The sequence below is a fragment of the Magnolia sinica genome, chromosome 11, assembly GCF_029962835.1.
Source record: "Magnolia sinica isolate HGM2019 chromosome 11, MsV1, whole genome shotgun sequence".
NCBI classification, from domain to species: domain Eukaryota; kingdom Viridiplantae; phylum Streptophyta; class Magnoliopsida; order Magnoliales; family Magnoliaceae; genus Magnolia; species Magnolia sinica.
This window is the reverse complement of record NC_080583.1, coordinates 22669814-22741902: the sequence shown is the minus strand read 5'-3', so window position 1 is coordinate 22741902 and position 72089 is coordinate 22669814. Positions and strand designations below refer to the sequence as shown.

Here is a 72089-nt window from a genome sequence, read left to right as displayed (position 1 = left end):
ACTATGTATATATTCTCTCTCATATTTTGTTTTTGGATCTTGGGATCTTCTATATATGTTTTTTCTTGATTTTTGTAAGGACGAAGGCTACAGGAGTCGAAACGGACGTGGTCATACGTGTGCATGGACGATGCTTCCGTCTACACAAGGTCTCTCTCTCTCTCTCTCTCTCTCTCTCTCTCTCTCTGCAAAATGAATGTGAGCACACGTGCAAGAGTAGCTCAGGTGACCATACGTGCACGTGTTACGAAGCATTGAAGTTATTATTCTGAAATGATCAAGTAGGATAAGTGTCACTAGTTAAATCTGGCCATTGGGACGGTCTATATCATCAATCTGGTCCATCCGTTTGCCCAACCTAATCTTCATAGGCTGGCTTGAAAAAATCATAACATCCAGTGGGTGGCATGAAGACAAGATTGTTTTTAGATGATAGATCCAATTGGGGATGTTTAGGTCATCAGATTGTTGTGATTTTTGCACAATAGAAGAAGAGTGGATTTTATTTAATGGATAATCCAGACATGTGATGTAGATGCAACTAGACACATGGAAATGTTATTTTACATGAGCCATATTTGAATTGGGTTAAAAATAAAAAATAAAAAAAAATAAAAACTATTGTATATGCTTAGTTAAAGCTAATAATCCTCAATGGAAAGGAAATACCTTGCATATATTTGTTTGCAACAACAACCCTGCTAAAATAAACCTATTTTGACATTCTAGCTGTTTGGATTTCAGAGATGAATGAGTAGAATATGTTAAAAGGTATACAAACAAAAGTAAACAATATTCTTACAAGAGCAGTGTTTGAATTGGTTTATATATATATATATATATATAGATCGTATAAGCTTAGTTAAAGCTAATAATCCTCAATGGAAATGAAATACCTTTCACCAGCTTGTTTGTAACAACAACTATGCTAAAATAAGGCTTTCTTGATATTCTAGTTGTTTAAATTTCACAGATAAATGAGTGGAATATGTTAAAAGTTATACAAACATAAGTAAACAATACTCTCACATGAGCAGTGTTTGAAGAAAAAAAAAAAAAAACTATCGCATAAGCTTAGTTAAAGCTAATAATCCTCAATGGAAAGGAAATAACTTTCACCTGTTTGTTTGCAACAACAACCATGCTAAAAATAAGCCTTTTTTGACATTCTAATTGTTTGGATTTCACATATAAATGAGTGGAATATGTTAAAAGGTATGCAAACAGAAGTAAACAATATTCTTACATGAGCAGTGTTTGAATTGGGTTAAAAAAAATTATCGTATAGGCTTAATTAAAGCTAATAATCCCCAATGGAAAGGAAATACATTTCACATGTTTGTTTGCAACAACAATACTGTTAAAATTAGCCTTTTTTTTTTTTTTTTTTTTACATTCTAATTGTTTGGATTTCATAGATAAATGAGTGGAATACGTTAAAATTAGGTATACAAACAGAAGTATACGATGCTCTCACATGAGCAGTGTTTGAATTGAGTTCAAAAAAAAAAAAAAAAACTATCGTATAAACTTAGTTAAAGCTAATAATCCTCAATGGAAAAGAAATACCTTTCACATGTTTGTTTGCAACAACAATTGTGCTAAAAATAAGTCTGTTTTGACATTCTAGTTGTTTGAATTTCATAGATAAATGAGTAGAATATGTTAAAAGGTATACAAATAGAAATAAACAATACTCTTATAAGTATACAAACAGAGATATATAATTTGCATGGGTTAGACATTAGGCTCAAGAAAAAGGAAGCAAATGAAAATATATTTTGTATTTGTTTTCCTTCGTTCAATCCAAGCATGCTAATGGACCAATATGTGTCAAAAGCTTATTTCACTAGTGATTGCCAATGGGCACACAATCAATGCACTGAATGGTCTAGATTCATGTGAATCATGTATAGGTTAGTTAGCCCCGAATTTAAAGAGCCGTGATCGTTGAAGACAACTATTTCCATCCTTGTAAGCCCTGAATTTGAATGCATGGATTACTGTTTATTTTATAATATTACTTGTGTGATTAGCTTAGAGAGTAAGTCAATCTACCTTATTTATGTTACTTATTTTAGGACCTTTTTGGACATCAAAGGATGTCAAAATGATATAAAATTTATTTCATTTGAAATCTTAGCCAGCTTTTCTACAAGCCAAACAGAATGTGACACTGGTTAGGTATGTTTTAGTTGCAAGCATATACGGGTGTAATGGGATCAAAATGTATTTTGTTATTTTATATATTTTGTTTAGATAGATAGCTAAAAATTAAAAGTTAGCATGTGGAATAAAGGGTCTAAATTAGTTATATTTAGAAATTAGTAAATACTTTTTTATATTGTAATTGCATAGTTAACAAAATGAATTAATAATTTTCTCTTTAAGACAGAAGCAAGGGGATGAAATCGGTAGATTTATTTTATCTTGTTCTTTGATCTTGAAGTTGGGTTTGATCTTTGCTTGAGATGCTAATGGATTGCCCATTTTTAAAAGGATTTTGTGCATTTATCCTTGAGTTGCTTACTGGATTCAGAATTCTCACCTGAAGATTTAGTGCACATTTGTTGCATTAATATTCAATCATCCCATTTTTATTTGCACACATGGCCCCAAAAAAAAAAAAAAAATGATAAACTATTATCTTTTTAACTTTACTCAAGAGATAAAAAGAATTAAAGAAATAAAAAAGATAACAAGTAAAATTTTCACACTTTTCAAATGAGTTAAGATAGAGTATATATAGATATCAGGTGACCTTTGATAAAGAGTCACATATACATAAATGCAATAAATACATCCATACATTCTTAGGTGAACATATGCATGTGTAATTATAAAAGAATGCATCCTTTAATTGACACACACACACACACATCTAATTGAATTAAACACAAGATACATGAATGATAACATGCATACAACAATCCTAACTTGCAGTTTTTGTTTTGGGAGGTTTGTTATACCTAGGCAAGTTTAAAGACAGTTCATGTATCAGCCTGTCGTGGGGATATGAGATCAAGTCATCCATCTTGTGGATCCGACCATGTATATATCCCCTAAGTTGGTCCTTTTATCAGGTGCTCTAGTGTTAGAAATAGTTAGATGGCCTAGAGAAAAGAAAAAAATAAAATAAAATAAAATATTTTTTGCACAAAATTTGTGGCCAGCCTTTTTTTTTTTTCTGACAGCCTGAATTTTATACCATAGAATCAAAACAATGTGCCCAACTTGATGAATGGCTAGTATCTCATGTAGATGAGATGCTTTCTATCTGCGCAGGGGCTTAGTAAATCTCTTTTACTTTGGAATTCCATAAGATCATCCTACTATTTCCAAAATGCCATAGTTGGATGGGATACATGCAAACTTCCCAGAACCTAGACTTCTATGTTACTTTTGTACAGTCTGAAAAATAATGATCATTCAAGCCTCCTGGCCTGGGCACTGATGGACAGCTATCCAGGCCATTCAAATTGTGGGTCATATTGTGGATTGAGCATATTTCTAAAAATCAAACTAATCGAGCAATCCTGGCTATCCAATTAATAGATATCAAATGGATGGCTATAACTAAAAAGATACGCCGTCCAAATTAAACAGAAAAAATTAGATGGTTAATATTATATTCTTAGTGCAATTTTTGCAATATTCTCCATCCATAACTGCATCAACAATCTGGACGGCCTAGATTGTTATGTCTGTGCCATGTTTATGTTTTAGGAGTCTCCACCATTTTTTAAGATGTGCAAAACTTACGTAGAAGTGTAGGCTTATATTTATCATTCCCAAAATGCCCCCAAACAGATAGTTGGATTGCAAATTACCTCTAACCCCAGTTAAAGGTTAGACCCTATAACCCTAATTTCTGTGGGGCCCACTTTGATGTATGTGTTATATTCAATCCATTTATCAATCGACTAGCTCATGTGGACTTTGAGCTTAAAAATTAGACAGATGCAAAAGCTGGTGATTCAGGTCACAACAAACGGTGGTATTAAATACCCACATGCAATTAAAGTTTTGGATAAAGGTGATGTTTAGGGTTTAGGGTCTAGGATTTTTCTAGAAAATTACCCTGGTGACACGTAAACATCAAGGTGTGCCCGGAAAGTTTTTTCCTATGATGTAGCCTACTTGAATTTTAAAAGTTTGTCTCCTCTAGTGTGGCCTACCTAAGTTTTAAAATGGCTTCGATTGGCCGGTGTACCACACACCACCAATATGGCTTGTGTGTTAACGTCACTAAGTTTTGTGGGTCGCATCATGAGGTGTTATATTCAAAACGTCCCTCCATTAGGCAAGCTCCTCATAAGGTTTGAGCGGAAAAATAAGATGGATCCACATATCAAGTGGAACACACTGAAAAACATAATGGGGTATTGAGCGTCTACCATTGAAATCATTTTAAGGGTTATTGGAGTTTTGGATTAATATGATATTTGTTTTTCCTCTTCATTCATGTATGATCTTATGAATAGATTGGATGGAAAATAAACATTATGGTGGCCCTACAAATTTTAAACGGTGAGCATTATTGTCCCCACTATTATTTATGGTGGTGTCCACTTGAGCTTTGGATATGACTCATTTTTTAGCTCATGATCTTAAATAATATCGCCAAATGAATGAACAGGGTGAGTATGATAAATACAGGTGGGTGTGTGGTACACAAGCCAACTCGCTTCCCTCCTTGCCACACAATAACGTCCTTGTCATCTCAAGCTAATTGAGATGACGGTAGAGCGGATGTCGGTTATACAGGAATCCAATAGGCTGGTGTATCACACATCACTGCCTTGGCTACTGTTTTGATTTCACCAGGTTCTCCCATCACGAAGTATGTTTTATATTTACTGGTGAGCTTCTGCCAACGCTTGAGTTGAAAAATAAGATACATCCAGAGATCAAGTAGACCACTGTAAAAAGCTGTGGGGATAAACATCTGCCATTGAAACCCTTCTGTGGTCATGGAAATTTTGGATCAATATGATATTTGTTCTTCCTCTTCATCTAGTTCTGCATGGCCTTATAAAAAATTGGATGAAAAATAAACATTATGGTGGGCCTTGTAAATATTTTAATAGTAAGAATTATTTCTTACTGCTATTTATGGTGTCATTCACTTGAGCTTTGGATCTTATTCGTTGTTGGTCTCATGCTCTAAAATAATCTCCCAAAATCGATCAAGGGTGTGGATATAATAAATACATCATTGTGGGGCCATGTAACTTTTGAGCCCACACCACCTAAGTCGGTGGTGTATGGTACACCAGTGAATTTGCTTCCCCTTGCTGTTGGAGGGTAGCATGTAGAAATTAAAGTCCTATCTGCCCTAGAAAATGACATTCAAACTCCTTTTTCTACTTTTGAATAATGCTACAGTACAGCAACGTCCCATTCAACTTCAAAAAATCAGTTTATATGTACGAATGTTGTTTAACTGTACTCTTCTGATTTTATTTTGTACAACGGGGACCAATGTTTAAATGATCCAACCGTTGATATAGTGGGCCTTAACTAATACCACCTAATGAACGGATCAGCTAACAGAAGTTGGTCTTTATGTCGCTCCCCACCCTTTTAACGGATCAGATGTCCTCCACGTGTGACACGTTGGCAGGAAAACAGCGGAGAGTAATCAGCTTAGCACACGTACGGTTGCATGTGATCGTTCCTTAATTAGCTACTGAAAGATGTCGTTTGAAAACGTAACGGAACGTCGACAAAAGCTACAGTTACAAACCAGTGGTAGCTTTCAGTAATTAATGGGAAATCAATGGGCATTTATTCTTCTGTACGTTTTATCAGTGGGACAACTATATCCGATATTTTGAAAATATCTCGAAAAATACACTAAAATATTATCTCGATATTTTAAAAATATCGGTAGATTTTCAAATATCGCATTTGAAAAAACATAAGAAAATTTTTATATAAATTTATTTTTAAATTTTAAATTCATTTTATAAATTTAAAATTTATATTTTTGTTTTGGCGGGAATGAAAATCTCCCGAGAAATTTACGTGCCGAGAACGAGATTTCTCACTGTGCGTTTTATTCTCCGACAGGATCCTCTCATTGCAAGAAGCCGCTACCTAAAACGGCTACTAACGGAATCCGACGACATTACCGTCTCTCTTCCGTCAAAGATAACGGCGGAAGCGTTTGCCCTGGTCGCTTGTTTCTGTTACGATTCGAACGTCGTTATAACGCCATTCAACGTCATAACCCTCCGAGTCGCGGCTGAGCTTCTGGAGATGATGGACGATAACGGCGCCGTTGACGCTAATCTGCGCCATAAAACGGAGACTTACTTCTGTCAGGCGGTCGCCGTTAACCGTGAGTACGCCGCCATTATCCTCCGCACGTGCTTGGCGCTGCTTCCTGAGGCAGAGGAGATGGCTTTTCTGGTGAGCAGATGCATTGAGGCGTTAGTTTCAACAGACGGCGTTAGTGACGGAGTTACTGACGGTTGGGTCGATGACGTTGTCGCCTTGACGGCCGAGGAATTTCAGATCATCGCCGATTCGATGAAAGGCCGATTCACGGGTTGTCACGATCTTTTGTACAGGATCGTGGATATCTACCTCAAGGTAAGAGAAATTTCAAGGAGTGATTTCGATACTCGGACGGAGTGTGATGATGATACGCAGGCACTTGGAAATTGCCAGCGTGGAATACAATAATTCACATTAAACTGTCAAAATTATGCTTCCCAGCATGGATGTATTAGCACAGGAAAATTACAATTATCCAATTATCTCACTGTCAGATTGGTGGACATTTATTGAACGGTTAAAAAATATCCAGAGGCACCATTCCAACGGAAAATGTCCATGATCAGAGGTTAGGATTGTTCAACCAATCTGATCTTGAGGTTTAGACCAAGCGGCAGTGATTTCCACAATTTATTGGTTTAATTTGAGTTAATATATGCCACATGACATTTTTTTTGGAGTGCCTGCGTATCAAGCGTCATGCGCAGGCGGAGTATCAAACAACTACTAGATTTCAAATGATCGCCTATTCGTCTGAAATCACCTTGTTCTATGCAAAATTTACATTTCCATACCATTGAGAACGGTAGTCCACCAGACCATTTCCAGTGGCCACATTGCGATATTACATGTCAGGATTGTCCATTAGGTGGTATCCACTGTGGATGGAATTGATTCGATATAAACTTAGAGTGGATAATGCTAGCCATCTAATCATGGGCCTTTTAATCGATGGTTGTTAATAAAAGCAGTTACTGGTCAAAATTAAATCGATGGTTGTGGTCTTCTGATAAGTATGATCTACGATGCATCTATCCATCCATAATGAGATAAACTAGATGGACAGTTCAGATTGATGGATAACCTTTCCACGTGTAATGCAGAGAGATTACTCTACCATATTCGGGTTATCCCGCTCTACCGCATCATCTCTCGTAACCTGCCTTTGGACTATTGGACCCACCTCAATGGAGATGTCCGTCGGAAAGGGATTGGCCACTCCCCCTGCCACTAGCCAATGGCTAGTGGAAGCGGATAGGCTGGTGTACGACACATCAGCTATATAGCTGGTGTATTGATGTCAGCAAGATCTGTGAGTCCCATCATGAGGTACATGTTATATCCAAACCGTCCATCCATTTTTAGAGCTTGTCGTAAGTCTTGACACAAAAAATAAAACATATCTAACAATCAAATGGACCACACTGAAAAAAACAATGGGGATTAAACGTCTGCCATTGAAACCCTTTTGGGGTTCACATAAGTTTTGGATCAATATGAAATTTGTTTTTCCTCTTCATCCACGTCTTTGTAACGTTATGAACACATTGGATGGAAAATAAACGTTGTGGTGGACCTACGAAATTTTTAACAGTGAAAATATTATCTCGGCTGCTATTTGTGGTGTGGTCCAGTTGATCTTTGGATATGATTAATTTTTTGTAGAGTACTCTAAAATGATCTCGAAATATGGATGAACGTTGTGGATATAATAAATACATAACTGTGGGGCCCATGTAACGTTGATCTCTTTGAACCGTTGGTACAACCCGGAGCTCGAGGAGCGTCAGCGCTCGTCTTCTCCCGACACGTACCTACAGCAGCTATATAGCTGGTGTGTGGTACACCTGCCAATCCGCTTCCGAAATGAAAGTCCCCCAGATGGGTCATTTAAAAAAGATTAAGATCCACTTCAGAAGGCAAAACCAACCATAGACGCACAACGGATGGTCCATTTTTTGAAAAATATAGTTCTAATCATTTAGAAGGCATTTTTGGGCTCATACCATAAAATGATCTGGAAGAATGGGTAGACGGTATGGATGAAACACATACATCATGGTGGGGCCCACAGAGCACCGACCACTAGCCATTGGGTGGTGGCAGGGGGAGTAGCCAATCCCTTTCCGCTCTACCTTGACAAAAGCTAGGGACCACTGAAATATGTAGTCCAATGCACCACTGAACCCGATTTCCAAATCGAGTAGAAGACGGGTAGTTCTCGGATTACTGAAGTAAATCGTAGTCCGCTAGCTGGTTATGTGGGTCAGGGTAAGACGCACCTGAGGAGGTGGGGCCAATCGTGGATATCCAATGGATTGTCCTCATTTTTTCTGTAAAGATGGGTCTTGGCCAGTTGAGAAATGGAGTTTAATGTAAGCCGTTCACCACCCTACTATTTCTCACCCTAGATCGGGTGGCTAAGATCGTCTCTCACAACTTACGTTGAGACCTTCTCCAACTACCATGGTAGAAGCTTCTCCATCAACGGTTCCGATCATAATACGCTTTACCCAACTAGCGACTACAAATTCACTGTAGTAGTCCTAGCTCCACAAGCAGCACACGAGGGAATCTAGTGTATGGATCAACTGAATAAACCATGAGGTGGATTTCTCACAAACATCACGGTGGGCCCCACCTAGCTTCCGACTACAGCTAGACGACCATTCATTATTTGATACTCTGGCAGTGCCTGGTGATTCGTACGCATGTCATGCATGTAATTCAAATTAAGTCCACCAAAATTGTGGGGCTCACCGTGTATAGTTCATAACCCTAAAATCGCATTTACAAATTATCTTAATTTGTGATTAATGGACGTTTGTTGAGATCAAATGGGTAACTAATTTTCATTTCAACCATTCATTAGATGTCCACCAATCAGATAGAGAGCAACCATCTAAAGTGGGGGTCACCATTTCAATGATCCTATTGCAAGCTTATGGGGGTCTCATCATCGATTATCCAGTCCATAAGTAGCCCAAATCACACATTCCCTGTGAAACATACATCAGCCATTAGCTATTTGGAAATAGAATTTTTGAGAACTGCTTTTCAAATTTATTGTGCTTTTAGGATCCAACATATGGCATCATGGGGCCCTCAGTACTTAGTACGTACAGGTGGGCCCCAGTGTCTAGCAATAGAGAACGTTGATCTGACTGTCCCCACCATATTGGATCATGGACCATGCTGCAAAGTCCATGTTGAATGGGAGCTGTTGCTGCATTTTTTTTACCAATCTATCTGCAGGTTGAAAATTGAAATGTTAGGATATCCTCATCAGAGAGACTTTTAGAGCAAGGTCCACCTATGGCCTAACTGATCGATGGTCTAGATCAGCTCACTGTGGTCTATTTTCTGCATTAACTGAAACATGCACTTACAGGAATATACCGGCAATCTAACGGAGGAACAGAAAATCCGAATCTGCACTGCAGTAGACTGCAACAAGCTCTCTCAACACCTCCTAATGCATGCCGTCCAGAACCCAATAATGCCACTTCGTTTCGTCATCCGGGCGATGTTGATCGAGCAGCTAAACACCCGTCAATCCTTCTCAGCTGCCTCCATCACCAATGCTCACAAGCCACATGATGAGTGTATCACGCTCGGTGCCATCCTCCACCGCGATGCCGCCCGCCGTCATGTGGCCCAGCTCAAAGCATCAATGGATGCCACAAGTGCAAGAATTATATGCTTGGAGAACGATCTCATACACATGAGGAAGCAGCTTCACGAGTCAGAGAAGAAGAGGAAAACGTTGGAGTCGACTCGGTCGGCAAGCTTTAGGTTCAGCTGGGAGGATAAGAAAGAGAGGGGAATGCAGCCATCTCCAATGGATAAATCTTGCAGCATTACTAACCCAAGGAATTCAAAGAGTTTGAGCAAGATACTAATGAGCGGATTAAAGAACATGTTTCGGACATCGAAACCAGATTCTGAGAGTGGGTGTTCCAGTGGAGGTGATGGAGATGTTGAAGTTGTGAGGCCACCTTCTCATTGTAAAAACCACTTGTTTGCATGATGCAGTGGGTTTTTTCCTCTTAATCCACTCTATTCCATCTTTAATTTTTATGCTTGTGTAGGCACCATTGCAAGTGGCATACATCATGTGACACGAATCCTAAATTTTTTACTTTCTTTTATAGTAATATGTGAAACCTATTGAAAAATTCAAGTATACAGTGTAGTTAGCATGCAGTAAAAAGAGGGGAAACTGAAGCACCATCCTCGGCAAGAGCATTGGAGAAGTCAAGCAAATGAAGGTTTTTATATTTTTTATTTTGTTTGAAAGGTTAATGATAAGATTAACAAATCAAAATTCAGAATTGAAACTAATGTGGTCACAAAATTGAATTTTATACTTCGTATGATAGATGTTCGGATTAGAGGTCAGTGTGCACATAGTCCAACTGAGTGATTTCAAATCTTTTGAGAATGTCCAAAAGAGACGCTCTCCTTCATAAAATACCATGTTCAAGCTTTTTTATGAAAGAAAAACCCACATCTATTACAAGGCTAGACTCCTACGCCCTTGGGTTGCTTTGGATAAAGGAAGTTTTCAGCTAAAGTCTAAACGGCATGACGATCCGCATGCAACCATAGTTCTAAAACTGGCTGGGTTGACTTGAAACTTAGCTGATTCAACTCAACTTTGCGAGATTTTGAGCCGAGTCGCTAGGAAACTCAATCCTGGGTCTGACTTGATCCCGACTTGGGACAACTCGACTCATAGTCTACTGGACCACTCAGCCAACTCGTCACAACTTGCAGTGGCTCAACAAAATGTAAATAGGGAGGGAGGGAACCAAACCCACGACCTCTACAAGAAGAAAGATGAACTTAAGCACCACAACATCGAGTGTTTTAATGATAACATTTGTACTTTATTACTTAAGCAGTTAAATATCTACTCCTATTCCTAATTTTTTAAGTTTATAGTTATTAAATACCAAGTCGAGTCAGATTGAGTATTCAAGTCAGCCCAACGCAGTTGAAAATCAACTCGATTCTAGTTTTGGGGTTTTAGAACTATGTATGCAACTATGCACTTATTCTAGTGACATAAGAATGCTAAATTTGCTTTCATCTTGAGTGTAGATCCTCATATGGCTTTGGCTTCTATGAGCAACAATTCGCAAATGATGACTATCCCATGCAGGACAACAAGAACACAAATATAGGGGATGAATGCTAATGACACAAGGACAACAAGACATCATTCAAGCTAAAGAAGCATGTTGGGAAGTCTACAGGTCACTTAATGTTCTTCTTCTTCTTTATTTTTTATGGAAGATGAGAACAACTACCTCGAATGATGGCTGATAGTGATATATGAGTGAGGACCTATGAATATCTCATATGAAGAAATCAAAAGCACGTACCAAGTTCGAGGAATAGCCTTGGGAGTCTATTAGACAAGAAGATTAGAAGTTTTTATGATCAGCATAGGTTTAGCATTCCAAGCCATTGCTGAATGGATCCACCTTGGGGTAAGTTTGGGTGCACTATCAAATTGAATTGTAATAATTAGTTTGGCAAGGTGGTATGACCAAGCTATAATTACCTCTTAAGCATTCATATTGTGAGGTCGGGCACTAAAAAGACATTATTTTGAGTTAGAGGCTGAAGGAATGTAACTACAAATTTGGGGACTACTTCCTCATTGTGAATGCTACTTTATATCAATAATCATTGTTGTGTCCTCTTTGATTAAAGTGAATGTTTGCAATTCAATTCACTTGTACATCCAATCACAGCCTTGCATAACAAATCTTACTTGGTGCTAGCACCAATGGAAAATTAATGCGGGGGCATTTTCACACCGGGCTCAAGTGGGGTGGCCTGTGGGATGCAGGGGCACACTCGAGGTGGGTGGCCCGTATAACCCATGGATTTGGGGCCCACGAGGAGGGTTCGGCCGAGGACCTAACCCATAGATTTTGGGCCTGGGCTATGAGATAAAGGGATTAATTCGCCATGCTCTATCAGTTCGAGCTTTCAGAGCATGTGGTTAATTGTCCTGCATCAAATTGGTATCAGAGCGAGAGGTCTCATGTTCGAGACTCCTCACTGGAGGTGATTAATGTGGGGGCATTTTCACACCGGGCTCAAGTGGGGTGGCCTATGGGATGGAGGAGCACACTCGGGGTGGGTGGCCCGCATAACCCATGGATTTGGGGCCGTATGAGGCAGGTAGCTCATGTAGGGCAGAACCCATGGATTTGGGGTCTGGGCTATGAGATAAAGGGATTAATTTTCCATATTCTATCAGTTTGAGCTTTTAGAGCAATTGGTTAATTGTCCTGCATCAAAAATTTTGGTCTGCTACCTTTAAAGAACTCTAAATTGTTTACAGCTCTGTCGTTCAGTGCATAGATAGGATATGAATATCAAAGAGGTGTCACCTCTAGGAACCTTTTTATACAGTTGTCTTTTTTATCCTTGCCAATGTCGGTCTTTTGACAAACATAATGCAATCAGGCCCGGATCAAGGTGTCAATGCCTAGATATGGAGAAGAAAGGAAGAGAAGGGAAAAGGAAAAATGAGAGAGAGAGAGAGAGAGAGAGAGAGAGAGAGAGTAGATTTAGTTAGTCAATTGAATGAGAGAGATTGTAGAATTGGTTGTCAACTATAGTCCGTTAGCCCTAGTTTATTAATAAGAATCATATTAAAAGACCAAAATAGCCAGACACGAAGTAGGAAAAGACAAACATATCTACAAGCTGGTTACTAGCCTGAAATATATTGGGTTACAATCTCCTTATTTGCCACTTTCTCATGCACAAAATGATGATCAACTTTGATAATTTTTAGTATGTTCATGAAAGAAAAGATTGGTGGCAATGTGATGTTGAGCGGGTCGCGAACACTTTCATGTCCAAGATGGACCAGAGAAGGCCCGATCGGAGGCGGAGGTGATCCGGACCGTCAGAACCTTACATCAGGCGTATCTCGCAAATCGGAATGAGTTCCTCGACATACCATATATGATTTTGGGGTAGGAGAAGCTACTTTAGCCAAATGACCCGGCTATGCCGGGTTGCCCACGCCGAATTTGCAAAATTCAATCAGATCGACATTCGATGGTCGAAAATCCATTTTATTTTTGTTTTTACTATTTATAGTAAATTTTAGTTTGATTAGAACTCTTCGTCCTTTGAGCTTTAGGAATTGTGTCCGACATGAAAAGTGCTTAGAAAAATTAGGAGAATAACGTGATTAAGCCAGATAGGACACTTACTATAAATAGTAATAGTAAGTTACGAATTTTAGGGAGTTTGATTCTAAAACTTCTTCCAAGGTTCGAATTTTAGGGAGTTTGATTCTAAAACTTCTTCCAAGGTTTGGTATCACTACTTAAAGGATAGTAAATTCATTTTTATTATCTACCAATGAAATTTTGAATTTTCTAGAATTTATTTCTATTTTCTTATTTTCCCTCGTGGATTCGAGGTATCTTTGTGAGGAGTCCAGAGAAGCTCCGTGGATTCGGAGTAGTTATCCCCTTGAGGAAGACGGTGATCGACCTCATCACGCCCATCCCTGCATCACAATGTGTGTTGCAGCTTTTTATCACAGAACAATTGTAATGGTTGGATCGGTAAATCAATTACCAATAACAACATCCTAAGCCAGATAAGTTCCCACTCCAATCCTCTACTTCAAGAACAGATCTCTCAATAACAGATTGCTTCTTGCATTTCCTTGTCACAAGATTTCCTCCAATAAATGTATAGTAACCCACAGTAGAGCGACGATTAATAGGAGACCTGGCTTAATAAGCATCAGAAAAAGCCCATCCTTGTCACAAGATTTCCTCCAATAAATGTATAGTAACCCACAGTAGAGCGACAATTAATAGGAGACCTGGCTTAATAAGCATCAGAAAAAGCCCACAAACAAAGATGTCCATTTGCATTGTATAAAAGTTTCCATCCTAAAGCAACCATCAAGTATTGAAAGATAGAAAGTACTACATTAAGATGTGATGTACAGAGCATGCATGAAGTAGCTAACTAGACCAAAAATATAGGGTATATCAAGTCAAGTGATCTCGAGATAAAGAAGTCACCCACTAACCAACTGTAAGTACCTAGATTGTCTATAAGAGTACCATATCAAGGTGTAGCCTATTAGAAATTTAGAATCCACTGCCGAATCAACAACTTTACAGCCCAACATCCAGTCTTCTTCAATAGACCCAGAACATACTGTCAGTCTGTCACTGAGATCAGGCAAATCCTGCTTTAGACTGAGAGATTTCAAATGCCAAGAAAGTATCACAATGCCCCAATATCTTAATCTCAAACTTTTGACTACGGAATGACTTTAAGGCTATGGCACCCATAGAATCATCTAAATATGAAATCCATTATCTACATACACAATTAGGACTGTTCTCCCCTTCGTTGAACAAACAAGTAATGGTTAGCACTGAACCAGGTAAAACTACACCCCATAAAGGCCCCACTAAAGTTTGACAGACCAGGACGACAAGACTGTTTGGGACCACATAGAGATTTCTTGAGCCTAAAAAGTCCATGCTTTCCTTGTAGAAGAAAACTGGGACGAGGTTCCATATAAACTTCTTCAGCAAAACCATGAAAGAAACTTTCTTTCTTTTTTTCTTTTTCTTTTTTTCTTTTTTTTTGGTTTTTTTTCTTCTTTTTTTTTTTTGTTGTTTTTTACATCTGATTGAAATAGGGGCCACCCAAGATGTACTACAACATAAATAACCACTTGCAACTAGAAAAAAGTTTTCAAAATAATCAACACCAAAGATCTAAGTAATATCCCTTTGCAACCAAACGTGCTTTATGGTGCTCGATAGTCCATCAGGTTTGACCTAAATGGTATATACCCAAGGACACAACAGGACATTTTTCCTTAGGTAAGGGTACCATTTTCCAAGTTTCATTCTTTTCTAAAGACTCCATTTCCTTATAACCTTTTTCTAGTTTGGATAGAAAGAGACTCTTTAGCAATCGAGGCATGAAAATTGTTGAGCAGCAAGAGCAAATGACCTATAGGAAACAGAAAGACCTTAAAATAAAATAAAATTAAAAAATTAAAATAAAATAAAATAAAATAAACAAATTTGTTGATTGGATGAGCAGGAATAAGCACACCTCTTAGGAATAACAAACAATGGATCAGTGTGGGAATGTATGATACTTAGACATCCATTCAAAGATTCATTGCTTCAATGTTTGTCTGCGTCGTGGATGAATGAATTTTCTTCCATCTTTCGTAGACAATAATTAGTCATTTTGACTATGACTGACTAGTAACACAAAGATCGGGACTAGGAAGAGGGACATATGCCCTTGAATCAGTAGTTACTACCTCCCTGGACTCGGAAAAGGGTCTTTCAGTGATTGCCCTAGGTTTGAGGAAAAGGAACATCTTCAAAGAAGGAAATATCAGATGTATACTCTTTCAATTTCATGATTGAACACTTGCTAGACTGACCCTCGAATGACAGCACAAGTTTCTTAAAGACAATCATCGATAAATATATTTTTGCTTGTGGGCCGGAAGAGGATTCTCACAATTGATAACCTGCAGAGAAGGGCCATGATTCTCCCTAAAATGTCACATGTGCAGGGAGAACAGAGAATCGATCGATCACCTCTTTATTCATTGTTCCTTCGTCATAAAGTTGTGGAGTCACTTTCTCTCTTTGTTTCACACGACTTGAGTTCTGCCGAAATCCGTGGAGGATTTGCTTTGAGCATGGCATGGTGGAGGTGTAGGTAAAGGCAGGAAAGCCAGGTGGAGATAACTTTTCATGGCAGTGGTGTGGTCGATTTGGGGGGTTAGGAACAAGTGCTGTTTTAGGAATCGTTATGTGGACCATGTAGAGGTCATAAGGAAGGTTAATGCTCTTATTGATGGTTGGGCTATCTATGTAAATTCTGCTGGCTGGCCTTTTGGCTTGAGTGTTTTGTTTGCTTGTATTCTTTTCTCACTCTTGCAAGTTTCTTAATAAAGTGGCCATTCTCTCTCTCTCTCTCTCTCTCTCTCTCTCTATATATATATATAAAACCTTGTAAAACCTTTCGAGGTAGCGTTTCCATGTTTTTCTTAATTCCAATGAAAACGCAGTGGAATATCCCCTCCCAAATTAAGTAGCAAGAGCATCCAGAGAGAGAGAGAGAGAGAGAGAGAGAGAGAGAGAGAGAGATATCACTTACCAAATATGGACACCATGCACATCATAGTTTTGATTCTGTATCATAAGAATATGATAAACGAGGGCTATAATCACCTTTCAAAAAAAAGGGCTTTAATCTAGTTCAATATGCTACAAATTGCTTTAATCTGGTTCACCAGAATTTATAAAATTCTACTGAAACAAAAGTCAACGTGCTAGGATAAATATTGTAAGGAATTTTATTATGGAATGTTGAGGTTAAGCTTCAAACAATCGTGCTACTTCATGATATTAAAACACCCTCATTATGGTACATATAACTTGGAATTGAAGAAGAAAAATGAACCTTTTGATATATACATCAGCAAATAGAAATACTATACTACAAGTTCTTATTACCCTTAAGAAAGAACAAATCAATGGGAAGATACTTGCCGTCTTTGGGGGATGACTTTTGCTTCTTACGTGCACTTTCTTTAGCATGCCGTGCTTTTTTAATGGACCTAGTAAGGAAACTGCACCAATCAGAGTGAATGCAAGGGAAGAAAAAGAAAGGAAAATCCTGACAATATATAGCTGTGGTAGATGAAATGAAGAGAGGTACATTGACAAGGTATATGAGGACACACAACAGCCAGAGCCATGTGTTTATATGATGATTTTCTTTCTTTCTTTTCTTTTCTATTTTTTCTCCTTTTTTAAAAAAAAAAAAAACTTCATGTGTTGACCTGTCTGTTTTAACTTTTATAGTGGTTAGATAAAACAACACTGCTTTAAACCAAGCATCAACTTCACTAGTTGATGGAAATAGTAGAGAATAACAAACTGCATAACTTTCATGTTCCATCTGAAGGATTTTAAGGGTACTCTCGTAAGTTTGAAATCCATCATCATCTTCATGATCATTATCTATGCCTTATCCCAACTAATTGGGTCGGCTACAAGAATCCCATTGAAATAATTCAGGAACAGACGTCTAAAGAAAAAGAAAATAAGATAAAAGCATTAAACCTGAAGAAACACTGTTTAGCACAAAGAATTGGCAGTGACTGCGTAACCATTTCCTCAGTTTGCTGGCCTTCTTCTAGTGGGGAAAAGGGAAACAGAAAATAAACCCTTTGGCATCTCACTTTGCTGGATTGGGGTTTGGTAAATATGGAAAGAGCACAACAATAAAACCTTATAATACATCTGAACCCTCCCAACATTGTGTTCCCTAAGGCCAAGGAAAAGACTATATCTTGGGTGATGGGCTCAATCTTTTTAAAGGATGTAAACAAGTTCTGGGAAACTGGGGTGGGATCATGTAATCCAGAATTCTGTGGTTTGGGAAATTTTTGGGATGAACCCTCATCATCCTCTTTCCTCCCTATTTTGGCTTGTACTCTTCTTTCTTTTGGTGCTAATTAATGGATTTGCCATCAAAAGGTCGATCTTTGCAGAGAAAGTTTGCAATTGTGCGTCCAAATGCATGCATGAATGTGTACGGGCTTGGGTGCAAAGGTACCCTTGAATACAGGTCAATGAGCATACAGGTCCTATTTTAAGCAGCCAGCGGTATATTTAGTGTGTAGTTACTCGGTTCATAGCCTCTGAAATGAATATTTTCTGGCAAACACACTCAGTACGTGTGGGGGCCATGTTTTAGTGATCCAAACCATGATCTGATTGGTCCGCCAAAATGCCTCATAAATCTTCCATATCCTGTCCCCTTGATCAGCGGGTGACAAATTGATGTTGAGAGAAATATACAGCAACAATTGACATTTAACAGAAAATGGGACAAAGAAATGTAAGGCAGGATCTTCTGGTCCGAGAAATTTTTGGGGCATCCTCTATCCACCATCAAGTCAATGGTTGATGACCAAATCGTGGCTCAGATTTTAGGACTCCTGGACCTCAACATTCTGTACATTCAAAAAGGTTCAGGACCCAATAATTCCTCATATTTGGTATATCATCCCAGGTCTGGATCCCCAAAATTTCATATAACCGATGGCAAAATCTGGAAGCAGTGCGACACTAGGTGAAAAACAGTATGCTACCTCTGCCGTTGCATAAGGTCTCCTGAGATATGCATCGATTCCTCCTTCTGAAGCATCTCCGCAAGATGGTAGTCAGAGTGTTCTTGTCTCTCCTCAGCAAAACTTGGAGGCAGTTCAATCCCACAAAGTGAACATCTGTAGTCATCTATCCAAAAGGGTTTTTCTTCTCGACAGGATGAGATTACCACTTTATCATCTAAGAGACTAGTTATGTTTTCCTTTTCACCCATGTTGTTGGCCTCGGACTGTCCAGATGAACAACAATGTTCTGTTTCATGAGATCGTGTAACATGGGCTAGCTGGATAAACAGGAAAAGAAATCAGACCACGATTCAAGCTATTCTCAAGTAAATAAACAAAATTGTATAGGGTACAAAACAAATAGGAAAGGTAGATGGATAGTCAAATATATTTGTCATGAACACAAAAAATACTTGTAAACATGGACGCTCTGCTGTGCGGAAGAAGAAATGATGAACCATGTGCTTTTGTTATGCCTTGTAGCAAAAAAAATTATGGTGTAGGGTGTTGATGTGATTCGGGGTGCTTTGGTTGTTTCGAAATTCAGTGAACAATCTCATCATCGGACAGTAGGCTAAAGCATTGGGGCCAATGGGTTGATTAATATGGAAAATGGTGGAGCATACTTCTCTATGGATGATTGATGGGGACATCAAGCACACACGCACGCCCCCCCTACACACGTACGCAAGGAGGAAGAGGACCCCACCATCGATCTGGATTGATGACGACGTTCAAGGAGGGCCTTCTAGTTAGAGGACTGCGTTTTGGTTCATTGGAGTGGACCCGATAGCATGTAAAGCCCACCATGGGTTCTCATGATCATAGTCTATTAGTTTAATTAATCTCGTATTTTAGGTTTTTCTTATTATTGTTATTAAGAGTATCATGGACGGTTTAGATTACTTTGATTAGTTGTTATTTTTTATTACTTCATCGCCAAGTAATAGGTTGTGCACATGGCGCGAGTTTTGGGATGTAGGGTTTTCTTAAAAATAGGCACCCCTTGTAGGTTTTTTTCCTCATTGAAGATTAATAAAAATTCCTGCGTTTTTCTACTCCTCTGAGCCTCTAAGTTGTGGAAATCCAATTGGGTATGAAAACCTCCCTTCCTCGAAGGGCTGACTACTGTAATGTGAAGCCACATCTATCCCGATTCACTTCCATCTTCTACCATCCATACTTCTCATCTCTTACAATCATCTACGCTTCAAATCCGTCCTTTATTGCAGCAATTTTCCTCTTTACAGCAGAATCCCAAAATTTGGCCCTACAGGAGGGCTGAAACTTCGGCGGAGCACCACGCACAGACTGCACATCGGATCAGCCCAAAACTTAGGGGTTTTGGAGCCCACCCCTGACCGACCAGACTCAAGGAGTCGGTTTCCGGATTCGGGGCCCCCTCGCACGTGCGGCCAAGCCCCTGCGCACATGCGTCAAGTCTGGCCCGCTGTCCGCGCACGTGGACTGTCGCCAAGTTCAGACTTCTCACCTCTCATACCTCTCATACTTATTTTCCATAACCCTAATCCTAGATTGCATTATTTTCAATTTGTTTGCCCCTTTTTTCTAATCCTAGGGTTCTCTTAACTGAAACCTGTGAATCCCTTAGATTAGGGACAGATTGTTGTGCATGTGTGGATGAATTTACTTCCCTTTGAGTATCATTTGGTTCATAATTCTTATTGATCCAACCCCAACATGTGTAGGTCTAGACCCGCATAGATTCCCCTTAATTGAATGTTGAACTTTTGTGTGGGATATGGAATTTGTGTAATTGCTTCTGAACTAACGTGATCTTAAGCCTAAAAATCTTGCACATCATATTTGAATTTCATGTCCTGCATCAAATTTGGTATCAGAGCTTAGGGTTCTTATAGGAGAATGCATTACATGTATAGGGTTTAGTTTGTTTGTATCCATTATGCATCAATTCTCATCATATATAGTTATTTAGAGGTCCATAAATCATGATATAAGCTGTTGAAATTTCTGTTATCAGAAAGTTAGCAATTCACATTGCTGAAATTTTCTATTATCCCTTTATTTTGACAACTATTTTGTTGAATTTTGGTGACGTTGTGTAATTTCCCTCATATAGAGTCTCATAGGATCATTTAGTCTCATTTAGACGCATATAGTCGTAGTAGAAGGTCCTTAGGTTGAGTTAGTAGTTGTATTCCCACACATACGGGTCGTGGTTTTGGCTTGCACCCTACGCTAAACATGGAGCAATTGCAAGAATCAATGAACAAGTTGACCCAGCAGGTTGAGTCTTTGGGTAAGCGTTTGGAACAACGTATGGACCAATGCCTTGAGCAGTTTAATGTTCGCGTTACCCAACTACAGACCTCCCTCGGGGCAAACCCCAACATTAGGAAAGATGTCCAATCTCAGGTAGGTGGTTAGAAGGTTAGACCAAGGAATGGAGGTGGCCAAGGAATTGGTTATGGGCGCGCACCCGTGCCTCGACCCCACGAGGGACATCATGATCAATATGACCCAGATGCGCAACTCCTCCATGGAGTTAGAGTAGATGCCCCTACGTTTGATGGCTACTTAGACCCTAAAGCCTTTTAAAATTGGTTGACGGATATGGACCACTATTTTGAGTGGTATGACATGTTGGATGCTCGTCGAGTCCGATTCGCCAAGATGAAGCTTGTAGGTCAAGCAAAGAGGTTTTGGGCGATGGTAGAGCGAAAGAAAGAAAGAACGAGGGAACTCTCAATAGTCCATTGGGGGGAAATGAAAGAAACACTTAAGGAGAAGTACCTCCCTTTCTCTTATCACTTACGATTGATTGATGAATGACAGTCTCTTCGACAGGGTTCCATAAGTGTTGCTAAATATATTGAAAAGTTCGAAGAGTACTTGACCCATTGTGAGGTTGATGAGGACCCCGTACTCACCCTTGCTCGTTTTAAAACGGGCCTCCGTCCTGATATTAGGAGAGAATTGCTCGCCAAAGACATAGACACTATTAAACAGTTGTATCAAATGGTGTTAGATGTCGAGCAATACCTCAAAGCATCTGTGGGAAGACTGACTTTCGCAATTCTAGTGCTAAGGCCAACCCCTATGGAGGTAAACCTAACACTGGGTACCAGAACAAACCTTCTAACAGTTTTCAACTCAGGCCCAAGGATGATAAGGGTAAAGAAATTGCCGAGTCTAGCTCGCATGGAAGTGGGGCAACTAAGTGTTTTAGGTGTCAGGGGTTTGGTCATTTTGCCCACTAGTGCTGCACGAAAAGGGCACCAAAGTATTCCTTATTGATGGGCAAGTAGAAGTAGTGCGCCCAGAGAGTGACAGTGAAGAGGAAGAATATGAATCAGTAGAAACCCTAGTGATGAGGAAGAGGGAGCGCAAGAGTCTGCGACCCTCGCAATTGTGTGTTGCGCCTTGGCTCAGGGCAAGAACACTGATGATTGGCGCCACAACACAATCTTCTATACTTATGCAAAGTGTGGAGAAAAGAGCTGTAAGATGATCGTGGATAGTGGTAGTTGTGCCAACGTGGCATCAACTAGCACTATGAGCCGTTTGGGCTTGAAGCTTGAAGCCCATCCTCAACCCTATAAAGTGTCATGGGTTGATGAAACTTTCATTCCAGTCTCACACTGTTGTCTTGTTCCTATTCAGTTTGGATCATATAAAAACACACTTTGGTGTGATGTTGTTCCTATGGATGTTGGTCATATCATTCTGGGCAGACTGTGGCTCTATGACAATGATATTACCATATTTGGTCGTTCAAATGTGTATACATTTTGGTTCGAGGGCAAGAAGGCCAAGCTAAATCCACTGCCACCCAAGAACACGACTGGAAAAGAGTCCACCACACAGAGTGGTGTGAGCGGCTCAAAAGAATTGAAGGAGTCAAAGTCCAAGTCCAAACCTCTCCATATTCTAAATGCCAAAGACTTTGAGCGAGAAACGGAAGCGAACTCAATGGTATACGCCCTTGTGGCTAGGGAGAGTATATCAAAGGCTAGTGTATAGTTACCCACTAAAGCCATTCAGGTAGTGCATGAGTTTCGTGATGTCTTTCCTGATGATATACCAAATGAGCTTCCCCCTATGAGAGATATACAGCATGCTGTTGATTTAATCCCTGGGGCGACTCTACCAAACCTCCCGCATTACAAAATGAACCCAAATGAGCATGCTGAGTTGAAGAGACAGATTGACGAACTCCTAGAGAAGGGTTTCATTCGAGAAAGCATGAGCCCGTGTGTCGTGCCCGCCCTTCTTACACCTAAGAAGGATGGCACGTGGAGGATGTGTGTTGATAGTAGGGCCATCAACAAAATCACAGTCAAGTATTGGTTTCTCATACCGCGTCTTGATGATATGTTGGATATGATGACCAATGCTACTATCTTCTCAAAAGTAGTTATCACCAAATCCGTGTACGCCCTGATGATGAGTGGAAAACAGCCTCAAGATGAAGGATGGGCTATACAAGTGGCTAGTTATGCCTTTTGGGTTAACTAACACCCCAAGTACTTTCATGCGTGTGATGACCCAAGTGTTGAGGGCCTTGAGGCCCTTCATGGGAAGTTCCTAGTCGTATACTTTGATGATATCTTAATTTATAGCTTGACCAAAGAACAACACCTCAACCATATGAGGTAGGTTTGTGGGATCCTTAGAGCCGAGAAATTGTACACCAACCTAAAGAAGTGTGTGTTTTTGTCTAGTAGTGTTATCTTCTTAGGTTTTATTGTTTCAGCTGAGGGCGTATCGGCGGGTCTTGAGAAGGCCAAGGCCATCGTCAATTGGCTTGAACCCCACAACATTCATGAGGTGCACAGCTTTCACGGCATATCCACCTTCTATAGGCGATTCATTCGAGGTTTCAGTTCCATTATGGCTCTCATCACGGATTGCATAAAAAAATGAGAGTTTCAATGGACAAAGGCAACCTCGAAGGCCTTCAAGAAGATAAAGGTCAAGATGACTGAAGCTTCAGTCACGCGACTTCCAGATTTTTCAAAAGCTTTTAAAGTCGCATGTGACGCGTTAGGAGTCGACATAGGAGTACTTAGTCGGGAAGGGCATCCTATCGCCTTTTTTAGTAAGAAACTAAATGAGGCGAAACAAAAATATTCCACCTAATTCTATGTGGTAGTGCAATCACTGCGCCATTGGCATCATTACCTATTGCCGCAAGAATTTGTCTTATTCTCAGATCACAAGGCCTTGAGGTATCTGAACTCGCAGAAAAAATTAAACCCTAAGCACGCCAAGTGGGTTCAATTCCTTCAAGAGTACACTTTTGTGCTTAAGCACAAGGCTGGTGTAGACAATAAGCCTGCCAACGCTTGAGTCGTCAAGTTGCGTTACTCAATTCCATGAGTGTTGAAGTCACGGGCCTCGAGCGCATTAAATAAGATTATTCTGAGTGTCCAGATTTTGGAGTTGTGTACGCATCGTTGTTAGAAAGTCCGTCAGGAGCTAGCAGTGAGTACTTGATTTTAGACGGATATTTGTTTAGGAGTGACCGCTTATGTATACCGCGTACCTCCCTCTGCGATTTTCTTGTCTGGGAGTTACATTCAGGAGGGGTTGCAAGTCATTTCGGTCGAGACAAGACCATTGCCCTAGTGAAAGATAGGTTTCATTAGTCAAGCCTCAAGCAAGACGTGGCCAAAATTATAGGGCAATGTCGTACTTGTCAATTGGCAAAGCAAAGGAAACAAAACACAGGATTATACATACCTTTACCAGTTCCATTCATCCCCTGGCAAGACATCAGTATGGACTTCGTGCGTAGACTCCCCAAAACTATTCGGAAATATAATTCCATATTTGTTGTTGTGGACCGTTTTTCTAAAATCGCTCACTTCATTCCTTGTTCTAAGACCTCCAACGCATCTCATGTTGTCAAGCTGTTCTTTAGTGAGGTCGTCAAACTGCATGAGTTACCAAAAACCATGGTGTCTAACTGGGACGTGCGATTCATGAGTTACTTTTAAAAAACACTATGACACATGATGAACACTAGGCTCCAATTTTATTCTGCCTACCACCCTCAGACCGATGGTCAGACTGAGGTGGTGAATAGGAGCCTAGGAAGTTTACTTAGATGTTTAGTAGGGGAGCACAATAGGACCTGGGACACTGTACTACCTATAGCCGAGTTTGCGTTCAATAGTTCTATCAATAGGTCCACAGATCCAAGTCCTTTTGAAGTCGTTACTGGTTATAAGCCTAGGAAGCCTATTGATCTTGTCCCTATGTCACTGTCCCATAGGCCATCAGAGTCTGCAGAGTCTTTTGCACATCACATTCATTCATTGCATCAAGAAATTAGGCGAAAGATCACTACTAGTAATGAACATTACAAATTTTCTGCAGACCAGCATAAACGTTTTAAGGAATTCAATGTAGGGGACTCTGTGATGGTCCGCATTAGGCCCAAGTGGTATCCTTAGGAGGCCGTTCGTAAATTACACGCGCATAGTGCTGGACCCTTCAAATTATAAAACGAAACGGTCTTAATGCATATATGGTAGATCTTCCACCTTCCATGGGAATTAGTTCCACATTCAATGTGAAAAATCTAGTTACTTTTCAGGGGACCAGTGATACTTTGTCCAGCTGATAGGTCCCAAACGTAGAGTGCAAGTGCTACGATAATTTGTTTTCTCTTCGGGTGAGAAACGTACCACAATTTGAATGCAAATTACTTGCCTCCTATTAACGAATACATTGGCTGCTTAAATAAGCAAGGCCACGTACAAACAGTCCGGAATAAAAGGAAAGTTAACAACTAACAAATGAAATGCAACACACGTAAAACAGAGCAATAACAAACTGAAATAAAATGACGTAAAACTCGCGATGCGTTGCGTGAAATTTGCAACGATGGATGACCCTTTCTTCTGCACGTAAACTGCCACGATTCAGTCCACAGTCCATTCCTGCATGGACTCCATGTACTGCACGTCCCCAGCAAATCCCAAATATTTGGGATTTGGCTTAAGGCCTCTCTCAGATCGTCGTGGCCTATCAATACCCCCCCCCCCCAACAAGTTAAGTGGACGCTTGTCCCCAAGGTCCATAGAAGGAAAGCGTTCACTCAAAGACTGGTGGGACTCCCACATGGCGTCCTCGACTGGTAGATGCTTCCACTGGACTAGATTGTCTTCTTCAAATTTATTTCCCCGTTTGACCCAATGAGCATCCAATATATTTTGCGGTTCGAGTATAACGGCCCCTTCATCATTCACGGGCAGTAGTTCCTTTGAAGGTGTCGCAAGCTCACCCACGCATTTTTTTAAGAGTGAAACGTGGAAGACAGGATGAATGCGGTCTCCTTCCGGTAGTTGAAGTTTATATGCGACTACCCCCAATTTTTTGTATCACTGGATATGGACCGTAGAAGCGACTAGCTAGCTTTTGGTGGGCTCGTTTGAAGGCGGTCTGTTGTCTGTAGGGGTGCAACTTAAGAAACACCATATCACCAACTTCGAATGACACATCCCGACGTTTTTGATCCGCCAACTGCTTCATACGATTAATGGAAGTCTCCACGTTGCTTTTGAGTTGGCGCAGCAGCTCGTCGCGAGCCTCTAGTCTCTGGTCTACTTCATGCACCGAAGAAAACCCACTATAGTAAATGGGAATGGAAGGAGGTAAATGCCCATATAATGCCTGAAAAGGGGTCATGCCCGTGGACACATGATACGTTGTATTGTACAAGAGCTCAGCCCATGGAAGGTAGTTACTCCACTTGCGTGGCCACTGATGAACCATACCTCGGAGGTATTGCTCAACATAGCGATTAACAACTTCTGTTTGTCCGTCCGTCTGTGGGTGATAGGCGGAACTGAGTTGTAGCTTGGTTCCCGACATTTGAAAGAACTCCTGCCAGAACTTGCTGATAAAAGTGGGGTCCCTATCGCTGATGATGGACTTGGGTAGGCCATGCAATTTAATAATTCCGTCTACAAACTTTTCAACCACGATTTTAGCAGTAAAAGAATGAGTTAAGGACAGGAAATGAGCAGACTTACTCAAACAATCGACAACTACTAGGATCGTGTCCTTGCCATGGGATGTTGGCAGCCCTTCGATGAAGTCTAAGGTGATGTCGTCCCATACTTGACATGGAACGGGTAACGGCTGCAGGAGCCCAGCTGGAGACAATGTTTCAAACTTCATCCTCTGGCATGTTTCACATTTTTTTATATATTCTTACACCGTTTGGTACATTTTTTACTAGTAGAATTGTTGGGCTAATTTCTTGAACGTCCACAAGACCCCAGAGTGTCCTCCTATTTTTGTATCGTGCATTTCATGGAGTAGTTTCGCCCGTAATGCTGCTAGAGAAGGAATGACTACTCTCCCTTTAAAGAAGAGCAATCCATCACGCCACGCATACGGCCCATCTAGTTGAGCCTTAGCCAAGTGAGTTAGAGATTGGACGTAAGAGTCTCCTTCATAAGCTTTTTTAATTTCATCCCATACGGTCATTGTCGGCACATGCAGATGGTGAAGAACTAGACTACTAGACTTGCGTGAGAGGGCGTCCGCTGCTGAATTCTCGCGGCCCGGGCGATAAATAATCTCGTAGTCGTAGCCCATTAGCTTGACTACCCATTTCTGTTGTTCTGGCGTAGCCACACGTTGCTCCAAGAAATATTTCAAGTTACACTGGTCGGTGAGAATGAAGAATTTTTTTCCCAGGAGATAAGGTCGCCATAAGCGTATGGCCTCCACAATAGTAAGCATTTCCTTGGCGTAAGTTGACCAAGATTTTTTTGTAACCCCCAATGCTCGACTCATGAACGTTATAGGCCTGCCTTGCTGCGATAAAACTGCGCCAATTCCCTCCCCAGATGCATCGGTTTCAATGGTAAAGGAGTCATTGAAATTAGGCATAGCTAACGTCGGAGTAGTTGTCATTGCTTGTTTGAGAGCCAGAAAGGCTGCGTCAACTTCATCATTCCAACCAAATTTTCCCTTCTTGAGCAAGTTGGTCAGGGGTCGCGCTATAATGCCATAGTTTTGAACAAACTTCCGATAATACGCTGTCAAGCCTAAAAAACCACGTAACTCAGAAATATTAGTGGGGGGTGGCCATGCGACCATGGCTGCAATTTTACTGTGATCAACCTTCACTCCTTGATGTGTGACAATGTGCCCCAAGTATTCCAGTTCCTGTTGGCCAAATACGCATTTGCTTGCGTTGTTAAAGAATTGGTGTTGTCGCAAGGTCTCCAATGTTTGCCGAACATGCACCATATGTTCATCCCACGTGGGACTATATACCAGAATATCATCAAAAAAAACCAACATAAACTTTCGAAGGAAGGGTCGAAATATTGAGTTCATGATGGCCTGAAATGTCGAGGGTGCGTTACAAAGGCTGAAAGGCATTACGAGATATTCGTAATGGCCATTATGAGTACGGAAAGCAGTTTTAATAACATCGGAAGGATTCACTCTTACTTGATGATAGCCGGCCCTCAGATCAAATTTGGTGAAGTAGCGCCATATAATTCTTCCAACATATCGTCTAATGTCGGAATGGGAAAACGATCCTTGACGGTGGCGAGATTAAGTGTGCGATAATCTGTACAAAATCGCCAACTACCATCCTTCTTTTTTACTAGTAATACTGGCGACGAGAAGGGATTGGTGCTAGGATGTATGAGCCCCGAATCTAGCATTTCTTGGACCCGCTTCTCGATTTCAGCTTTCTGGAAGTGGGCGTACTTGTATGGGCGTATGTTAATCGGCTCGGTCCCCTCTTTCAACGTAATACAATGGTCCACTTCACGTTCAGGTGGTAAACTTGAGGGCTCCTGGAACACATCTTCATATTCTTTCAACAACCCCTACATACTTTACTGCTTATCTTCAGTTGGTGCATCAGGTGGTGCGGTTTCCATGGTCGGCTGAAAGCACACAGCAAATAACGCGTGTCCTCGGCGGAACTCCTTTGATATTTCTTTTAGTGAAGCTGTCTGAATGGTTTGCACGTCCACTCCTTGCAGCCTTCGGTCTTAATTTTCCCAAATAAAATCCATGGTCAACTGCTACCAGTTACAAACCACGGATCCCAGCATTTCAAGCCATTGAATACGAAGGACAAGATCAAGACCTGATAAGGGCAGAGAGAAAAGGGTGAGATAAAATTCGGTGCCCTGTAATTCTACCCGTACCTTATCATAACGCCCCTGGCACGTTAGTTTGTCTCCGTTGGCCACTCGGACAGGGAAAGTTTCCGTAGGTATGACTGGCAACCTGAGCATGCTTGCTAAACGGTTGCTGATGAAGTTGTGTGTCGATCCACTGTCAATCAAAACCATTACTTCGTGGGGACCCATTTTCGCTGTTACACGCATGGTTTTCGGTGTTGTCCATCCCGTTAAGGCGTGCAATGTGATCTCTGGTTCAAGCTCAGGTTTTTGTACCTCTACCGTATCTTCCCTGTGGTCATCTTCCAACATTTGTTGATCAGTAATGTCCTCACATATCATATTACCCATATGCCCTTCCAAGAGTAACAGCTGTGGTTTTTGACATCTATGGCCTGCTGTAAAACATTCATTGCAGTTGAAACAGAGACCTTGTGCCCTCTTCCTCTGCATTTCCTCCCAAGACAAACGCTTAATGGGTCCCGCAGGTGCAACAGGAGCTACGCGGGTGGCTTGTGGAAGAGCTAACGGGAGCTCTTGCAGGTGGTAACCGCATGAACCTCCTTTGCCGTGCGAGCTGATCGTCCCTCATTCGTGCTAAGCTAATGGCCTCTTTGAGTGACTGTGGCTTAAACATCCGAATTCCATCCGCTATTTCTGCCTTCAAGCCGCCCATGAAAGTCCCCACCAATGCCTTTTGAGTCCACCCCTGGACCCTGTTGCCGAGCTTTTCAAACTCGCGCTGGTAGCCCCTCAAGGTCCCTAGCTGTTTGACACGAGAAAGAGCTTCGTCGAAGTCCTCACACTCCGATGGTCCGAAGCGAGCCCAGAGTTCTTCCTCAAATTTCTCCCATGAAAGCACGTGTCCTTCGTCCCGAAATGTCCTGCGAATCCACTGCCACCATTGGTTGGCCTCTCCTTCCAAATGGTATGCTGCCATGGAAACCTTCTGGACTTCTGTCGTGCCCTGATATTCGAAAAACTGGTGCACACGGTTGAACCATTCGGTTGGGTCATCCCCCGAAAATCGTGGAAATTCCAGCTTCGCCATTTTGGCGGAGATGATTTGCCGACCCCCATCGATGCCTTCTCGGTGATGGTTGCCGTGGTTGGGATTTTCCTGATTTACGATCATGACATTCGAAAGTCGATTGAGAGTTTCCTCCATTCGCAACAGTCCTTCCTGAACTACACCGAGTCCAGACTCCAAGTGCTCAATACGCTCCCTGTTAGTTCCCATTAGCAACCTAGCTTTGATACCAATGATAGGTCCCAAACGTAGAGTGCAAGTGCTACGATAATTTGTTTTCTCTTCGGGTGAGAAACGTACCACAATTTGAATGCAAATTACTTGACTCCTATTAACGAATACATTGGCTGCTTAAATAAGCAAGGCCACATACAAACAGTCCGGAATAAAAGGAAAGTTAACAACTAACAAATGAAATGCAACACACGTAAAACAGAGCAATAACAAACTGAAATAAAATGACGTAAAACTCGCGATGCGTTGCGTAAAATTTGCAACGACGGATGACCCTTTCTTCTGCACGTAAACTGCCACGACTCAGTCCACAGTCCATTCCTGCATGGAATCCATGTACTGCACGTCCCCAGCAAATCCCAAATATTTGGGATTTGGCTTAAGGCCTCTCTCAGATCGTCGTGGCCTATCACCAGCCCTTCGCCCATCCATCCTGATTTCACATATCTGTCCCTTGACCCATGGCCTCTTCCCGACCTTTCTTCCTAACCTCTACCTCCCATACCTAACCTTCCCACACCCATAAAGGAAATAGAGGATATTCTGAACCATCAGATAGTATCAACGTCAGACGGCAGGTTTCAAAAGTACCTGGTTAAGTGGAAGTCACGCCCAGCTTCAGACAGTACGTGGCTCACTGAGGAGTTTCAGAGACTTGATCCTGACATCTTGGAGTGGTTCGGGAGTTTTGTTTCGCCAATGGCGAAATCTTCACAGCCAAGGAGAGTTGATGGGGACATCCTATGCACACGCACTCCCCCTACGCACGTACGCATTGAGGAAAAGAACCCCACCATCGATCTAGATCGATGACGATGTCCAGGGAGGGCCTCCTATTTAGAGGACTGCGTTTTGGTTTGTTGGAGTGGACCCGATAGCCATGTAAAGCCCACCATGGGTTCTCATGATTTGTGGCCCACTGGTCTAATTAATATCATATTTTAGGTTTTACTTATTATTGTTATTAAGAGTATCATGGATGGTTTAGATTACTTTGATTAGTTATTATTTTTTATTACTTCATCGCCAAGTAATAGGTTGCGCACATGGCGCGAGTTTTGCGGTATAGGGTTTTCTTATAAATAGGCACCCCTTGTAGGTTTCTTTCCTCATTGAAGATTAATAAAAATTCTTGCATTTTTCTACTCCTCTGAGCCTCTAAGTTGTGAAAATCTAATTGGGTGTGAAACCCTCCCTTCCTCGAAGGGCTGACTACCGTGGTGCAAAGCCACATCTATCCCGATTCGCTTCCATCTTCTACCATCCATACTTCTCATCTCTTATGATCATCTACACTTCAAATTCATCCTTTATTGCAGCAATTTTCCTCTTTACAGCAGAATTTCAAAATCTGGCCCTGCAAAAAAGCTGAAACTTCGGCAGAGCACCACGCACAGACCGCGCATCGGATCGGCCCGAAACTCGGGGGTTTTGGAGCCCACCCCTGGCCGACCAGACTCAAGGAGTCGGTTTCCGAATTCAGGAGCCCCTCGCACGTGCGGTCAGGCCCTTGCGCACATGCGTCAAGTCTGGCCCGCTGTCCGCATGCGTGGACTGTCGCCATGTTCAAATTTCCTACCTCTCTCATCCCGCTCGTACTTATTTTCCATAACCCTAACCCTAGATTGCATTATTTTCAATTTGTTTGCCCATTTTTTCTAATCCTAAGGTTCTCTGAACTGAAACCTGTGAATCCCTTGGATTAGGGACAGATTGTTGTGCATGTGTGGATGAATTTACTTCCCTTTGTGTATCATTTGATTCATAATTCTTATTGATCCAGCCCCAACATGTGAAGGTCTGGACCCGCATAGATTCCCCTTGATTGAATGTTGAACTTTTGTGTGGGATATGGAATTTGTGCAATTGTTTCTGAACTAACGTAATCTTAAGCCTGAAAATCTTGCACATCATATTTGAATTTCATGACCTGCATCAATAATTTGGTTGGAAGGAACAGTAGATTGTTTAAAGATTAGGTCCCTCAGCCTTGGGGTGATGGTTAATAGGATCTTCAAAATGTTAGCTACATGGGCCAAAGCTAATGGGATGTGCATAGATGTTCTTTACTCTATGTTCAACGTTAAATAGGAAGAAATTATCCAAGAGCAGAATTTTGCATCAAAGATAATAGCAAAGGTAGATAACGCCCCCTTCTGGCACGTATAAAATTAATTCTGTTTATTGTTTTTTTGGGAACATAGGTCCGTCTGGGAACGGCAGAGTGATGCATGATGAAGATGGCACCGAGCTGATGGTCCTCTCTGGAGTGTTGGGTAACAACAACTCAAATAAGGCTGAGGCTGAGGCTGGGGTTCTCTTGCAAGCGGTTAGAGCTATTACAAGATTAAGTTTCTCCCTCCAATGGTGGAAGGCGACTCGAGGAATGCTGTTTGTTGGGCAAGTACAGGGACAAGTCTGTGGAGAATGGAAGATGTGTTGGATGATTTGGCAGAGCTGGGCAAAAACAAGACTATCGTTTTCACAAGTGCATCGTGAGGCAAATGAGGTCGCTGATGAGCTAGCTAAAGAAGTGGCTAGTATAGAAGTGTTAATCACTGAAGATATATGAAACTGATGTAATCTTTGTTTCTCATTGTGGTGGGGGCCTCTTTGGGCAGGCCTCCTTTTGTTGTATTCTTCTTGCAATAAAATCCTTGATTTAATATTTTTTTTTAACAAAAAAAAAAAGAGGAAAATATGCACCATAATTAAGTAGTTATAACCCTTAGAACCTCATGAATTATCAGATTTAGCATTTATCATTGATAAAAATCCGCATTAACAACGAACAGTCCTGTAGCCCAGTTAAAGAGTTAAGTCGCAACACTAAGGTCATAGATTTAATGTCAACATACCCCTTAATTGCATAAAATAAAAAGTAAACAAGAAGTTAGCAGGAAAGATCTATTTAATGCCATGCTGAATGTGCCAGAAGAAAAAGACGATAGCTGTTAATGCACTTCTAAGAAAAGAAATACAAATAAAAACATAGGTACACTCAGAGGCAAAGTGACAAATCTCATTCTCGATCATGGTAATTTCTTGGGAAATTTCAATTGTTAGATTTTTCTCTCAGGATATATTTGGGAAAAATATTGGATGATGGCATTAATTAAAAATAAGAAATAGGATAAATATAAAGGAGAAAAACTAGAGGAGTTTGTGAGGAAAAAAAAAAAACTAAGAATTGGAAGAGATGAGGTTCAGAGTAATTTTAAATGAAAATTAGAAAATGATATTATCCTTAAAATGTCATGATATTCTCACAATTCATGTAGCTGACCCCAATTAGTTGGGATAAGGCTTTGATGATGATGATGATGATGATGATGATATTCTCATGATATCATTGGGTTTTTTGAAAATATCAAGATATTTTCACAATACTATTGTTATTAGATACTGGGATAAGATCGCTGTATTTTGAAAGACGTGGGAGATATCTGTCAGTATGCTCACAGGTAGTGACTGAAGCAGTAATGCCACCCTTGCAATAAAAATATGGTAATGCATAAACAAAGTTGCAAGGTCAACTTTTCAAAAGTGAGCCTCCGCAGTGAATAGATTACAGAAGTTTTGGGTTGCACTACAAACCTGGGTTGCATGCTCTTCATCTTTCAAAGATCTTGTGCTTTGATGCATTTCAGCAGCAGCATTATCAACAGTGTGGCACTTATGTTCAAGATCAGACAGATGATCAGAATCAGATGGGCATCCAGAATCATCCGGGATGAAATATTGATGGAGATCATCATTTGACAGACCGACCCCATCGCCGTGAGCAGGAAGACAAAAATGCATGAGATTATTATCATTAATCTCCGAAACCAAGGAATTGTTACCACCTGTAACTTTTCGAGAAGTGTCTCCTGAGATTACAAAATCCATGAGAGTCTTTTGAGAGCGATCGGTATGACCCAACCTGTCATCATTGAACTGCGACACGCGCAGACCTGTCAAAATAAAACACAGTTCAACATAATGTAGAGAAAAAATGTTTTGTATGCTATCAAGCATTCAGATTCAGTAAAATTATCTTAGTGAATAGTGCATGCACCACAATCAGCAACAATCCACTGTTTTTCTTCCTCTTCTTCTTTCTTTCTTTCTTTACATTTTATCAACTTTTACTGGGTATGACAATCATTTGTCAAAAGACATTGCAAGGCCAACCTCACAGGTGAGGCATGGGGTGAGGTGCAGTCAAGGCAAAAGTGAGAGATTGTCTTTAAACATGAGATGATTTCAGGTTTATGTACATGAGGTAGACTGCTTAATTTTTTATCCATAAAAGAAATAACACTAATTTTTTATTCTATTTCACTATAATAAACAGTAGACTTGTGAGGTTTTGGAAGGGAAGAAGAGAAGAGAAGAAGAGGAGAGAGGATGGAGAGAAAAAGGAGTTTAACAGAAAGGGGTAGAACATGTACAATGCACACTCACCCTAGCACTCACTTTTATTATATTTAGAAGAAGGGACAGTAACATACTCCAGAGAGCACAGAAGACATGCACTCACACACGCTAACACTACCTTAACATACACACATTACATAATCTTTCTATACTCCCCCTTGAGTTGGAGCATAGATGTCAATCATGCCCAACTTGCCAGTAATACTGAAAAGAGCAACTCGGTTGAGAGACTTGATTAGGACGTCGGCTAGTTGGTCCCCAAAGCGAACGAAGGGTGTTGCAATTTCCTTGTTAGCCACTTCTCCCGAATGAAGTGAAAGTTAACCTCAATGTGCTTCGTGCACTCATGAGATACGGGTTTGTTGGCAATGTGAATGGCAGCCTGATTATCATGCAAAGGAATGGGGCTGGAAAGAGGATAGCCAAGTTCTTGTAACAGAGTGCAAGGCCAAACAAGTTCACATATTGCATGAGCCATTGCCCTATACTTGGCTTCAGCAGAAGAGCAAGCAACAACAGACTGCTTCTTACTCTTCCAAGTGACAAGATTGCCACCAATAAATGTACAATATCCAGTGGTAGATCGTCGATCATGTAGGCTTCCAGCACGGTCAGCATCAAAGTAGCCTAAAAGATGAAGATGACCATGTGGAAGAAGGAGCAAAGCCTTACCGGGGGTGAACTTGAGATATCAAAGGATATGATACACAGCTATCAAATGTGTGGTGCGAGGGGCATGCATGAATTGACTATCAACACCAACAACATAAGAAAGATCTAGTCGATTAATAGTGAGATAAATAAGTCGGCCAACCAATTGACGGTACATCCCTGTATCAAAGAGGCAAGAACCATCATCAGGAGAGTTTCAGAATAGTATCCATAGGCATAATGGCAAGCTTGCATCCTAGCATCCTTGTTTCAGAGAGGAGATTGAGAGCATATTTTCTCTAATAGAGAACCACACTTGACTTCGACCGAGCAACTTCAATCCCCAAGAAGTATCGAAGAGTCCCGAGGTCCTTGATCTCAAAATGAGTTTTGAGAAAGGATTTGACATTCATCATTCCCCTTGTATCATCTCTAGACAGCACAATGTCATCCACATAGAGAATTAAAACGATAACTCATGTGGGTCGATGGCACACGAAGAGAGAAGGATCAGCTTGGCTTTGAATAAATCCAAAGTCTAGAAGAGCATTGCTGAACTTGTCAAACTAGGCACATGGTGATTGTTTGAGACCATAAATTGACTTCTTTAGTCAACACACGAGAGGAGAATCGTGAGAGCCTTGAGGCATGGAAAAGCCTGGGGGTTGATCCATATAGACCTCTTCAACAAGATCACCATGTAGAAATTCATTTTTTACTTCCAGCTGGAATAAGGGCCACGGCAAGTTCAAAATAGCTTCAATTACCGATTTCCCTGGTATGAAGATAAAACTAATTTCTACTATTCTAATAACCTTGTTTCTTGTCTAACTCTTTGTTCCACCACCCTCTCCCAAAGTTTCATAACATGACTCCTAAGTCAAATCCTCTCATCGTTCAACTAGGACTGGAAGTATGCTACAAGGTGAATGCATGGACCTTGTAACATCCCATGATTAATATGCATAACATGCAAACAATCTACATACCAAGAAGCCTCACGGAAAGAGGGAGCTCTGCCTTTAGCAACTTGGTAGCATGGTTTAAGATATCCTCCCTTGAGCAAATATACCTTTGCAAAGACATGGCTCTAGTCCGAACCTGCAAATTGTATATTTCAGTAAATTTGTCATAAAAAATCAAATACTAAGCCATTGTTAAAACAGTGTTAGAAGCACTACTAAGAGGAGCATAAAGAACACAAACATGTAATTCTTTACATTGTCCCAGATAAAGTGTATCATGAACTTAGTGGACTGTAAGAACTAACAGATTAGCATGGAATTGTAGAAAATCCCATAGCAAGTAATGTACAAAAAGCAAAAGTGGAAGCTGACAGCAACAAGGGGAACAAGAATGAAAGAGACCTCAAAAGATGCAGTCTTCACTTTCAGTGTCAAAGTTCGACCACCAAGACCTTCCTTTTGCATGTCACTAGACAAGGTTTCCGCAATATCCGCTGCAAGAGCAAAAGTTAAAGACTGGGACATTCCAGTTGCTTCTTTGTAAAGACCACAATATAGACATATTAGAGAATAGAACCCAGCAGGCACAAAAAATAATAGATTTGCACTACCAGATACTACATGAACTAAAGGGTTCTTCTGATTAACATTAATTTTAGTTCAAGAGGTAGGAATCGTTCATTTCCAAAAGACAGGGAAAGGAGGGAGCTAAAGCTCAGCAGCACACTGGAAACAATTATTTAAGCCTATCCAAATAGCTGTGAAAAGGCTTTGATGATGAGACTGGAAATAACAGTTTCCATAATCAAATCAAAGCTTTCATCTGATGTCATAAATCTGAACCATGGTTGGAGAATTTACAACCTGGCTGACATCTTATTATTTGCTCCTTCATTTACACTTTGTTGTAGTTAGATTATCATTCTACACAAAAGAATGCCTCTGCTTTTATTATTTGTTCACTGTTTCGTTTATTTACACCATGTAGTTATGTTTTTGTTGTATACAAAAGAAAGCCTCTCCCTTTTTATTATTTGTTCACTGTTTCATTCTACAAAAGGAATGCATCTTCCCTTCTTCTTCTTTTTAATTCAATTCGTATGAAGAGGGGGCTAATGTTTAGGAAGAATGAATGAAGTATTTCTTAATTTTCAGAAGAACATCAGTTCTTCTGGTAAGTTGCCTCTATGACACAAAGTTAGATGCTTGGCATCTAAATATCATTTATATGATCCCAGATAAGGTGCATAGTTACCTCAACAGTATGTCCTACACGCGCTATTTTAGCTTTTTTTTCCTACACAAGAAATAAACTTGAGAAGAGTGCTGGGTTTTGGGTGATGTACTATAAGGTCCAAATGACTTCAACCCTTTATACAATTTTTGGGCGAAGAGATCGTACAGTACCTTTGGTGTTGAGTATATACAAATTGGGCTTGTAGTTGAGTGATACAGGACATTGATATGATGGGACTCGTTGTGGGTGGCCTATGCATCACAAAGTCTCCAGATTGGAAGATCCTAGCTATAAACATCTTGGCCTTTATTGGTTTAAGGGGGACTGTTGCTGCATCTTCTTTCTTAACAATTTTTAAATTTCTACCCATTGAAAGGTTCAAGATTTTTCTATTTCAGAGAGTATTGGTGCATGGACCATTCACAGTAGACCTCATTGAAAAATGGGGCTCACTTCTACAAACTGTAAACTTGAATTTACCTATACAATCTCTCAGCCCAAGCATTTTATAATGTTTCTATTTGAAAAGCAATAGCAACACTTTTCTCCTAAATGGTAGTGGACCACAGCTTTTATTATCATTCTGTCTGGCAGTATAAAATATCAAGAGCTAGAAGTCACAGCATTAACATTTCATCTTCCTTGTGTACTTAAGGTTAGACCTTCTGCCTTGCATGAACGGTGCTATAATGGGTTTGTGTAGCTGATAGTGAATGAAAGCAATCTATCCCAATTAATTACTACAATTCCAAAAGTAGCAACCAGTGAGCCATGATTCCAACCCATAACAAGGTGTAACAACAAACCAATTAGAATGCTGATGATACACATACACCAACTGAATATCATCATCTTGATTTATGAGAAGTTTGGTCCTTGAGCCTCATGATCCAGACTCTTGTGAATACATTATCATTTGGCTCATAACCATGTATTGCGGTATAGATGAAAGTTGCTTTAGCCTGAAACATTATTCAGAAGGGGAAGTACAAATTGAATTAAATGGTGTTTAAAGGGCGTTAAATGGCTACATTGTGCTAATCTTGAGGGCCTATGAGAAGCTACAATGAGAAGAAATAGCAAGAACATGAGATGCTTATGGTGTGTTGAAACCCTAGCCCTCTATTCTTATTTATAATAGTAAAAATGTGAAGGATTGGGGCCTATGGGCCTCATTACATGGACGTGGGCCCAATAGGCCTAATTCAACTAATCATCCTTTTAACATTCCCCTCAAGCTAGAGCATCCTAATGAGGCCCAGCTTGGAACAAGGCCTGATTAGTAGAGGCGATGAGACCACCAATGACTTCAAGCGAATAGGCCCACGGTGTTCCATAATGGTAACAGTGGTCATTACGGCATTTTTTATTTTTTTGAAAAAAATAAAAATAAAAAACTGTTTCTGGACCATTACAGGCAGTTTTTCCTGTAACGCCCGTTACGGCCACGTGTAACAGTTATGGCTTTTACGGCTGTTACATAACTGTTTTTGTATACCTTGACAGGCACTCCTGCAACTTCAGTGACTAAATTTGAAAATGTGCAAGAAAGGACGCTCACATTCTAGAAAATGTTGCATCCAACACATGGACAAAACTATCATGAAAAACATGTACTTATCGATCTCGTCATATAATAGCACTATTTAGATACTATTTATATATTTTAAAGTATTAGGCCCTGTTTGGTAGATGCCTAAAAATGAGTTGATCTCAATTTAGTTTACAGTAATTATGTATTAGAGATCTTGATCTCCAATACATAATCACTATTAACATGAACTCATCATGTATTAGGATCAAGATCCCTAATACATAATTACTTTTAACTAAATGAAATCAACTCATTTTTAGATGCTACCAGGCAGGGCATTAATAGCATCTAGACGCATCTTTCTATATGTTACAGTTTTATGAATTATTACTTACAAAATCTTATACCATTCGATAGCTCAAACAAAGCTATGATGATCATGATGAAGATAGCCATAATTATTCACTATTGTTATCATATATTATTGGATTTACAGGTGTCTGGGAATACCTGGTTTTCAAGGTTCCATGTCATGGCATCCTCATGCCCTTACTAAGCACCAGAACTGTGGCTATATCGAAGTAACATAATTTGTCAAGATATGTCTTATCTCCATGCTTAATTGTATCATCTTAAATACAAGATCACTAGCAAGCACACACACAACTTTACTAAGTTAATAGGCAAGTTGTATAGTCCTAATTACAATTACTCTCAGGTAAGTCATAATAGAGGGCTGATGCAATGGAAGAATGGACCTCGATCAAATTAACTGTTGATTTATCCGATGGACCCCATGAGTAGGCCCCCATCCATTCATAAAAATGTCTGTAGTCCGATCAGATTGATGGACACCACATGTGGTCCGATCAGCCAGTGGACCAATTGGGCCCTACATGTGGTCCTATCACATTTTAGGCCCCAGATTGATTGGTTTCTGTCCCCACAAAACCATATGGTTGTCCTCTGTCAACCAAAGGTCAGTACAGTTAGGTTGTTTCCTCTCAGTTAATGGTTTCTTCAGTTGATAAATCCCAGCTTAGTTTTGATTTGAAGTTTCTTTAATTTTTCTTACTAAGTTTGCTTCTTGTGCAAGCTAGTTGGGTACCCAATCCCAGAAGGTTCATTTTACAAGTTGTCATAGAGATGTAAATGCATGTGGTCAGACATACAAATTTTGTTATGAAGTTCATGAATGAAGTTCTTTATTTTCTGCCGAGTCCAGCGATGGAAATTCTGGAATGGGACTCTCCTTTCTTCCAGTGCTGCAACTACAATGGAAAATAGAGTTGGTGTGACTACAATTCTACGTTGTCTAGGTCAATCTCAAGTTGGAGATGTTCCCATACGAGCTCTTCCCATTCATGATTATCTTGCAAAGATTCTAGACAATATCTTCTTTCCAATCAAATGATTAAAAGATCTGGTAAGAGTTCTAAATCATTCCTGGACATTTCTGCTACTAACAGTTATCATCTTGGCTTCTTTGATCAATGTTTTAGCTGTAGATTACTGGGAATTCTGTTCTCAGACACTGTCGTGAATCAGTTTTGGTACACTCCTGGCTGTCTAGGTCTTCACACACATTATCTTCTTGATATCTTGCTGAAATTAATTGTTCTAACTGAGTAAAACTTGCAGGAGTTCTTGTTTTCCTGCAACTCGCTTGCCAAATAGTTTCTAGAAATTTCTATTTCCAGATTGTCCTGGATCAAGTGCACTCAAGAGTATTTTGGCAGTTTAAGTAGCAATTAAGGATTCCTAGGATTATTTCAGTATTCAAAAGTTTCAAATTGAAAGATGTTAAGCTAACTTTAAAATTCGAAGTTGAAATAGTCATTTAACAGGCATTTCAATTTTTTATTTCATGGTTTACATTAAATCGGCACATGTTTTACTTTCCAGTATCCTAGCATCAAAGGAGACTATTACCCAGTCCAAATGTGTATTACTGTTTTTTTGAACTAGATTCAAAAGGGTAACTCCATCAAGTGCTTTTTTTTCCTGGTATGGCCACTGATTGCAAAGGGTCTGCAAAGAAATAATTGGCTCAAACCTAATAAAGACAGCATGGAGCACCCTTGATGAATCCAATGTAATCCAAGCATCTCTCTCTCTCTCTCTCAACTCAAAAATTAGAAGTTTTAAAAATGTTTACCCAATCTTTGAAAAAGCAACGTCTCATCTTCAGTGGCAGAAAATGTTCTCTCGCTGCTCATACTTTTCCGCAGCTTACCTTGAGGAGTATCAGTTTTCCCTATGCCCAATCCCACAGATAGAAAAAAGTCTGAATCACAATACAAGGAGATCTCTTAGATGGTGATGAAAATAGACACGGTACAAAATGTTCACCAACAGCATAGAGGATTCTCCAACTAGAAATATGCAATTCAATATAGTTGTAACATCAAATACAGCTTAATAAATACTAAAACCTAAGGCTAGACTGTAATCCCAGAAACAAGAAGATTTCTACAGAATCAAACAAAATTTTGTTCTGAATTTGTATGAATTATGTGAAAGTATTTGCAAAGAACATCTTCCATTTTTTATTAGTGAAAGAACATCCTTCATTGTGCAAGTCGTAGTTATTCTATATTTCTAATGAAGGCATGTTGTGCATTATATATTCATTCAGCTTATACTTTTTTCTGATTAGTAGCCATAAATCCAGCAGATAACATAATCAAAGTACTTTATTATGGTAACCCATCAGAAACTTCGATGCAATATTCAGTAAAAGAGATTGTATAGAAAAAGATTTTGAAAATGTCTGGAAAAACATCAAAAGGTGAGGCACTATCTTCCTTTGTGAACCCAACCACTAAATCCACAAGTATCAAACTGCAAAAGCAAAGGATGCTGCAACGAAACACAACCTCCAACAAAACTTTTGAGTTCCAAACTCAACACAAAATTTGAAGAACTTTGTCCAACAGTATTGCCTGTGCTTACCAAAAACTATTTTAGAATTTCCTATGAACAGCAGATTGTCAACATTTTACGCATCAAATCTTCCTTTTCTTCTTATGTTTTCTAACCATTTCTTACTTGATTCACTAGAGCCTTGAGATCTATAATGTAGAGAAAAGCCACACACAAAGCATTGCATGCTTCAGAACTATTAATAGAGACAACTATTGAAACTTGAAAGGGAAACCAAATCTAGACCTTTTGCTTTTTCGAATAATTGCAAACAAACCCTTATTATCTTTTTATTTCCATAGTGACCGTTCTTTTAACTTAAATTTGGTTAGCACTCTCCCATCGCTACATACAAATTCTTTCTTGTTTTAAAATGCTTCTCTCCTCCCTTCCAGAAACCTCTCCTTGTTAACCTCCCTCACTCTAGAGCAGTTAGAATGACTGCAGTAAATATCCAACAGTGGCTGGAAGTGGCCATTGCAAGCTTATCATCAAGTTCAAAGAACTTCATCTAAGCACACTTACGAAACCCTCTGTACGAGAGAAATTTTTCGATATCTTGAAAACAGCCAATAAACCTTAAATTTCACAATAGAACACAAATCCAAGACTACTCGAATTCCAATCTAACCAACAATTATATTTCCAGAGTCAAGATCATTTCTTCAAAAGTCTAAATGATTAAAACTAGGAAAGTAAGAGGTTGCAAACAGCCCAAAAAATATTGAGGCTTTCTTTGCTTGCAGAGTAAAAACGTGGAATCAATTCTTAGGGTTTTCATCATGTTAGTGATTTGGCACTTCCAAATATGGTGGAACTTTCACAGGCATTTTCTGATAGACAGTTCCAATTTTAGTTAAGCATGGAATCCATACAATATGATCAAAGTATAAAGGATTATATAATTGGAGCCAACAATGTGCATTGGGCTTGTTGCATTATGCCTCTCCAATCTCAACAAGATCACCTCCATGCCAAGTTGGATATAGAATCCTGAGTAAGGTTTCCATGGAATATTCTTTCTAATGGTCTTTCATGGACTTCAAAGCTCCAAAGAATAATACAAACCATAAGGTATGCTGAAGCTTTAGATCAAAATGATGGACATACACAATCAAGGACCATTGTGTTGAGTTAAAAGTAGTAGATAACCCATAGAACAAAACGATGGAAATGCACAATCAAGGACCATCGTGTCAAGTTAAAGGTAGTATATAACCCATAGAACAAAATGAAATGTCCGTACCTATTTCTATAAACAATCTTAGCAATATGAATCATACCTAATAGAGAATGCCAATGAAAACAATAAGAGGAGATGATCAGATCACAACCTGTTGAGCAATGAGAAAATAACGCACAAACGAAAGCACTCTTTTGTAGCATCTCTTCACACGTCATGATTCCAAGAACATCCCTTAGGACACTTTCTGTCACCTTCCCAATGCCTCCAATCTGTCACCGATTGTAAAGTGTGGTATATGATATAGAACAATGAAAGCAGCAGAAATACACTTAAGAGGGGTTAGAAGTTGCCTTGAGCCTTTCAATAAAAATAAGATGAGATTCTTAATAAGCATATCAATTATTCAGTTTGTTAACTAAATTCAAATCATAATATGGTGGAGTGTTCATTCCTTGTATTAAAGCAAAGAAAAGGGAGAAGTACAAAAAGCAGTTTGCAGTGCATGGAAGGATGGCATGGTTCGCTTATGGGACAATGTTTCCATAAATAAAACTAGACACACTAATGGGAGTTCCTATCAGATTCATGGCTATCCGTCTGCAACATATATTGCTACTATGTTGCACTTCCAGCTTATTTGATATTTATCCCTCGTATTCACCTCTTCAATCTTATGGATGACGTTCTTCATTGCTCAATAACTGAATAGGTCGACCAATTCCCAAAATATTTACTTCTCTGCCTTTATCATGTCATCAATTATTTGCCGTATTATGAATTTATGGTACAGAAAAGCTACCAGTCACAAGGTTACTCGGTTCTCAATCTCCCTTGTTCCTGCAGACTGGAACTATATTGCTTCTGTCTTAAAAATGGAAAACCTACCATTTTTATCTCATCTGAAGATGTCTTATGTAATTTCATATTCATCGGAAGATATTTAATTGATTTTGTTCCTATTCATCATCCCACAACTTCCACAACAGATATGGAGCAATGATTTCTCTGTCTGAAAGAATGCGATGTTGGATTTCACATTTGACGCGCTAATGAGAGAACCTGAGATACATGTTTCCTTTCTAGGTAGGTAAGCCGGGATCGAACCCATTAACCCATGGTTGTGACACAAACCACTCTAATTGAGCATGTGGCTTAATCAAGACATGCCCTACCTTTGCATAAGGAAATGAGGTGGAAGTTGTAGGTAGGCTCCTTTCTTCGAACAACATTTTTGATAAGTACTCTTATACAACCAATGGAAGAATGTCCTAGATAGCTTTTTGCTTCTCTTCTCCAAGAGCTATAGGGCTTGACTGAGAAAATGTTCATCAGCAGCAGCAGCCTTATCCCAACTAATGGGGTTGGCTACACGAATCTTGTTCGGCCATTCCACTCTATCAAGGGCCATTACTTCAGTTAGAACATAGGTCATCAAGGCTTTTCTTACTACCTCCACACACATATGGGCCTTCCCTTGCCCTTTAAGAGACTTCAACTTGCACCAACTCACTCCTAAATGGCACAATTCTTGTTCTCCGCTCCGCATGACCAAAGCATCAAAGTCTAATTGCCCTCATCCTATTATCTGTTGGTGCTGCTCCCAAGTTCCCTTGAATGAATTCAATTTTAATTCTATCATTCCTCATCCTGCCACTCATTCAATCTTAGCATCCTCATTTCAGCTACAGCCTACATTCAATTGAGACAAGGTTCATGACTTCAAGAATTGACTTTTACTCCTGCATCATTCATGGGAGTTTTATGCTCTCATCATGGTGGACCGTTACGCCCATCACAGGGCTGTAACGGCCATTACGTAATGGTAATAGTGGCAACCATCATGCATTACGGAAAAAAATGACCAGTAACAACCATTACAGCTCCTATAATGACCGTAACAGTCCATTGCGAGACCAATACAGGTTTTTTCTCTTTTTTTTCCTAAGGAAAACAAAAAAAACCCCCATAATAGCCGTTATGGCCTGTATTGTAACGATAATGGTGATGGCCGTTACAGCCACCGTGACTATAACGAAATACGCTGGCTCTCATTGAGAGTCTCAAGCCCGAATAATGGAGGGTTGCTTCAAGTTTACAGCCAGTATCAAATGTTTGTCGTAACTTTCATCATGAATCCAGATTATATGACATTCCAAACTCGTGTTAGGGTGTGTTATGGCCCTTGATAGAGCGGAATGGCAGAAAAGGATTCACATAGCTGACCCAATTAGTTGGGATAAGGTTTAGATGATGATGATGATGACAGTTCTTTCATCATTTGAAAAATGTCCCCAATGCTTCAATGACAACATTAGTTCCAAGGATTATGTCGGTGGTGGGCACATGATGGCTCCAAATCAATTAGGCTTTACAAGCAAGGTATTCCATAACGGTAACAATGGCCGTAACAGCCACCACCATTACCTTTACAATACAGGTTGTACGGCCGTTACGGTCTCTTTTTTTATATCTAAAAAAACGAAAATGCTATATCCGCCCCATAATGGACCATTATGGAGCCGTTACAGCCTTTACGGAGGGCATAACAGAACATTACAAGTCATTTTTTCTGTAATAGTCATTACGACCCCATAACATGTAATGGTTGGCGTTACCTCCACATAACACCCTTTACGGTCCCCTAATGGCCATTACGATTCACCATGAATTACAAATGGTCGCCAAATTCTTGACAGTCTCCTAAATGGCCGACAAAGTTATTAATGCATCTTACAAGTTTGGTTATAAGGTGATGCCCATAAGAGAAAACTTGGATTAAGCCTATAATAGAGTTGCTCTCATAAGCACTTGAACTAGAAGCGGCAAAGGATATGAGATGAGACCAAGGTGGCAAATATCAGTAGCAGAGAGCGCAACGACTAGAACAAAAATGATATGATAAGGGCATATATGTGACTTTTTTACCAAAACAAAATGTGGAAATACATTAGGAAAAAGAAAAGATGGGAAACACAGGAATCTATCCTTTATTTATGTTTTTCACATGTATTTAATGGTGTATCGGAACATTCTTTCTTTCTATCTTCTTGGCCTGCTGAAATCCAAGTTTTAAGTGTTTAGGCTCTAAATTTTGTGTTAAAGCATTTGGGAACCAGAAGTTCTTTGGTTGGTCATTAATTCTTACTGTCCATATTTTAAGTTTCTAACCGAACATCACTAAAACCACCAAACATTAATCCAGAATTAAAATCTCTTATTACAATCACAAATATCAAGAATGCCAAATCATGAACAACATACCATTGTAAGTAGTTATATGCATATTAGACCAACTTAATCCAAGACCATGATAACAGGTGGGTAGCAGGAAGTGGCAAAATATGTAATGGACGCATAATATATGCTATTTATGGTGTAGAAAATCACAACTTATCTATCTAATTCACACAGTTCTAATTAGTCAAACATCAGCAAATTTTGTTTAAGACATGAAAATATGGAAACTCAACCAAATATGCCTTAATAAAACACACATTACGTGTGATAAGATGAGATAGGGTGCCACTATGTTGACATACAACAAAACAAAGAGAGAGAAAAACACCTCTTAAATAACAAAGAAGAAAATAAAAAAGCAAAGAAAGAAAAAAGAGAGATGATGCATTATGGGTCATGACAAAATTGATTAACATTCATGACCAAAAACAACAATTGCGGCGTTGCCCCATTCCATGACAAAAACAGATCACAAACTAATATCACAAAATCTTCCAAACACATGACAGGGTAACAGAAATACCTTCCTTATCGGTAGCGATGATATAAATGTCATGACAGCCATCCGGTCATTTGGCAAAACAAACTGCCCATTCGGCTTATTTATATCCGAGCAAACCTAACAATAGACATGAAATTTCAACTCTAAAAAGAAGGAAACAAAACACATAACAAAAGCAACAAAAAATATGGAAGGCAACAAAATAATCTTTAACGGGATTATTAATATCCACATGATCAAATTAGAGAATTCCCTTTATCATCTACTGGAGTTATAAATGAAAGGCAACAAAAATATGAAAGGCTTTAGAGTTTAGAACTATTCAATGTTTTAGAGAAGCAAAGACGAATACAGCTTTCATCCAATCTCTTATAAACCAGATGCATCCCAAGGGTAAATCTTGTTGTAAATCGAGGTATGGCCCCACCCATTGTAGCCATTTCCTACCCTGTGATCCAGAAATGAAGCAATAAGCTTATGCAAGGAAAGAGTAGGATTACTCCCACCTATATGTTATCCATACACGACTGCCACCAACTCAATTTCCTGCTTCTGTTGCTGGCCCCTTTGGGACACATCATGTTGTTCTATAAGTTGTTTGAGCACACCTGTTCAACCATTGTACTTTACATTGTGTTTTCACACCATAATCATCAATACAAGTCCTAGCTATTTGGGGTCAGATTTACAAATCTTTGTTTCGCCAACAAATCCAGTCTAAGGCCCTATCATTAGCAAATAAACAGGCCCTCATGTCCCTTTTCACTACCTCATTCGAAGTCCTTCCCCTTTTGGGACCTTGAACCCTCAAATCAAAATTTTCATTCAAAAGAAAATTTCAAATGAAAGCTCCCTCCTCATCAAGGTTGTCTTCAGTTTTCATAGCACATGGTTGAACCATCTCAATATGCTTTCCATCATGTTATGGGTCAGGTTTGGGTCAGGGTCAGCATCAAGGTCAAATTGAGCTCAACATTTACTAAATAGGCCCAAAAATCAGGCCCAAGTCCAACCCATGACCTTGATGCCTAACCCAAAAGGAGATCACCAAGCCCGGTTCAATCCTACACATTTACGATAAAACAAAAAAGACAAGCTCAAACTCCAGACCTCTCAAAGACCAATTTGCTCTTGAAGCAACCCTGCATCTGTTGAGTTCTTCAATTTAATAAAATATAAACCATAGTGACAAATATAAGCGACATATTGAAAACCATAGTAACAAATATCTGCAATATATTGAAAATGAAACCATGATGACGAATATCGGCAACATATTGAAAATGAAAACCATAATGACAAATATCACGGACAAGTGGAAATTGATGATATTAGAAAATGTTGACAATTATCATTGAAATAATGCAATATCGTCACGGAATTTTTGGAAAATGATAATATTAGAAAATGTTGTCATATTTCGACTTATCCTTGAAATTTTGAAACAACGCTATGCTTGGATTTCAGTCATCAACCATGAGTCTTACTAATAAAGTTGCACCTTTGCAAGCAAGCGATTTGGTGCCACGCCAGCACTACATGTAAGACCAGTCACCTCGTAAACATCTGTCCTGAGCTCTTCAGCAATCTTCACAAAGATGATATTTAAATTAGGACAGACACCCTTACGCAATATAACAAATGATATGATAAAGCACAATGATCTACACAGTGATTCCAGTTGGGCAATCGTACTTAAACTTACTTCTTCACCCCTCACACCTCTTTCTTTGCAGACCTCGGTTATATTGAGGTATGCTTCATCCAGACTAGTTGCTATGAAGTTGGGATCATACTTCTGAAAAACTATTGAAAAAAGAAAGAAAGAAAGAAAGAAAGGACAAAGCTAAAAGGAAAAATAATAATTTGAACTCATTTAAGATACATCATCAGAGCGCAACACTAACCTTTTCTTGTCAGTTCACTGTAATAAGTATATTTCTTGAAATTTGGGGGAGCAAAAATCAAATCCGGGCATAATTTACATGCAATAAAACCAGGCATTGCAGCACGAACCCCAAATCTCCGAGCCTGAATCATCCAGAGGAGTTCATTCGTGCTTAAAACAGAAGTTGATAATGTAAATTGAAAACATCAGTAGTTATTCTTTGAATGGGAATGCACAGTCACATAAGTATGTTAAGGCAATCAAGACTGCACAAGCAGAAGCCTGACATTTGGCATCAAACTCAATAGCACAAGCAGAAGCCTGACATTTGGGGCTTACAAGAACCAATGCGCACCTCATAACTAGCTGTGCAGATCATAGACATGCCACCAACAGCTAATGGCTTCCCCTTCAATGAAGGATTTTCTAGTGTCTCAACAGCAGCATAAAAAGCATCCATATCAACATGTAGCCAAATTTTTGACAGGTCACGTGTAGCTTCCAGCTCTGAGATTCTTTTATCAGCAATCTGGGAAGTAATATAAAGAGCATGATAAGGGATCCTGTGACACAAACATAAGCAAGTTGAATAGCAGTAGCATAACATTAATGGAGAGAGGGAGAGAAGATGCTTGGAAAGTTCCTATGATTCTTCAAGAATGGACCATGGCATGGCTCCATTGTCAAGAAAGATGAGTTGAAAACAATCCAAGCACACACATATAGCATGAAACAAGTAGTAACTTCTACAATGTATCTCAAAGGATACTTTACCATAACATTAAAAAATGTTCTTCATCATTGCCTTCTAAGCCTTATCCCAACTAAATGGGGTCAGTACACGAATCGTGTTCTGCCCTTCTTGTCAGGATTCATGGGAAAAATATGTGGCCAAAGTTTGACTTCGACTGCCAACCTGATGCACCCCTTCTTTTTCCAGGCCTGGGACTAGCAATGAGAATGGAAAATTCCCACTAGGGGGATTCAGACCTACACTAAATTTGAGTGATTTAAATCTGAGCCATTATAAACTTTTGGTTTGTATGCAACTCAATATCTGGTGTGGATCATGTCATCCCTATTTTTATTGTGTCAGACTTCACATTTGGAAATTTCAGCATGTGTTAACAGTTTCCTTGCCTACAATGCATGTGTTCGGTGGCATTGGTCTTTAAATAATAAAAGTTTTATACATACATGCATATATATATATATATATATATATATATATATATATATATATATATATATATATATATATATATAAACTTATGATGATTGAATTTTAATAGTATGAATAACAACAGCATCCCCATTCCATATCCAAGCTTTTGGAACTACCAAGTCACAACAACGTTTCTATATCCATGTTCACCTCCATATTAGGGCATCAAAGAGTAAAAACCCAAACATTCAGTGAACATCAGCTGTTTTGACAAGTGAAAACCAAAAGAGACTGTTTATGTTTCCACATTATTGATTATGAATTTTGATAGATAAGGCTAGACTGCTAGAGTTTTAGATGAATCAATTTAGACCAGGGTATTTTTGGGATACATGGGTGGCATTTTGCTATGCATTGGTCTAAATGTGGGTATAGTAAGTATAGGAAATTTTAGAAATGGACAAAATCATTTCCTAGAATTTCCTCAACTCTGACGGCTACTTTAAAATTTAAGGGTGGCTGAGCCGCATAACCTTCCTCCCTTGAAGGCCTTTAAGTTGGAGCTTCTCTGACGGTGAGAGACATGGTCTACAATGTTTTTTTTTTTTTCCCTTTCTTCTGGATGGTATTTTTCTTACCAATCTCCAAAAAGAGTTAAAAGGATTTCTGGTTTCTTATTCTTCCAGAATAATATTTCAACATCCCCAATACCTTCACCTTCTTCTCATTATTTTTGGGTATTTTAAGGAGGAAGAGCAAACTCCTACAGCTAGGATATTCTAGAGTCACTATAGGGCGAATGGGTATGACCCTTACCTGAGGAATCAGATTGTACAACCCATTCCATTACCATATTCTTTCTTTGATGTTGTAGGGAGGAGGAGGAAGCTTTATGCAGTCCAAAAGAGATTAGCTCCTAGTGAAACATTTGTGGGGAAAAAATGCATCGTCGTCATCATCTTAGCTTTCTCTGAGCAATTTGGGTTGCCTTTTAAATGATAGATTGGCAAAAGTTCTAAGATCGGCTGCCAACTAGGCATTGACCTTCCTCTTTTCTTTTCTTTTCTTTTTCTTTTCTTTTCTTTTCTTTTTTTCCGAATGGTCATCATTCTTCCTCTTTTCCCAGTGATCTATGGAAAATGCATAGTGCAAAAAAAATAAAAAAATAAAAATTTACATGCTCAACTTGTAGCCTCGATGGTACATGCTAATATAGTTTCCAAATAACTACCAATTCGCAGTTAAGGGAGAGGTGACTGAGGAGAAATAAGAATGTTCAATAACTGAAATGGCTAAGCCATATTCCATATCAGTCTCTTATCCTTATTAGAGTGTCTGAATCAAGTAATCCAGATTTTTTTTTAAAGAATCCAAGTATCACAATGGCAAATACTTTCAATGCCCTCTTTAATAGCTCTTATCACCCAAGTATAGATCTTGAGATCTTGCAATGCAACTTCATAGCTCATATCCCTTGAAGTCTTCATTCTAACCAATTGGTCTTTAATAGTAAATCTATCTGCATACAATGAGAGAGAGAGAGAGAGAGAGAGAGAGAGAGAGAGAGAGAGAAAGATCGTTGGCAGCAATAAGCAAATTCTCAATATTATTGTGCAAATTATACAGTATTATACAAGCAGTATGGCACTTTAAAAGCCAAGGCAGTGACAGAGAAAAGGAAATCTGATTTAAATATTAAAGTCCATGGAAAAACCCTCAAGAGAAAAGGAAGGCAACTTTTTAACAAAATATGTAAAATGCCAATCTTCAAACACACCATCTGAAAATGAGATATATCCAGCGGCGAGAGCTTTGCACATAGAGCACGCATGTGCTCTATTTTTTGTTGTATGAATGCCTCCTTGCGTTGCTCATTCTCGAAATATTTTGAGCCTTTGCTCATCTCATAGACTATCCTTTGCACTTTCTCCTTGTCAACTCCATCCATTCCTAAAAGATTATGAGTGAATAATATTAGCTGTCATGGTCTCCAAAAGAACGCTGGGGAGAAGGTAGGTGGTTTGGCAAATCTGAGGTGAGATGCATCATAAAGCATCTCAAGATTATCAAAATTTGAGGAAGTTTAACAAACTGATGAGCAGCAATATAAGAAATAAAAACAAACATCATGGTCAAAATTTACAACATACTTCAGCACTTACAATATAAAAGCTGAAATCAAGTAAAAGACTTGTGGCATTTAATTTATGGTGTTGGTCTCAGCAACAGGTTTTTGTGAGTAGGCGGACATCAAACTTTAACTAGATCCAAGTCAATTTCCATATCAAGTTTTTATCTTCTTTTCCTTTTTTATAAAGTGAACACATCAACAACGTACTAAAACTGTAAAGCAGAAAGATACCCAAGAAAGGGTGGGAAGTGTAAAATATACATTTTACACAATGCACATAGTTCGGGGATAATGTACTCAAGAGTTTGAGAAATTGTCCACCTTACTCTCTCCCATGTGAAACATGAATATAAAATCTGGTTTCCACACAAGGAAATTGAATCTTGTACTTATCATGTCTTTTAGTAAATCGCCTCAAATAGCTAAGAGAAATACGCATGCATTGCAAAGGACAGTTTTCATTGGTTCTGATCGAACAATAAATCGCCTGAATTCCAAATTTAATATGGAAATATAACTGTGGAGTCATTAGACGGAATTTCATCTCAAAGCTGTCACATAAAGGTTGCAATCCCTATGGACACCCCAAAACCCTTTCATCTACCCCTTTTTAATTCCTTGCAGGAAACAATTCACATGATGCATCCTAGAAACTTAACTGTCATCTAGAGAATGTTTTACTTTCTTCGGGTGGATTATATATCAGTTTGGGCAAGATAGAAATAAACCAGTAGATCAGTTTGACTTGGACAACAATTTTTAAAAAAGAGGGTCCCTTAATGACTCAGCTTCCAAGCAGATAGCACCTAGATGATGCTTTTGTGGGACTATTTATCTAAGGAAACAAAGTCAATTAGGATTTGTTTCTTGTTTCAAAGCAACCCTAAATAGCAAAGAGAATAACTTTGACACTCTAGCAAAGTGTGATGGATGACAAGCAGGCACTTAGAAATTACCTAGAAACTGCATGCGTGGCATACAAGTAACTCAAATTCAACTGTCCAAATTATGGGTACCACCTTAGATGTATCATGAAACAAAATTTACTCTATTGACTATCTGACTATTGGATTGGTGGACATTTACTAACTTAAAAATGAAGAATATCCAATGGTCCTATTCAACAAACGCATATCCAGGAATCAAAGATTAGGAATGTTCAACCAATCTGATTTTGGGACTCTAACTTAGCAACTCCGGCTCCACCATTGAGATGGTTTAATCTGAGTCAATATATACCACATGTGCAATTTCTTAGTACTGCTTGTGTATCAAGCATCATACTCAACAAGAGTATCAAATAACTCCTCATGCCAAAATGAGGATTGACCAACAATCAAGAATCAACTAGGACTAGCGTGGGCAGGCCTGGACACATGACATGGGTGCTAGGGGTCAAAGTTTCCTACAGTGACTCTTCAAAAAAATTGCCCTGAAATGTCTAGCATGGCAAACTCCAAAAATCTAGGCGTGGGAACACTTCTGTACACAAACAAATAATATTTTGATTAAAAGGTCAATTTTAAAATAGAATAAATTATAAAATAAAACGCTAAAAGTATTTATTTATTTTTTAAAAGAAATTAGAAAATAATATGGACAAAGTTCCAACAAAATCCAATTACTTTTAACCAAAACTAAGAAATAATTGATGAACAAAACATCAAAAAAAATCATGCATAATCATCTCAAGCAATAGCTTTTTGTTTGAACATCACTTGATCTCTTAAAAATTAGAAAGCACCAACAAAAGAACTAAAAAACAACAAGGCTTTTGCCTGTTTTGTTATATGGGCCATGGTACCTACAATGAAAAATGAACTAAATCTAGAGGGTGAGAAGAAGTCCTTAAGAGTAGTTTCTCCAGCAATAAGAACGGTGGCAAGCTTGAGGGCTAGAGTGACTAGTGAGATATCTTTGGCTTGGCAAAAGAAATTCACATAACAAAAAGAAAAAGATAGAGAGAATATTATCAAGAGAGAGAGAGAACAAGAGAAAGAAGAATGAAAGGAAAGATTTTTGGAGCATATGTTTGAACTCCTCACTTGAAGTATCCAACTATCCATCATGCGACGCTTTCCGATGACATCACTAGGACACTTTGTCCGGATAGAATTTGATCTGTCACGTCGTGTCCCGGAGTATCCAAGTGTCCCCAGTTTTGGCATGACAAGATCCCAGAAGGTAGAAGTGTACAGGTAACGTTAGGCAGGTCCTGTCAGGCTTCCAAGCTCCAGCTGCCACAGTTCAAACTTGGGTTTGACTTCTAGTCATGCAGGTCAAACTGGTCCTCAACTTCGGGCTGATCCATAGACGAACCGATGCTGGGCCAGGCTGGATAACCTTTTCTATAGAGGCCCCACCCAACCCAAAGCCTGGGTGTTGGCCCATTTATGATTGACATGAATTCTAAGCCAAATAATAAACAGGCCCATTGAACTCTAGTCTAGGCTGATTAGGCCTGAATCTGGTCAATTGCTACCTGTACTAGGTGCAGGTACCCACTCCCTAGAGTTCTCGCTTTAAGAGTTTATCATTCCATCTCAAACTTCTACAGGGATGCTAGAGTGTGTACGGATGCGCAAGAGTGTGTTTGGATGCACTTTCAAATTGATTTGCAATATAGTCCAATAAAGTGGAAATTGCCAAATTACACTTTCCTTGCAATTTATATTGATGATCTGGGCTCCAAATTGCGATTGACATAATTGCAACTTAGGACTACTTCCTCATTATGAACGCTAGGTCACTTCATTAGTTTTGCCAGTTCATCTTGACTAATATGAATGTCCACAATTCAAGTTGTTTATGTATCCAAATGCAGACTTAGGAAGGTATAATCCTACAAAAGTTTAAACAAATTGTTGGATTCAAGATACAACCACTCACCCTAATAACAGTGCGAAATCAAGTAATCCAAACCAAAACAGTCCGGCTACTTTTGATGCCCTATTAGATCAAACAGACAAAATAAGTTGAAGAAAGTGACAACTTCGAATTACAATTATACTGATGTGTAGTTCCCACGATGCATCACACATCCTCATGTGCAATAAGATGCCATTTAATTGAATTAAATACTTGTCATGCAAACAGGAAACAGGATAGAACTCTTAAAAACACTTCAGGGGAGTATTAGGAACTCCACTAAGGTCAGAACTGCCCTCAAACTAGCCCAAAGAGGTTTGAACCAACCTCAGGGTGGCCTGAACAGGACTGGACGACAAGGACCAATCCTAGTTCCACCTCAACTAGCTAGAACCAGCGCAAAATGGCCCGGGATCAGCCTGTACTGGTTCTAGTTCAGCACAATTTGGTCTGAGCCGAACTAAACTGGACTTAGTTCAGCCTGCCCTGGACTGTCCAGAACCGAGTATGGTGTGGCTTAGTTCAAGCTGAAACAAAGATGGACAGCGTCCTTATCCATCTTTGCTCTGACAGAGTTGAGATAGCCTAAACCAGCACACTGCAAGCATGCACGTGCATGGACACACACACGCACATACCCTCTACAAAGATTCCTATCCAATAGGAATCTTTTTCGAAAAGAAAAAATACAGACAAAAACTGGAGTTATTTATCTTCTCCCGTTGACCGTCAGAGCTGCACAAGCATCCTGCTCTGATGCCATTACTGACAGCATAACACAATTCAGAGGCGTCTCAATACGGATCTTGAGAATTCAGATCACAAAATGAAGCCAAAGTAGCTAAATAGTCTAGCAACCCACAATCCAACCACCATGGAATGGAAAGACAATATTCACCCCTCATATCCAGCAGTGCAGATGGCAACAAGAGGGAGATCATTCATGATTGATGAACGAGATAACTGATAACCAGAAGCCAGCCACGCCAATTCCTCTTTCCTCTCTTTTTCTTCCTATTTTCTATCTCTTATTCTCCATCGATTCAGAATAAGTTTTAGGGGTGGAGTCTCCTAGACTTGCGCCGCAAGGAATGGGTGGCCCACCCACTAGGGGTATCCTAAACGGCCCACACGTCCTTGTTGCAGTTTGGTCATTTCCGCTCCACTGAACTAATTATTGCAATCGAATTCAATAGCGCATCCAAACACAGCCTTGTATAAATTATCAGAGGAAAAGGTGACCAAAAGTGGAGTTCACCTGATTTTGAAATTTCAACTGGAATTCACCAAATCCAAACCAAAATAAAATAAACATCAGCACAGATAAATTAGGAATTGAGAAATCTAACAGAATGGTTTTGCCGATGGAAATAGAAAATTGAGATCGTGCAAGAGAATCACCTGCTTTGGCATTTGTATATACGGTAGTATAAGACTGCCATGGCCGATCTCCTCCTCCATCTGACCTCCCTCCCATCTCTCTCTCTATGCAGGAGGGAAAAGACCGCCAAAATAGAGGCTTTCGCGGTATTTATAAAGACATGCCACTGCGTTCGCGCGAGGATAGGTTTGAAGAGATGAGCCGCGGGCACACGTGTGCACATTACCTACTGGCACACGTGTGAAGTATCATGTGCCGTAGGCGGGGCAGACTTTGAATTGACGCGGATAGCCTGCCAAAAGGCTTTCGCATGAACTTCCAACGGGAGCCATGTGGGGCCGCTGATGTTTGCGAGAAATCCACCTGTCCATCCGTTTTGCCTAATTATGCTGACCTAAAAATGAGGTAGATCTTGAGGATGGAACATCCACCGTTGAAACATTCATGGAGCTGGTGGAGCCGTAGAAGCTTTGGATTATGTTAATATTTTTGTGTTTTCATCCGATTAGTAACGAACTTATAAAGGAGCGAATGACACAAACATTTTTTACCCGCATTTTTCTATAATGTGGCCCACTTTGCTTTTAAATTTCTCTCATTTTTTGGTCCATGTCTTAGTATTATTGGGCGAGAGAGATGGACAAGGTGGATTTCTCAGGAGAAATTTACGACTGTGGACCCCACCTTTTATCGAGCGGTATTTTTAACGCAAAACAAACTTAACATATCAACTTAGACCTTCACGTACGGACAGCGAATTTTAGGACGAAAATACCTCTCTTTACTATGGTTTTGTGGCCTCATGGCTACGAATTATAACCGTAGCTATATATAATATAAGCCGTAGCTATAGATCCGAATCGTACACCCCCACCACTTACTGCCCTGTCCGGCAGAGCCACGCCTATCTGGCAGCCTCCCTATAGCTACGGATTATAACCATAGCCATAGGTATTTTGCTATCCAAACAAAATAAATAAAATTTATTTTTTATTTTTTTTTGGGGTTAGCTTGTTAGTACACACCCATGTCAGTCCACACACTCCATGTTAGCCACCCCCGCTAGGGATCGATGCCAAGACCTCAAGTGTTGAAACGAAGTATCTCCACTCAGTTTGCAAGTTGAGCTATGGATCTGGGTGTAACAAAACAAATAATCACATCAAAGGAAATCTATTTTCTTTTTCTATTGTTTGGCACTGAATCCATGGTTTCCAAACATAGCCTAATGGAAAGAAGGTAAAAATAATAATAAATAAAATAAAAGGATGCAGTTCTTTAAGATGAGATAGTGTTATTGGATTTACAGAACAGTTGAATGACCTTCATTTTTATGGCTCGACAGATGTTAAGGCACTAACTTTCATTTGAAGATGGCTTTTATTACCATGATTTTTTACAGAAAAGAATTCAACTCGTGAGAACCTCTTATGTTTGAGAAAATAGCTGATGTGTTACCATTTGGATTAGTATCAAAATAAGAATGTATGGTTATCTTGCCAATATTCTGAATCCTTTTTTATGCCAGCTCAACTGTGTCTGTCAGAAAGATTTGGCTATATGATGAAAACCTGTCTTAGTGAATAGTGATTATTACTTCAACTTTGGTTAGAATTGAGCGAGGCAACCTAGGACTTGAGCAAGACAACGTAGAAATTGAGCGAGGGAACCTATGAATTGAGCGAGGGAACCTTGAATTGAGCAATGCAAAATACAAATTGAGCGAGGCAACCTAGGAATTGAGCGATGCAAACTACAAATTAAGCGAGGCAATATAGAAATTCAGCGGGGCAAACTGGGAAATGAGCGTGGCAAACTAAGAATTGAGCGAAGCAAACTACAAATTAAGCGAGGGAACCTAGAAATTCAGCGAGGGAACCTAAAAATTCAGTGAGGCAACCTAGGAATTGAGTGAGGCAACCTAGGTATTGAGCGAGGCAACGTAGAAATTCAGCGAGGCAAACTACAAATTGAGCGAGGCAACCTAGGAATTGAGCCAAACAAACTAGAATTTCAGCGAGGGAACCTAGAAATTCAACGAGGCAACCTAGGAATCGAGTTAGGCAAACTACAAATTTAGCCAGGCAAACTACAAACTCAGCAAGGCAACCTCGAAATTCAGTGAGGCAATCTAGGAATTGAGTGAGGCAACATAGGAATTAAGAGAGGCAAACTACAAATTGAGCGAGGCAACTAAGAAATTGAGCGAGTCAAACTACAAATTAAGCGAGGCAACCTAGAAATTCAGCAAGGAAACCTAGAAATTCAGTGAGGCAACCTATAAATTGAGTGGGGCAAACATGAATTTTAGCAGGGCAAACATGAAATTCAACGGGGCAAACATGAAATTCAACTGGCAAACTGGGAATTGAGCGGGACAAACATGAAATTGAGTGGGGAAAACATGAAATTGAGCGGGGCAAGAATGAAATTCAGCGGGGGAAACATGAAATTCAGCAGGGCAAACATGAAATTCAGCGAGGCAAACTAGAAATTGAGTGGGGCAAACATGAAATTGAGCAAGGCAAACATGGAATTGAGCAGGGCAAGAATGAAATTCAGCAGGGTAAAAATGAAATTCAGCAAGGCAAACTAGGAATTGAGTAGGGCAAACATGAAATAGAGCAGGGCAAACATGAAATTGAACGGGGTAAGAATGAAATTCAGCGGGGCAAACATGAAATTCAGCGGGGCAAACATGAAATTCAGTGGGACAAACATGAAATTGGGCCAGGCAAACTAGGAATTGAGTGGGGCAAACATGAAAATGAGCGGGGCAAGAATGAAAATGAGCGGGGCAAGCATGAAATTGAGCGGGGCAAACATGAAATTGAGTAGGGCAAGCATGAAATCCTCGTGCTCTTCAATCTACCAACTAAGGGACCACACGTGGTATCCCATTGGATAACCAAACTTTCTTGCATCACTAATGAAGTTCAAAACAGGATCAATTGAACCTCGAACAGGATTTTATGACATTTAGTTCTAGTCATATCGGTCCGTAGAAGTCTAAAAGGATGGAAATTAGATAGGGTGAAAGGTCAACTTGAAAAGGGCCCTGGGATAGGTGGCTAATATATGAAAAAATGATTTGTTAAACAATGGGACCCACAGATCTACCGAGTACATGAAGCATATCATCAGGCCAAGCAATGTGGGAATTGCATTTTATGGCATAGAGGTAAAAACAAATTAAAAATGATCTCACATCCATTCTACTTGTTTCTTATATGATTAATTACATTATCACAACTCACTCCACCTGAGCATCCAAACAATAGTCTTATATAGAGAGAGGGAGGGAGGGAGCATCCAATGGGCCCTACTGTTAATGACTGACAGAAATTCAGTGGGGCAAACTGAAAGTTGAGTGGGGTAAGAATAATCACATGTATTTGGGTCAGGTAGGGTCGTGTTGGATTTGTTTCGAGTATAGTGAACTTTAGCGGGGCAAACTGAAAGTTGAGCGGGGCAAACAAGAAATTGAGCGGGGCAAACATGAAATTTCAGCGGCGCAAACATGGAAATGAACGGGGCAAACATGGAATTGAGCAGGGCAAGCAAACATGAAATTCAGTGAGGCAAACATGGAATTGAGCGGGGCAAGCAAACATGAAATTGAGCGGGGCAAACATGGAATTGAGCGGGACAAATATGGAATTGAGTGGGGCAAACATGGAATTGCCATTAATGACCTTAGTTCTGATATATGGTAGCAGATGAGGCTGAAAAATGTATAGTAGTTGGATATTGAATGATTAAAAGCATTAACCACTTCCGTTGCTTTTTTGCATATACACAAGATTCAATAGGCTGAAAAACAACCATTGAGTTTGTGTTTTATGTTTAGTTAATAGAGAAGACAAGCTCTTTATACCAAATGACATACAACTGAAGAAAATTTCCAAGCAAATTGTACGAGGTTTACAATAATCTTGTATTCTCAAAAAAATTTCAAGTATGTGCATTTCAGTCTGAGTTATTTCTCTAATCACGATAGCCTTGAGAGGGTTGATCCAAGGGATGGGTTAATTACAAAAGGACCGATTAAAACTATATTGGGTTATCTTGCTGGCATAATAATCTTAGGACCAGCAAGATAACCCAATATAGTTTTTATCAGCCCTTCTGCAGTCAACTCATCCCTCGGATCTACCCTCCCAAGGCTATCGTGATTAGAGAAATAACTCAGACAGAAATGCACATACTTAAAAAATTTTGAGAATATAAGATTACTGTAAACCTCGTACAATGTATATTCAATGATGTATATAATACAATGTATATAACATGAAATGGTACATGAGTGGGACAACAATGTATAATGTATATTCAACAATGAAATTAATATAATGTATATAATACAACATCTCTCCAAAATTCCTCCCATGCCCTGGACAAATATCATCTACAGACTAAAGACATGCAATCGTATGCTATTGACTTCTTCCAATCGGTGATGAATTTTTGCATATCTGTTTCCGCCAAGGTGAGACCACTACACAAAATGTCGATGAATTTTATTACGAATATGCTGCAGTCATAACCATTCTCCTGCTTCGGCGCCGATTCATTGACTCTGACGGTCCACTTCTTTCCTTCAAGCGCAGTGTTGTCTCCAATAATATGGAAGAGAATAGGGAGTGCATCAGTCATCTTTTTCATCTTCTACCTGTACTTTAGTAATGGATTTGTGCATAAGCTATCCAAAACAACGATTTCTCTTACTTTAGGATAGATGACCAGCAAAAACCAATGTGAATTTTCATGATTTATGGGCGCATATCAAGAAATAATATATTAGTCAAAACATGATAGAACACATTACAGTCAGAGATGATGTTCTGAGACGAGTACATTACCCATTCGTAACACCAATTCGCTTTGGCGTATGATTTATCTTGTTGCTTGGCAATTGCATAGGCCGTGGTCAGCTTGCCTATTAGCGAGGCCTGTTCTAATGCCAATTTTGAGGCACAGTATGTGATCAAAACTAGCAAACACCCCTCAAGGCTTTGCTGTTACAAACATGATCAAAGTTTAATACATGTAAGAAAATAAAAAAGAAAAATAGATTATGGATTGCCGAATTAAATAGTTACTGTAAAATATGTAGGACGGAACTTGCAATCCTGAGGATATGATATTGAAAGGTTGTTATGCATTTTCTCAAGGAAATTGATGTATATGTCGATAGCCTAATCAATAGGATAGTACGATTTAACCATAGATTAATATAACAATTTATTATATGTCAATCAATGCATATAGAGAATAAATTAGTAATGCTTACCTTGCTATCAACCCATGCATTCTTCCTCCATATCATATTGAACCATTTCTCCGCTGCCATGTCCTTGTTTGCTTCATACCAGTCCTCTGCCTCTTTCACCTCCTGCGCGGATAGTATCCTGAATGGATCCATCTGTAGAGAAAATGGTATCGGAGAAGTAGCAAAAGTTGTTACTTAGGTTTGGGAACCGCCCCAGGGTTGTATCAAATGCAAATAGGGACAAGTACGGAGAAACCTTGTAATATGACGGCTTTGGTAGCCTTTTGGTTCTCCTTTGATAAACGGGATGAGAAGTGGATGCATTCAATACATTACTGAAAAGGCCGAGCTAAGAGTCCTAGCGGGGGGGGGGGGTGAATAGGACTATGCAAAATTAAAAATTAAATGCAGAATTTAAACAAATAAAGATAGAAATTAAACAATCCCATAATGTAGAAATGAATAACAACCTCAAGTGTACAAGTATTGAGAGGTTGATACAGATGTTGTTCTAAGGACAACCTTACACCAAAAACCAATGGCTTATGGTAGGACAACCTAATTTCTAGAACGGTCAGTGTATCAAAATTTCAAACCGATATAGAAGAATAAAGAATAAAATAGCAAAGAAAGAAACTAAGCTATTACAACATTCCCACACTTGCATAAAAAGAATTGCAACATTCTCCACAAATGCATAAAGGGAAATTACAACATCCACACAATGCCACAATCAAATAATCACCACAAGACCAGAAGTTATAGTGGTTCGCTTATGTGTACACCAACTGTTTAGAAAAACAGCCACACAACTACTCCACTCCTAATATCCTCACACAGTGGATATTAGCGTTCACTATGAAATAGGTTTTTCAAGGTTCACCTAAAACCCTCACAATTGTGTCTTTCAAGTGGGCTTACACAATTCAAAAACCCTACACTTTGAGTTTTCTGGATCACCTCAGACAAACCAAAAGAAAGAGATTTTTCTGGCACAATCTCAAAGAAACCAAAAGAATAATTGATTTACAAAACTGTAAAATACTTATCTAGATATTCTCCTTTATTATAGCCCGGTAGAACCAATTCGGAGTAGAAGTTCAACATAGATGTTCAATGTTCAAACTCACTTATGAAATGGTTCTAAGTTCTAAATGGATTTTAGATTAAATCACCTTGGGCTAGCTTGATTTGATTTTGAATCTAAGAAATGGGTAAACTTCAATCCCTTATCCAAATAAGATTGGAATGTAGAATACAAAATCAAATGCAAAATGCTAATTAAAGAGAATATAAAATGAGCACTAAATAGCTTAAGAATATCACTAAATTATCTCTCAGAGCAGTGTCTTGACTTTGCTTAAATTGGATATCAAACTTTGAAAATCGTGCTTTATTTATAAGTGTAAAAATTGTTCCTTCGACTGGCCCAGAGGACGGCTTGAGTGGTTGAAGGATCAATAAACTTTTTTAAATGTGGGGATGATAAGATTAGGCCGTTCCACAACTGGTCGAAGGGCCTTCTCGACTGGTCGAGTGGCCTCCACGACTGGTCGAGTCCTGTCCACGACTGGTCATGTGGGACTCATTTTAGTTGCTGGACTGGTCGAGCACTGTTCACTCGACTAGTGGAGTAGTCTCCAAGACTGGTCGAGGCAATAACAAAAAATCTCAAAAATTAGTAACAAACTTAGGACTGGTCAATGAATTTCTTGGACTGGTCGATCCAGTACTAGGACTAATCAAACATAGTCTAAGACTAGTCGAAAAATAGACTATGCACTTATAAAGTGACCCAATTAAATTATGTATTCAAAATGACCTATCTTATGGTCAATCTAGGGTCATTCATACCTTATAAGCGATATATGAACATGGAATCTTCTTTTGCTTCAGTTGATAGTTGTTCTTTAAAGTTCATAAAGCTTGAGATCTTGACATAAGATGAAGCTTGAACTTGAGACATTTTGAAGCTTGAATTTGAAATACATTGAAGCTTGAGCTTGAGGTACTTGAGTTGTACTTCACCTTGAGCTTTGAGTACCAAAGTAAAGACTATTGTCTTGCCTTAGATGAAGCTTTGAAACCTTGAACTTTGAAGCTTGAAGGAGTGAACTATCCCATGGTATTATACTTGAGCATGTATATCTCTTGATCTTGCATTTGAAGTTCTTGAGGTAAAGACCTTTGTTCTTGTACATGAGATGCACAGTAGATGAGCTACATAAAACAAAGATTCCAAGAGGTTTTGGCACTACAAAATTTGACAATCATAGGAGCTAGAAAACATAGCACTTACAATCTCTCCCTTTGTCAAATTTGTGACAAAACACACTTTATTAAAATAAGATAAGCATAACACGCACAATAAAGAATCATGCACCATATATGCAGAATAAAGAATTATGCACCGGTTACAACAACCAAATTAAACCAATAACCATCAGCATCAATACTCCACATCAATACTCTCCCCCTTACAAAAAAAATGGAAATAAATGGTTACCTATCCACAATTCGAATTCTACATTTCATAAGCATGATAAAATTCCCCCCCTTTTTGTTACAACATGACAAAGGAAGGAACCAATAAATGAGAATGGAAGTAGATAGATAAGGAAGTAAATAGAAGAGTAATAAAAAAGAAGTTCATATAAGATTAAGAATACCAAGTAACCAGAACTATAAGAAAGCATATTCAAGCATGTCTAACCTATAAAACAAAAGAAATTCAAGTATCTTAAAATTTATTACAAACCACATATTCAAATACTAATCTGAACCCGATGAAGGAGCAGGTATGGTAGGATCAATTTGATGAAGTCCCTTGTTAATGCGCTTCAAATACTTGTGCATATATTTAAATTGCAAGTCATGGGACACATTCATACTTTCAACCTTCTTCTCAAGTAAGTGCAAACGTGCATCAAAGTCAGATGGCTGATAATCAAGATCATTTGCAGAATCGGATTTGATTTTGTCAAAAATATCATCCATATTGATGTCATCCGAAGGCAAATCACCTTCCTCTTCATTTGCAGCATCAGCTCCACCAGCACCCACATTAACTTGGCCTGGGGCCAGCTTCAAATTCATCTTGTTAATATTTGAGTTGTTGAAGGTTAATTAGTAAATGGGAGCTTCTCCAACAGGCATAGCCACTAAACTATGGGTGGCCAACATAGTCATAAGATAAGCGAAGGGAATGTTACTATGTCCTGGATGGAGATAGAACTGAGTGATGCTATGACAAATCAAGGAAGGAAGACATACAGAGGTTCCAGAAATGACTGTGTTGCCTCGCTCCACTTATACGTTGCCTCGCTTAATTTCTAGGTCGCATCGCTGAATTTTTAGGTTGCCTCGCTCAAATTCACCTTGCTTCGCTCAATTTTTTTCGTTGCATCACTCAATTATCACCTTGCCTTGCTGAATTTCTATGTCACATCGCTAAATTTCTAGGTTGCCTCGCTCAATTTCACCTTGTCTCGCTCAATTTTTTAGGTTGCCTCACTAAATTATCACTTTGCCTCGCTCAACTTCTACTTTGCCTCGCTCAATTTTAAGCTTGCCTCGCTCATTTTCTAGCTTACCTCACTGAATTTCTAGGTCGCCCCGCTCAATTTTTAGGCTCCCTCGCACAATTTCTATGTCGCCTCACTGAATTTATTTCATGTTACCTCACTGAATTTCTAGGTTGCCTTGCTCGATTACTAGCTTCCCTCGCTCAATTCCTAGGTTCCCTTGCTCAAATCCTGGGTTTCTTCGCTCAATTCATCGGTTTCATCGCTCAATTCCTAGGTTCTCTCGCTCAATTTTCAGTTTGTCTCGCTTAATTCCATGTTTGCCTGGTTGAATTTTTAGGTTCCCTCGCTGAATTTCTAGTTTGTCTCGCTCAATTACTAGGTTCCCTCGCTCAATCCCTAGCTTCCCTCGTTGAATTTTGAGCTTGTCTCGCTGATAATATCTGTAACGCCCCGACTTTTCAGGACCCGAGTACACGACCCGTTTCCTAAAAACCTGAGTGTTAACCTAAAATGATGGTCAAATTCGATTTTTTTTTCAACTATTAAAGTAAGCATAATGGAAAATTTCATTTAGAATACGAGCAGTTGCCATAATGACTTATACAAACCAATGTCCCAAGTTTATAATTACAAAGTGAAATGATATTACATGTAAACAAAGCAAATTGTAACAAATCTGGAACTATAAAATCATGTAGCAACTCTTGACAATACAATCACGCATCTTCATAGTGGTACCTTGCTCCTCATCAGTCTGAACCTGAAAATCAATTAAGCCACCTGTGCGACCTGTATGGTTGTATATTTGATGGATGAGTGACTAACTCAGTGTGAATTTCTCTCAAGATTACACACCATCGCATTAAGTAAGAAATAATATAAAATATCCAGGCAGCCAAAACAGAGTAAATGCAGTCTTATTATATGTATAGATGCATGAATGCAATTATTGTCCGGGGTAAAACATCCAGACTGACATTAGGCTCGTCACCCATGCAATCATCGACCTAGGTAAAACATCCAGACGGTCTGTGCCTTGAGTCAAACATCTAGACAGGTAAATATGTACGATAACAATAGATGATGGTCTGTGCCCCGGGTAAAACATCCAGTCAGGAAAATCCGTATGTCACGTACATCAGCAATAGATGCTGGTCTGTGCTATGCATGCATGATTAGCCAACCTGTTATTAGTCCAATTACAACCAGTCAATTTGAATAAGCTCACGGACACTACGGGGAGCTCACGGCCCAGCGTAGGCCGACAACTCAGGCATAGTATCCCATGACCACCATCCCTGACCCATGAGACTACCATCTTAGGATGTTTAATGGAAACCCGTCAACTAGTGGCCAATTATATTATAGTATATGGGGCTTACCATCGCATGGTTGCACTATATAAAATATCAAACCCATATAGGAAAAATACCAAGATAAAGCCATATAGGACGATATCAAAACAAACCATATAGGGCAATTATCAAAATAGGCTACATAGGGTGAGTGTCAAAACCATACGATAAAAGACCATCCTTGAAAACCATTGGACATGTTAACCCTGGGTGGTAGGCCCACATCAATAGTCAATTTAAACCACCATTTAATAACCACTAAGGCGAAGGTCCATTGCAATCACAACCAGTCGGGTTACATCCCAAGTATGGGTGTACATTTATAGGTGGGGGGTTTCCCACTAATATACCAGTTTAAATTCTATAAGCAACCCACAAATAATCCACAAGCATAAGCAAATATACAGGATAAACATTAAGCATGCAATAGCAATTTAATTCTAACAATTAACACATGTGACTATGAAATGGAGATATCAATTATAAATTAAAATAAAAACTATAAATTAAGCTAATGAGAAAATGGAAAGCTCAAGGGGGAGAATCATCACCTGGTTTGTCGACTCACCTTTTAATGTCATTACGAAGTGTGCACGCCTTTAGACTTTGATCCTACCACAGGTTATGAACTTGTACGATTAACTCAAGGTTCTACAAGACTATCTATGGTCTAGATTATAACCTAGGGTTTAGATTACTCATTCTTAGAGTTTTAATGTAACATTAGGATTTTCTTTCTAGGGTTTTAATCTTGAACTTAGATTCTAGGATTTGATTATGGAATTTGAACTCTATTTTATGTGGCCATTAATGACATTGTTAATGGGAGTAATAAATGAGTAGAACTAATAAATAACTTAGTTATAAATTTTGAGAATCTTACAACTGCTAATATTATATTAAATTACCTAACATCCCATGAATAATGATACTAATAGTGACTCATATTAGTAATATGAACAGTAAAAGGGACCTGTAGTGATATCATAGAGGATAAACTCATTAATTTATAAGATTAGGATCATAACTTATGGTTTTAGGTTACTTATATTCAGGGTCTTATCCACTAATCTAATTTTAGACTTTGGTTTAGAGTTTGAAATCTAACTCATACCATTAATTCACATTAACTTTAGAATGAAGTACAAGTAGATGATAATTTTCCATTAATGCGATCAATACTATCAAAGCTAATCCTATTGTTAATAACCTACAATGACAAAATAGGCATAGCATGATAAATGTTAATATCTAATACTCATAATAACTAACACTAGCAAAATTAACCTACCAATGGTTAGCCATATTTAATAGTCGCAATAATTATAGCTACATTAATGATGATATTAGATACTAATATTCGACAATTACAACCTTCGATTATAATGGCTAGTTATAGCATAAATAACCTACCAATATGCTAATTAAAATTTTAATGCAATGTTGTTAGAGAAAACGCACCGAAAGAAAATATGGCTCACCTAGTCAACACGGTTGAGTCAACTTGACTCAACACATGCCCTCCTTCTCTCTCTCTTTCTTCTCTCTTCTTCCTCATTTATTTCCCACATGCTGGAAATCCAGCAAGAGTCTGGACCGTCTAAACCCAACTCGACTAGGCTGGATCTGGTTTCAGCCGAGTTAACTCAGCAGCCATGGTACACCAACTGTTTATAAAAACAGCCACACAACTACTCCACTCCTAATATCCTTACACAGTGGATATTAGCGTTTACTATGAAAGTGGTTTTTCAAGGTTCACCTAAAACCCTCACAATTATGTCTTTCAAGTGGGCATACACAATTCAAAAAATCCCACACTTTGAGTTTTCTGGATCACATCAGACAAACCAAAAGAAAGAGATTTTTCTAGCACAATCTCAAAGAAATCAAAAGAATAATTGATCTACAAAACTGTAAAATACTTATCTGGATATTCTCCTTTGTTATAGTCTGGTAGAACCAATTCGGAGTAGAAGTTCAACGTAGATGTTCAATGTTCAAACTTACTTATGAAATGATTTTAAGTTCTAAATGGATTTTAGATTAAATCACCTTGGGCTAGCTTGATTTGATTTTGATTCCAAGAAATGGGAAAACTTCAATCCCTTGTTCAAATAAGATTGGAATGTAGAATACAAAATCAAATGCAAAAAGTTAATTAAAAAGAATATAAAATGAGCACTAAATTGCTTAAGAATATCACTAACTTATCTCTCAAAGCGGTGTCTGGATTTTGCTTGAATTGGATATCAAACTCTGAAAATCGTGCTCTATTTATAAGTGCAGAAATCGTTAATTCCTTCGACTGGCCTAGAGGACAGCTTGACTGGTCAAAGGACTAACAAAATTTTGAAAATTTGGGCGTGATAAGATCAGGTCGTTCCACGACTGGTCGAAGGGCCTGCTCGACTGGTCGAGTGGCCTCCACGACCGGTCAAGTCATATCAATGACTGGTCGTGTGGTACTCATTTTAGTTGCTGGACTTTGAGTCGAGCCTGCTGGACTGGTCGAGCACTGTTCACTCGACCGGTCGAGTAGTCTCCAGGACTGGTCAAGGCAATAACAAAAAATTCTGAAAATTAGTAACAAACTTAGGACTGGTCAAGGAATTTCTTGGACTGGTCGAGCCAGTACTAGGACTAGTCGAACATAGTCTAAGACTAGTTGAAAAACAGACTATGCACTTATAAAGTGACCTAATTAAATTATGTATTCAAAATGACTTATCATATGGTTAATCTAGGGTCATTCATACCTTATAAGCGATATATGAATATTGAATCTTCTTTTCCTGCAATTGATAGTTGTTCTTTGAAGTTCACAAAGCTTGAGATCTTGACATATGATGAAGCTTGAACTTGAGACATTTTGAACCTTGAATTTGAAATACATTGAAGCTTGAGCTTGAGGTACTTGAGTTGTACTTCACATTGAGCTTTGAGTACCAAAGTAAAGACTATTGTCTTGCCTTAGATGAAGCTTTGAAACCTTAAACTTTGAAGGAGTGAACTATCCCATGGTATTATACTTGAGCATGTATATCTCTTGATCTTGCATTTGAAGTTCTTGAGGTAAAGACCTTTGTTTTTGTATATGAGATGCATAGTCTTGAAAATGTAGATGAGCTACATAAGACACAGATTCCAAGAGGTTTTGAAACTACAAAATTTGACAATCATAGGAGCTAGAAAACATACCCTTTTGTCAAATTTGTGACAAAACAATCTTTATTAAAATAAGATAAGCATAACACGCATAATAAAAAATTATGCACCATATATGTAAAATAAAGAATTATGCACCGGTTACAACAACCAAATTAAACCAATAACCATCAGCATCAATACTCCACATCAATACTCTCCCCCTTACAAAAAAAAAAATGGAAATAAATGGTTACCTATCCACAATTCCAATTCCACATTTCATAAGCATGATAAAATTCTCCCCCTTTTTGTTACAACATGACAAAGGAAGGAACCAATAAATAAGAATGGAAATAGATAGATAAGGAAGTAAATAGAAGAGTAATGAAAAAGAAGTTCATATAAGATTAAGAATACCAAGTAACCAGAACCATAAGAAAGCATATTCAAGCATGTCTAACCTATAAAACAAAAGAAATTTAAGTATCTTAAAAGTTATTACAAACCACATATTCAAATACTAATCTGAACCTGATGAAGGAGCAGGTATGATAGAATCAATTTGATGAAGTCCCTTGTTAATGTGCTTCAGATACTTGCGCATATATTTAAATTGCAAGTCATGGGACACATTCATACTTTCAACCTTCTCCTCAAGTAAGTGCAAATGTGCATCAAAGTCAGATGGCTGATAATTAAGATCATTTGCAGAATCGGATTTGATTTCGTCAAAAATATCATCCATATTGATGTCATCTGGAGGCAAATCACCTTCTCTTCATTTGCGGCATCAGCTCCACCAGCACCCACATTAACTTGGCCTGGGGCCAACTTCAAATTCATCTTGTTAATATTTGAGTTGTTGAAGGTTAAGTGGTGAATGGGAGCTTCTCCAATAGGTATAGCCACTAAACTATGGGTGGCCAACACAGTCATAAGATAAGCGAAGGGAATGTCACTGTGTCCTGGATGGAGACGGAACTGAGTGATGCTATGACAAATCAAGGAAGGAAGACATATAGAGGTTCCAGAAATGACTGTGTTGCCTCGCTCAATTTCTAGGTTGCCTCGCTTAACTTATACATTGCCTCGCTTAATTTCTAGGTCGCATCACTGAATTTTTAGGTTGCCTCACTCAAATTCACCTTGCTTCGCTCAATTTTTTTCATTGCCTCACTCAATTATCACCTTGCCTTGCTGAATTTCTACGTCACATCGCTAGATTTCTAGGTTGCCTCGCTCAATTTCACCTTGTCTCGCTCAATTTTTTAAGTTGCCTCACTAAATTATCACTTTGCCTCGCTCAATTTCTACTTTGCCTCGCTCAATTTTAAGTTTGCCTCACTCATTTTCTAGCTTGCCTCACTGAATTTCTAGGTTGCCCCGCTCAATTTATAGGCTCCCTCGCACAATTTCTATGTCGCCTCGCTGAATTTATTTTATGTTGCCTCGCTGAATTTTTAGGTTGCCTCGCTCGATTACTAGCTTCCCTCGCTCAATTCCTAGGTTCCCTCGCTCAAATCCTAGGTTTCTTCACTCAATTCATCGGTTCCATCGCTCAATTCCTAGGTTCTCTCGCTTAATTTTCAGTTTGTCTTGCTCAATTCCATGTTTGCCCGGCTGAATTTTTAGGTTCCCTTGCTGAATTTCTAGTTTGCCTCGCTCAATTACTAGGTTCCCTCGCTCAATCCCTAACTTCCCTCATTGAATTTTGAGCTTGCCTCGCTGATAATATGTGTAACGCCCCGACTTTTCAGGACCCGAGTACACGACCCATTTCCTAAAAACCCGAGTGTTAACCTTAAAGGATGGTCAAATTCGAGTTTTTTTTTTATAAAAAAACTATCAGAGTAAGCAGATGAGCGTAGAATGGACAAATCATACATAATGAAAAATTTCATTTACGTTTAGGATGTACAAGAAGTTGCCCATAATGACTTATACAAACCAATGTCCCAAACTTACAATTACAAAGTGAAATGATATTACATGTAAACAAAGCAAATTGTAACAAATTTGGAACTGTAAAACTATGTAGCAACTCTTGACAATACAATCATGCATCTTTACAGTAGTACTTTGCTTCTCATCAGTCTGAACCTGAAAATCAATTAAGCCACCTATGCGACTTGTACGGTTGTATATTTGATGGATGAGTGGCCAATTCAGTGTTAATTCTCCTCAAGATTACACACCACCGCATTAGGTAAGAAATAGTATAAAACATCCAGGCAGCCAAAACAAAGTAAATGCAATTTTATTATATGCATGGATGCATGAATGCAATCATTGTCCTGGGTAAAACATCCAGACGGACATTGGGCTCGTCACTCATGCAATCATCGACCTGGGTAAAACATCCAGATGGTCTGGGCCTTGGGTAAAACATCCAGATAGGCAAATACGTATGATAACAATGGATGATGATCTGTGCCCCGGGTAAAACATCCAGTCAGGAAAATCCGTATGTCACGTACATCAGCAATAGATGCTGGTCTGTGCTATGCATGCATGATTAGCCAATCCGTTATTAGTCCAATTACAACCAGCCAATTTAAATAAGCTCACAGACACTACGGGGAGCTCACGGCCCAGCATAGGCCGACGGCTCGGGTATAGTGTCCCATGACCACCATCCCTGACCCATGAGACTACCATCTTAGGATGTTTAATGGAAACCCGTCAACTAGTGGCCAATCATATTACAATATATGGGGCTTACCATCGCATGGTTGCACAATATAAATATCGAACC

The 72089-nt window shown here is 39.2% G+C and overlaps 2 protein-coding genes across 6 annotated transcripts in view; one reads left to right on the top strand and one right to left on the bottom strand.

Moving 5' to 3' along the window:
• LOC131218951 (BTB/POZ domain-containing protein At3g49900) overlaps window positions 1–10468 on the top strand; it is an 11043-nt gene extending 575 nt beyond the window's left edge. The window contains exons 2-4 of the mRNA XM_058213869.1: window positions 80–149; window positions 6076–6600; window positions 9677–10468. Coding sequence (XP_058069852.1) covers window positions 80–149; window positions 6076–6600; window positions 9677–10315 — 1234 coding nt within the window. The 3' untranslated portion in view covers window positions 10316–10468. The remainder of the gene's footprint in view (window positions 1–79; window positions 150–6075; window positions 6601–9676) is intronic.
• Window positions 10469–16681: 6213 nt separating this feature from the next.
• LOC131218950 (DNA polymerase kappa) lies at window positions 16682–56197 on the bottom strand. Of its 5 annotated transcripts, none has more exons than XM_058213863.1 (14): window positions 56051–56197; window positions 51428–51600; window positions 48841–49014; window positions 48505–48628; window positions 48303–48403; window positions 48099–48185; window positions 46619–46714; window positions 43007–43127; window positions 40906–41034; window positions 36379–36470; window positions 36001–36112; window positions 33536–33894; window positions 18497–18795; window positions 16682–16966 (listed from the first exon to the last, which is right to left on the bottom strand). In XM_058213863.1, the coding sequence occupies exons 1-14, from the start codon at window positions 56124–56126 to the stop codon at window positions 16834–16836; spliced, it is 2076 nt and encodes a 691-aa protein (XP_058069846.1). In that variant the 5' UTR covers window positions 56127–56197; the 3' UTR covers window positions 16682–16833. The 5 variants fall into 5 exon arrangements, with proteins under 5 accessions (XP_058069846.1, XP_058069847.1, XP_058069848.1 ...); XM_058213864.1 differs by having other exon boundaries at window positions 16682–16954; XM_058213865.1 differs by having other exon boundaries at window positions 18497–18741.
• Window positions 56198–72089: the final 15892 nt, after the last annotated feature.

Excerpts from the sequence above, each read along its gene's own strand:
- LOC131218950 (XM_058213863.1), bottom strand. The coding sequence starts at position 56,126 with ATGGGAGGGAGGTCAGATGGAGGAGGAGATCGGCCATGGCAGTCTTAT. Across the intron at positions 48,629-48,840 it reads TCTGCACAGCTAGTTATGAG|GCTCGGAGATTTGGGGTTCG; the intron begins GTGCGCATTGGT and ends TGGATGATTCAG. Across the intron at positions 16,967-18,496 it reads GACCTTATGCAACGGCAGAG|TTTCCTTACTAGGTCCATTA; the intron begins GTAGCATACTGT and ends TGATTGGTGCAG.